Here is a 72,089-nt window from a genome sequence, read left to right on the forward strand (position 1 = left end):
CCAGGCTCCTCTGTCCATGGGATTTTCCAGGCAAGAGTACACTGGAGTGGGTTGCCATTTAAACTCCCCTTTAAAACCTCCTGCCCCCTGAGTAGCAACCAGGAGTTGATTCTCAGACAGAGGTCCACCTTCTCCCCCTGTTGCTGGCCTCCAGACTAAAGCAACATTTTCTGCCCTATCAACACTTGTCTCTGGAGTGTTGCCTTTAAAGAAACAAGAAGTAGGACCCGGGTTTGGTAACAGTATTCTAAAAAATTTTAAAGGCTTTTGAAAACTACTTTCTATCACCTTTTGAAATCACTTTCAAAGACTCTTTCATGACTATTTGCATCATGTTTCAGACCACAGAGGAAGTTGCTTTAGATGCCATGAATAAAGTTATGAATTTGCTAACATTCCAAGAAGAACAAAGAATCAAACTGATATTGAAGAATATTCTCTTAATGTGCTGGGCCATCGTGAAATACTAAGTGAGTCATATGACCCAAAATGAACTGGCTTTTTTTTTCAATCACATGAAAACTTCTTTAGTATATCTGGAAATCTAGATAACACGATAATACATGGCTTCAACAATATTAACCTCATTTTAAGTTGAGTATGTGGTAATATTAAAGTCCACTATAGTTTTGTGCACATTGATAGCTAACAAATCTATATGTCACTAAAAATAACACAAGTTTGAAACATTTTCAGAACATTGGCCTATAAATTTAAAATATATAAACTTTCCTGTATCTGAGGGAAATACTTAAATTAGAGAAACAGTAATAGTGAAACATTTATCCATTGGGAGAAAAAAAAAAAAAAACAACTATTGACTGGTCACAGGCATTAACCTAAATAGATGAACCTGACTTAATAGAATTTTATTTAATTTAAAATATTTTAAACAGAAATACAGATCACTGAAACAGAATAGAAAGCTCAGAGGTAAACCTAGACACTTATGGTCACCTAATATATGACTAAGGAGGCAAGAATATACAATGGAGAAAAGACAGATACTTCAATAAGTGGTGCTGGAAAAACTGGAAGGCTCTATGTAAACAAATGAATTAGAACATGCTCTGACACCAAACACAAAAATAAGCTCAAAATGGATTAAATACTGCACCATATAAAACTCAACAAGAGAATATAGGAAGAACATTCTTCAACATAAATTGCAGCAGGACTTTTTTTGACCCACCTCTTAGAATAATGAAAATAAAAATAAACAAATAGGACCTAATTAAACTTAAAAGTTTTTGCACAGACAAGGGAACCATAAGGAGGGAAAAGAGACAACCATTAATATGAGGGAAAACCTTTGCAAATGAAGCAGCTGACATGGGATTAATCTCTAAAGTATAGAAATGGCTTAATCAGCGTAATATCAGAAAAACAAACAACCTGATAAAAAATGGGTATTCTCCAAAGAAGACACTCAGAAGGCCAAGAATCACATGGAAATATGCTGAGCATCATCAACTGTTAGAAAAATACAAATCAAAACTACAGTGACATATTACCTCATACCAGTCGGAAGGGCCATCATCAAAAAAACTGCAAACAATAAATGCTGGAGAGGATGTAGACAAAAAAGGAACCTTCTGACACTGTTGGAAGGAATGTAAATTGATACAGCCATTATGGAGAACTTAATGGAGGTTTTTTAAAAAAAAAAACTAAAATTAAAATTATGACACAGTGATCCTACTACTGGGTGTATACTCTGAGAAAATTATCATTCAAAAAGACACATCCACCCCAATGTTCACTGCAGCACTATTTATGAAGGACAGGACTTGGGAGCAACCTAAAACTTCATCAATAGGTGACTGAATAAATAATATGTTACACATATATACAAGGCAATATTTGTTGCTGTTGTTCAGTCGCCAAGTAGCGTCTGACAGTTTGTGACCCCATGGACTGCAGCATGCCAGGCCTCCCTGCTCCTCATCATCTTCTTGAGTTTGCCCAAGTTCATGTTCATTGCATCAGTGATTCCATACAGCCTTCTCATCCTCTGATGTCCTCTTCTTCTTCTGCCCTCAATCTTTCCCAACATCAGGGACTTTTCCTATGAGTCATGTGTTATTATCAGATGACCAACATACTGGAGCTTCAGCTTCAGTGAATATTCAGGGTTGATCTCCCTTAAGATTGACTGATTTGATCTCCTTGCAGTCCAAAGGACCTTTAGGAGTCTTCTCCAGCAACACAGTTTGAAGGCATCAATTCTTAGGCATTCTGCCTTCTTTAAGGTCCAACTTTTACAATGGTACATGACCACTGGAAACACCATAGTCTTGACTATACAGAACTTTGTTAGCAGAGTAATGTCTCTGCTTTTCAACATGCTGTCTAGGTTTGCCATCATTTGCCTGCCAAGAAGCAATCGTCTTCTGATTTCATGGCTGCAGTCACCGTATGTAGTGATTTTGGAGATCAAGAAGAGGAAATCTTACTGCTTTCAGCTTTCCCCTTCTATTTGCCTTGCAGTAATAGGACAAGATGCCTAAATCCTAGTTTTTAAAATAGTCTTAGTCAGCTCTTTCATTCTCCTTCACCTTCATCAAGAGGCTTTTTAGTTCCTCTTTGCTTTCTGCCTTTAGAATGGTATCATCTGCATATGTGCGGTTGTTGATGTTTCTCCTGCTTATCATGATTCCAGCTTGTAATTTCCAGCCTGGCATTTCTCGTGATGTGCTTAGCATATAGGTTAAACAAATAGGGTGATAGCAGACAGCTCTGTCATATTCCTTTCTTGAGCTTGAACCAATCAGCTGTTCCATACATAGCTCTTACTGTTGCTTCTTGACCCGCAAACAGGTTTCTCAGGAGACAGGTAAGATACTCTGGTATTCCCATCTGTCTAAGAGCTTTCCACAGTTTGTCATGATCCACACATTTAAAGGCTTTAGCATAATCAATGAAACAGAGATAGATGTTTTTCTGAAATTCTTTTGCTTTCTCTATGATCCAGTGAATGTTGGCAATTTGATCTCTAGTTTTTCTAAACTGAGCTTGGACATCCGGACATTCTTGGTTTGCATAATTTTGAAGCTTAGCATAAAAGATTTTAAGCGTGACCTTACTAGCATGGGAGATGAGTGCAACTGTCAATGGTTAAAACATTCTTTAGTACTACCCTTCTTGGCGATTGGGATGACAATTGACCATTTCCAGTCCTGGGGCCACTGCTGGGTCTTTCAGACTTGCTGACATAATGAATGTAAAACGCTGATGGCATCCTCCTTTAGGAATGTGAATAGTTCTGCTGGAATTTCATTGCATCCACTGGCTATTAACAGCAGTGTTTCTTAAGGCCCACTTGACTTAGCACTCCAGAATGGCTGGCTCTGGGTGACTTACCACACCATTATAGTAATCTGGTTCATTAAGATCTTTTTTACACAGTTCTTCTATGTGTTTTTTCCCTCTCTTCTTGGTCTCTTCAGTGTCTACTAGGTCTCTACCATTTGTATCCTTTACTGTGCCCATCTTAGGTCCATTTAGTTAAAGCAATGGTTTTTCCTATAGTCATGTATGGATGTGAGAGTTGAACTATAAAGAAAGCTGAGCACTGAAAAATTGATGCCTTGTTTTCACAGCATAATTTCCTTTCTTATTGTCACATGAGATATCTGCTTAACCAATCCAAGAATTGTTTTTTAATTGAAGTGTATTTGATTCACAATATTGTGTTAGTTACAGATGTACAGGAAAGTAATTTAATTATATACATATTTTTTCAGATTTTTCCATTTTAGATTATTACAAGATATTGAATATAGTTTCCTGTGCTGTAGAGTAAATCCTTGTTGCTTATCTAATTTATGTTTTGTAGCTTTTATCTATTAGCCTTATCTTGAAATTGCACTCCTTCTCAAGTGGGACTTGAAACCAGCCAAAATTTATATTGGCACTTGAACTCATGATCCCTGAATTAGAAGAGGACTCATACTTATTGTCTTTTAATTGAAACTACTCACCTAGTATCAGAACTTGATGAAACTCAGGTTCTTTTGTTTCACCACGGTGGGGTGGGTCGGGGGGAACAGCAAGAAGCAAAGTGGCAGGCAAAGAGTGAATTTATCAGCATCCAGGACACTTGTGAGACAAACTAGCCAGCAGATGAGAAGGCTCTGCCCCTAGGTCTGAGAGTATGCTATTTTTATAAACAAGTGAGGAGAGGAGAAGACCATCTCCTCTCTTACTTTTGTACAGACACCCAGGCTTACATCATTAACTTCGCATTTGACCTATATTAAATGAGACTGTCATGGCACTATTTATAATGTATATTAGCAGAAGGGTGGTAATATATACTGAAATATGACCATTCATCTCAGCTTTCAGTGTAATGTCCCCTTTCACCTATATTCCTATCTTGTCTACAATCAGAAATGCTATTCTTCAAGGACTATTAATTTCCCTGACTTCATGTAACAAGATTCAGACTCCTGTCTATTTTTTTGTGTTTTAACTAACAGGATTTGTGGTTTGAGTGTTTCTGGTGCTTGCTTGCACCTGGTCTTCCTTCAAGGTAGACTAGATTGCTGCTAGCTTGAAAGTGAAAGTGTTAGTCACTCAGGCATGTCTGACTATTTGAGATTCCATGGATGATAGCCCTCCAGTCTCCTCTGTCCATGAGATTCTCCAGACTAGAATACTGGAGTGAGTTGCCATTTCCTTCTCCAGAGGATCTTCCTGACCCAGGAAGATCGAACCCACCTCTCCTGCTTTGGCAGGCAAATTTTTTACCATCTGAGCCATTAGGAAGCCTATTGCCAAGTTATGGATTCTTTTCTTGAGTGATCAACAGTCTTGCCAATGCCCTTAAAATGCCCTTTGTCTTTAATCCACCGGTGGGATTTCTAAACTGACTAATTATCCTACTCTATTCACCCACTCCAGTATTCTTGCCTGGAGAATCCCATGGATGGAGGAGCCTGGTAGGCTACAGTCCACGGGGTTGCAAAGAGTCGGACATGACTGAGAGACTTCTTTTTTTTTTTTTTTTTTCATTTTCATTCCTATTAATAGGCCTATCTTGTGGGTCAGATGGTAAAGAATTCCTATTAATACTCTTAATTTAACCTTCCTCCCTTTCCCTGTCTCCTTTGGTATAGATTACACTCCATTTAAAGTTATTACAAAACAATGGCTATATTTCCCAGAACTATGCTATGTGTAATGAGAACAAACTAGTGGTTATAGTCAGGATAGGGAGGAGGGGAAGGGCAGATAGAATTGTGGGTTTGAGATACAAAGTTCTAGTATGAAATAGATAAGCAAGAAGAATTATTTATAATGTGCTTCCCTTGTGACTCAGCTGGTAAAGAATCAGCCTGCAATGCAAGAGACCTGGATTCGATCCCTGGGTTGGGAAGATCCCCTGGAAAAGGGAAAGGCTACCCACTCCAGTATTCTGGCCTGGAGAATTCCATGGACTGTATAGTCCATGGTGTCAGAAAGAGTCGGACACGACTGAATGACTTTTACTTTCACTTTTTTTTTCAGATAAATATGATATTTTCACCATGGCCCAAGAGTCACAAATGATTCTGACATTTTGGGCCAAACAGTGAGAGACTCAGAGGCCTTAACGCAAGCGCTGTGTGATATTTTCAGCATTTTCTTATCAAGAAAATGAATGAGCACGTGTTAGGGATGGCAAGGGGTTATGAATAAAACTAGATAGTTCTTGAACTCTTGATAATTCAGTTATTCCTGTCAAATATCAAATAGACGCCAATAGTTCTGATTACAAATGACTACAAAAAGGTGAAAGTGAAGTCACTCAGTCATGTCCGACTCTTTGTGACCCCATGGATTATAGCCTACCAGGCTTCTCCATCCATGAGATTCTCAGGCAAGAATACCGGAGTGGGTTGCCATTTCCTTCTCCAGGAGATCTTCCCAACCCAGGGATTGAACCTGGGTCTCCCGCATCACAGGCAGATGCTTTACCATTTGAGCCAGAAAGGAAGTTCCCACAAGGGAAGCTCAACTACAAAAAGGTAGCTGATATTAATCTTGGTAAATATTAATTGACCTTCACTTTGTCAACAAAGGCCCGTCTACCCAAAGCTATGGCTTTTCCAGTAGTTATATATGGATGTGAGAGTTGGACTATAAAGAAAGCTGAGCACCGAGGAATTGATGCTTTTGAACTGTGGTGTTGGAGAAGACTCTTGAGAGTCCCTTGGACTGCAGGAGGTCCAATCAGTCCATCCTAAAGGAAATCGGCCCTGAATATTCATTGGAAGGACTGATGCTGAAGTTGAAACTCCAATACTTTGGCCACCTGATGTGAAGAGCTGACTCATTTGAAAAGACCCTGATGCTGGGAAAGATTGAAGGCAGGAGAAAAAGGGGATGACAGAGGATGAGATGGTTGGATGGCATCACTGACTCAATGGACATGAGTTTGAGTAAACTCTGGGAGTTGGTGATGGACAGGAGTCCTGGCGTGCTGCAGTGCCAGGGTCCAGCCCCAGTGGATCCAGGGAATTCAAAGTGGGGACAGAGTCAGTGTCTGGGAAAGGACTATTTAATTAGAAATATAAAGAGATTAGGAAAGAATAGTGTAGTAGGAAATTAGTGGAGAAAAGATGCTGAGTAACTTGGTTTACGTGGAAAACCAATAAAGTTCCAAGACAAGGAACTTGCACAATCTATGTTAGGCTGTCGGTGCCTGCTTGAATAGTGGAGGGTACCCCGCCTTGGGTTCCCTCTCGCATGGGTCTTAGAAGCCAGGGCAAGTAAGTAGACTCGGTGAGCCTCCGTATACCAAGGGATCAGCCTGAAAAGGAGAGGAAGGGAGAGGGAGAAAGAGAGACAGAGAGTTGACACGGTGGGGAGCCAGATTTCCAAGAAACCAGTTCAAGAAGCTGGTCTGAAAAACTGGTCCATCCTTTATTGTCCGGGAAAGCTTTTTACACTTTTGGTTGTACATAGAGATCAATGGATAATACAAAGTTATGCAGCGTCAGCAGCCCTGACTTTTATCGAGACCAGGCTTTCTCTCTTCATACCTAGCTGTATACACAAGTCTTAGGTGATTTACATCATCTTCTGGCCAGGAGGCCTATTAGCATTTTTAGGCCCTTTTCTTATAAGGGTCCTTCAACCAGAAAACTTATTTGCCTTAAAAGTGTTGTTCTTACTAAAGTCTGGTGCCACTCTCAGAAAGCACTAATTAAGGTTACATTCTTATATAGCAAGGACATAATAATTTATAACAAGGAAAGAGGAGTGCAGTGATTTATAACAAAGAGAAAGTTCACTAACTCAAAAGTCTAGTGTTGCTAACACCAAAACTACTATATTCCTTTTTCTATATCCCAATTACATTGATTAATATCCTCCAGGTGCCTAAAAGATAAAGAATATGGAGGCCTGGCAGCAGTCATTGACTCAACGATGAAAACCCATCACCGATATAACTCTTAGCTCTTTAGAAAAGGCTCTATATCTTTAAGATGTTTTAAGCTGTGTGCCTCTCGTGGTTGAGGGGCTGTAAACAATCACAAGTGGTAAAAGTCTCTAACTGTCAGGCAAGTTAGAGAGTCATCAGAGGGGTTTGAGCTGAGATACTCCTTTTATATGCAGGAGACTATTAACTGGAGCTCTAAGTTAACTCTTTCCAGAGAAAGGTGGTCAGGGATAGCCCCCTGTTATGTCAGAAGAGTGGAAAGCACAGTACAATAAAGCAGGCAGACTTTGGTTTTGGGGGTAGATGCTCAGGAAAATCCAGGGGTACCCCTGAGGCCTGATCTCAGCCTTTGCTTTTTGCCAGGCCCCCTTCCTCACGACCTTTGCCATGGGTGGGATTCCCCATGCTGGCTCCCAGCACTGCAGCCCATGGGGTGACAAAGAGTCGGACACAATAGAGTGAATGAACTGAACTGAACTGAACTGAACAGAACTTGCCTATGAAAGGAGTATATGCTTTCCTGCCCAGTAAGTCTGGATTTGTTCATGATATCTTTGGCCAATTAAATGTGAGTAGAAGTGATAACTTTATATTTTGGGGCTTGAAAATCACTGCAGATGGTGATTGCAGCCATGAAATTAAAAGACGCCTACTTCTTAGAAGGAAAGTTATGACCAACCTAGACAGCATATTCAAAAGCAGAGACATTACTTTGCCAACAAAGGTCCGTCTAGTCAAGGCTATGGTTTATCCAGTAGTCATGTATGGATGCGAGAGTTGGACTGTGAAGAAAGCTGGGCGCCGAAGAATTGATGCTTTTGAACTGTGGTGTTGGAGAAGACTCTTGAGAGTCCCTTGGACTGCAAGGAGATCCAACCAGTCCATTCTGAAGGAGATCAGCCCTGGGATTTCTTTGGAAGGAATGATGCTAAAGCTGAAACTCCAGTACTTTGGCCACCTCATGAGAAGAGTTGACTCATTGGAAAAGACTCTGATGCTGGGAGGGATGGGGGGCAGGAGGAGAAGGGGGCAATAGAGGATGAAATGGCTGGATGGCATCACCGACTCGATGGACGTGAGTTTGAGTGAACTCCGGGAGTTGGTGATGGACAGGGAGGCCTGGCGTGCTGCAATTCACAGGGTCGCAAAGAGTCGGACATGACTGAGCAACTGAACTGAACTGAACTGAGAAGTGATAACACACCAATGACACCGTAAGAGACACTGCATTTTACAGTGGCACTCTTATTCTTTATTGTGTCTAGCTTGAGAATGAACATGTACCCCAAAGGGACAGCTTTGTCAGCTTGGGTCTCAGAATTAAAAAAAAAAAAAAAGTCAGAGTCTCAGCCTGTTTAAAGCCTGGAGAAGTGTGGCAGTCCAAAAGTAACATGAACAGGGACTGGCCTTCTATTATTGTTAAGTAATGAAAGATTTCAAATTGCTTGGTTTGTTTAGTAAAGCTTGCTAACATAATTGCTTCTTATAGACCTTTTCCTAAAATCATTGCTAAGTTGAAGACCGGCTTAAAATTTTTCCTATGGATAGTTGTTCTAAAATATGTACAATAAATCTTTCCCTTTATGGATAACTTTGGTCTTACTATTTAGAGATTTGGACAAAAGTACTTGATAATTCCCTGGTGGTTCAGTCATTAAAGAATCCGCCTGCAATGCAGGATATCTGGCTTCAGTCCCTGGATTGGGAAGATACCCTGGAGAAGGAAATGGTAACTCACTCCATTATTCTTGCCTGGGAAATTCCATGGACAGAGGAGCCTGGCGGGCTACAGTCCAGGAGGTCACAAGAATCGGACATGACTGAGCGAGTAAACCACCAATTGATAATGCAGTTGAAATTAACATTCAATGGTTTCACAAATTAATAGAAATGAAAAAAATAACATTTTCATTGGTAAGAATAAGGAATTTATTTTTTTAACTCTTGCTAATAATAGATATATACATATGTACCTAGGTAGATATTTATTCATTCATTTATCTAATATTCATGATTATATACTGTACACAAGTTTCAGTTCTATGGACTTTCTATTATTCTATGAATAAAACAAAGTCCCTGCCTTCATGGAGTTTGATTGTATTTGGATTGTAATCGTATTTGTATTGTCCAACTCCTTGCACCCCTTTGAAGTATAGCCCACCAGGCTCCTCTTTCCATAGAATTTTTCAGGAAAGAATTCTGGAAAGGGTTCTCATTCCCTTCTCCAGAGAATCTCTTCCTGACCTAGAGATCAAACCCCATCTCCTGTGGGTTTCTGCATGGAAGGCAGATTCTTTACTCGCTGATCCTTTGGGGAAGCCCAGTGTCGAATTAAATAAGCACTCATGAGTTCATATTGACATGAATGAATAAATGAGGGGGAAATTACTTTATTGTAATGTATGCCATTCAACAAGCTAAAAATGATAGAAATAGAAACTATTGACAGAATTTGCAATTAATTTAGTGGTGAAGGATTAAGGCTAAATGATTAATGGATGCTAAATGCAAAAGAATGAATTATTAATACCATAAAGTGCTAATCAGTTGCAAAGACAGAAAAGGTGATGTTATGGTAGAGAAACAGGGCAGACACGTTTTAAACAATGATCAAGTTTGATAGCAACAGTGTGGAAGAGGCTGGGCATTACATGCCCTCTGGCGTGATGTGCTGAGAGATCCACAATTTTTCTGTATGTCCTGAGTGTTGAGATGGGCATGATTGGGAGATATTAAAAGTCTATACTCTAAAACACAGAAATATGCATAGCAACTGTTGAGACTGAAAGAAATCTCCAAATCTGACAATAAAATGGAGTATGTTATCCCAGATTGGATCTAGGACAAGAAGGTAAGAACTAAAAACCCTGTGATGAAAAATTTTGGATGTATGTTAATGTACCATATGAACTGAATAACAGCACTGTGTCAATATTGAATTTGAATAGTGTAGTTATACAAGAAAGTGCCCTTATTTTTAAGAAATAGACACAGGCATATTGAAGGATGATTATGTCTACAACTTGATCTCAGATGGTTCAGAAAAAAAATAATGATAATAAATCTGTATGTATGTGTGTGTATGTATTAATGTGTGTTTTTGTTCAGTTGCTAAGTCATGGAGCTCTTTGCAACCCATGGACTGCAGTATTCCAGGCTTCCCTGTCCTTTGACTACCTCCTGGAATTGGCTCAGACTCATGTCCTTTGAGTCAGTGATGCCATCCAACCATTTCAACTCTGTCCTCCCCTTCTCCTTCTGCCCTCAATCTTTCCCAGCATCAGGGGCTTTTCCAATGAGTCAGCTCTTCACATCAGGTATCCAAAGTATTGGAGCTTCAGCTTCAGCATCAATCCTTGCAATGAATATTCAGGGCTGATTCCTTTAATATTTGATCTCCTTGCTGTCCAAGGGACTCTCAAGAGTCTTCTCCAACACCACAGTTCAAAACCATCAATTCTTTGGCACCCAGTCTTCTTTGTGGTTCAACTCTAACATCTGTACATGACTACTGGAAAAAGCATAGCTTTGACTATCTGGGCTTTTGTTGGCAAAGCAATGTCTCTCGTTTTTAATATGCTGTCTAGGTTTATCATAGCTTTCCTTCCTAGGAGTAAGTTTCTTTTAATTTCATGGCTGCATTCACCATCTGCAGTGATTTTGGAGCCCAAGAAAAGAAAATGTCACTATTTCCACTTTTTTCCCTTCTATTTGCCATGATACATACATACCTGTGTGTATGTATGCATTAATGATTGTTCCCTCCGGAAACTGAGATTCTAATTGCCACTCCAACCCAACAAATTCTTTAAAAGTTTCAAGATTCTTCAATTTTTGTATAATTTATAGAAATGTTACACTAAATATAGCTTTGATTCTGAAAAATCAAAATTATTAAACAAGGGGCTAGGAAATCCCTAGTCTTTTCTCCAAAGAATAAGAAAACATATATCAATTGACCTAGAGTTTAGAAATTAACAATGTTATATTCTGCTGGAGACCCACAGTGATTTTTTCATAATCTTGTGTGTCTTCTGATTCAGAGAAAGGATGCATTGACAGTTAAAATAAAAACACCATAGGAAAAAGATGATCAATACAATATAGAAAAATAGGAGACGTAAGTCAAAACAACATTGTTTACATAAAAAACAATTTTCTTTTGCTTTTGCTTTTGTTTTATTTTATTGGTATATCTCACATTCATTAAAACTTTAGTTTACAGATCTTACTTTGATTACATTGTGTATAGGATAGAAGGAACCCTAAGGCATAACTATTTTAAATTAGCTAAAGATATTCAAACATATATCATACTCATTGGAATTATTTATAGACATCTGGAAATCAGTTCTGAAAATGCTGAAAATTTACACTAAACTAAGGTAAATTCCAAGTTAAGTCATTTTGCAGTGAATGAAAGATAATATCAGCCAAGAAATAATACATCTAGTTATACACTCATGTTTATTCTTTTCAGTTATATTTGTCAAGGTTTTCAAATTCCACATACAGTTATTAATATGTATTTATCCATATGTATTTAAAGGTACATATACATATATATGTATATGTATATATATATACATATACCCCTTCATTATATACCAAATATACTAATAAATGGGAAAAAGTAGACTCAAATAACTTGGAATGTCTGATTATTTTTACTGAGGCTCTAACAACTTGAACAATTTGTGTGTACCTACATCATTCTCATAGATTATAGCTTTGTGTAATATTTACGATAAAGAAAAAGGGAAAGAAAATATTAAAGAGATAATCACAGAAAAAAATCTTTCTTACTCTTTCATACTAAGATCTCAATAATCTTGTGAACCTGATCATGATCTTTTGTATAATTCATTCTCTACTAGTTTAAAATGAAGAAGGTGAGGAAGGATGAAACAACTGTTTAATCTCAGATGTTAAGAAAACCCTTCCTAGATCTCAGTTTGGAACTTCAGTGTAGAGCCCTTCATTTGCTCCTCATAGTGCTTATCAAATTTCTCATTCAGGGCTACTGTAAAGTAATTCTTCCAGTCTCCTACCATTCCTATAACAGAAAAGAAAAGAAAGCAGTAAACACTATGTCTCCCAGTCAGAATAGTGAAATTTCTAATATCTTTCACTTTCATTAACACCGAATCAAATTTTATTTTTGCAACCCTTAATTGTAAGTATATACCATAAATACTATATATTTAAGAGTGCAAACAAGGATTTGTCCTGATTGTTTAAAAATAATAAAACAAATAAACATACAAAAAAAAAACCCAGCACATTTATTTCTCTGACCTTCCTTTCTTATGCTACTTAATTTTCTTCTCCAATTTCCTTTGAAATATTTGTGATCCATGTTTTACCTCTCCTGTGGTATTAAATATCATCTTCATGTTGATAACATTAAAGTCCAGAAAAATGTCTTCATACCCAAGTGCCTACCTGATGTGGCCACCTGTATTTCATAGGAACATCTCAAATTCATCCAGCTAAAAAATAAATTCATTTTCTTCCCCATCAGACTGCATTTTCTTTGAACCATTTTCCATAACCTGGTTAACTGAATGCAGATATCCATTGCATAAGTGTGGCTGTTGTCTTTAGGCCAGAATATCTAATTTTTTGTTTATATTCAGACTTTCTTCATAGCCATTGCCTCCTCCCCATTTTTACTGCCACCAACAGTTAGAGAAGCTCCTCAATATTTACCACCTGTGCTGTTACAGAAGTCCAGCAGGCTCTTCTTTGCTTTTCATCACATACAACTCTCCTCTGAAAGGAAGAACTCACTAGTACTTTAAATTAATCAGTAGTTCACTTGTCCTCTTAATCCAAGGAGCTCTAAACCTTCCCAATGAAATAATCCAAAAATCATAAGATTGAAAATGTGTCTTGAAAATCAGATTCTGTCAGAGGACTCAATAGTATGAAACACTTTACAAGCATGAAAATTATTTTTAGTTTATTGTTTTATCTTTAAAATATATGAAGACATTCTGGGGAAAGAAACTGAGATAATCTGAGTATAAGTAACCTAAATTTAATCTCGATGTTATTCCTTTTTCAGGGGTGCCCTGTTTTAACCCAATTGCAAGTTTGTTAATACAATTGTTTAAAAAATCCTTAACCCTATCATTGACAATTTGGTTCCAAGAGGAAGATTATTCTTTTATTTTATTTTATTATTTTTTCTTCCGGAAGGAAGATTATCCAAGTAACAGTGGAAGTCCCAATACTTTGCATATCCTATCAGTTCAGTTCACTTCAGTCACTTAGTCATGTCTGACCCTGCAACCCCATGAACTGCAGCACGCCAGGCCTCCCTGTCCATCACCATCTCCCGGGGTTCACTCGAATTCACGTCCATTGAGTCGGTGATGCCATCCAGCCATCTCATCCTCAGTCGTTCCCTTCTCCTCCTGCCCACAATCCCTCCCAGCATCAGAGTCTTTTCCAATGAGTCAACTCTTCGCATGAGGTGGCCAAAGTACTGGAGTTTCAGCTTTAGCATCATTCCTTCCAAAGAACACCCAGGGCTGATCTCCTTCAGAATGGACTGGTTGGATCTCCTTGCAGTCCAAGGGACCCTCAAGAGTCTTCTCCAACACCACAGTTCAGAAACATCAATTCTTTGGCTCTCAGCTCTCTTCACAGTCCAACTCTTGCATTCATACATGACTACTGGAAAAACCATAGCCTTGACTAGACGGACCTTTGTTGGCAAAGTAATGTCTCTGCTTTTCAATATGCTGTCTAGGTTGGTCATAACTTTCCTTCCAAGGAGCAAGCGTCTTTTAATTTCATGGCTGCAATCACCATCTGCAGTGATTTTGGAGCCCAAAAAAGTCTGACACTGTTTCCACTGTTTCCCCATCTATTTCCCATGAAGTGATGGGACCGGATGCCATGATCTTAGTTTTCTGAATGTTGAGCTTTAAGCCAACTTTTTCACTCTCCTCTTTCATTTTCATCAAGAGGCTTTTTTGTTCCTCTTCACTTTCTGCCATAAGGGTGGTGTCATCTGCATATCTGAGGTTATTGATATTTCTCCCGGCAATCTTGATTCCAGCTTGTGTTTCTTCCAGTTCAGTGTTTCTCCTGATGTACTCTGCATATAAGTTAAATAAGCAGGGTGACAATATACAGCCTTGACGTACTCCTTTTCCTATTTGGAGCCAGTCTGTTGTTCCATGTCTAGTTCTAACTGTTCCTTCCTGACCTGCATACAGATTTCTCAAGAGGCAGGTCAGGTGGTCTGGTATTGACATCTCTTTCAGAATTTCCCACAGTTTATTGTGATCCACACAGTCAAAGACTTTGGCATAGTCAATAAAGCAGAAATAGATGTTTTCTTTTCAACTCTCTTGCTTTTCCCGTGATCCAGTGGATGGTGGCAATCTGATCTCCTGTTCCTCTGCCTTTTCTAAAACCAGCTTGAACGTCAGGAAGTTCATGGTTCACATATTGCTGAAGCCTGGCTTGGAGAATTTTGAGCATTACTTTACTAGTGTGTGAGATGATTGCAATTGTACAGTAGTTTGAGTATTCTTTGGCATTGCTTTTCTTTGGAATTGGAATGAAAACTGACCTTTTCCAGTCCTGTGGCCACTGCTGACTTTTCCAAATTTGCTGGCATATTGGCAGCACTTTCACAGCATCATCTTTCAGGATTTGAAATAGCTCAACTGGAATTCCATCACCTCCACTAGCTTTGTTCGTAGTGATGCTTTCTAAGGCCCACTTGACTTCACATTCCAAGACGTCTGGCTCTAGATGAGTGATCACACCATCATGATTATCCGGGTCGTGAAGATCTTTTTTGTATGGTCCTTCTGTGTATTCTTGCCACCTCTTCTTAATAACTTCTGCTTCTGTTAGGTCCATATCCTATATACCTACGTACTTATGAACTGACTGTGTCTCATCAAGTACATGCCTCCTCCCAGGAGATGTCACCTGATTGTATTTTGATATTTTTACCAAGTTGAACAGTATTTTCTGCTTAGTGCTTTGAAACTTAGTGCTGTTTTAGCAGCTTTATAGAAGTATAATTAACACACAGAAAACTGTACATATTCAATATGTACCATTTGATGTTTGGACATTTGACATTTAGTCTTGAAAAATGTCTGCCACTTAGCTAGGGAAGAGCTGACTAACTGTTCTAAGGTTGTTTCCTCATCTCAAAATGAGATAATAGAAGTTTTTTCCTAACTCTTGTATTAGAATTTTAAAAAAGATAGAATTTACAGTTTGTATAATGTATGTGTGTAGCACCAAGGCATAAAGACTTAACAAATAATAGCTAGTAGGGTGTGGTATCGGAGAAGGCGATGGCACCCCACTCCAGTACTCTTGCCTGGAAAATCCCATGGACGGAGGAGCCTGGTAGGCTGCAGTCCATAGGGTTGCGAAGAGTCGGTCACAACTGAGCGACTTCACTTTCAGTTTTCACTTTCATGCATTGGAGAAGGAAATGGCAACCCACTCCAGTATTCTTGCCTGGAGAATCCCAGGGATGGCGGAGTCTGGTGGGCTGCCGTCTAAGGAGTCGCACAGAGTCGGACACAACTGAAGTGACTTACTAGTAGTAGTAGTAGGCTGTGGTATTAGTGCTAGTACTGAGCTGGGGTGACTGCTGGTGGTTCTTAATATAATTTGTTGTATGCACCAAATAATCAACATGTAATAGTAATTTATTAGTAATAGTACTAGTATTTTATGCTTCTGCAAAACCAGTCAATTACTATTAGTAATGTTTCTAATAGTAATTTCTTAGTAGTAGTATTAATATTTTATACTTCTGCAGAACTGATCACTCAAATATGGAAACAGCTCTGAAGAAAACAAGTGGGGTCCACAGGCATGAATAGACTTTAATAGATGTTTGCCTGTAAATGTTTAAACTTAGGCCTTCCTGTAGCAATGGAGGCGAATACCATGAGCATCTCACCTTTTCTCATGAAGGGAGATACTTTTTGGTTCATGATTTCATCTGGCACTGTTGTATAATTGGTAGATGGATTGTTCTTCATCTCCTCGAATGAAGTATGCTTTACAATCTTGTCCACAAGCTCATCTGATGCCTCCCTTCCCAGAAATTCAAACAATTTCATCACCTCTTTTCTGATATTCTAGGAAGAAAAACATATTTTGTTTTTGAAAAAAAAAAAAAAGGACACAATAAGAAAATCATTCTTCCCCTCTCCTCCCCACAATGATATTGGAAAGTAGGCTTCTAATGAACAGTTTACCTGTCAAACTTCAGCTTAAGTATCACCTTCTTTGGGATTATTTCCTTGACTATTCCAATTTAAGATAACTCTATTTTTGCTCCATAAATTCCATATAAATCTATTGTATCATATATGCATTCTCATGCATTTTTTATGTACTTGTTTCCACAAAAAAGATAGTATATCTACATATATGGTTAATGTCTTTTACTCTTACTTGATGTATTGCAGAAACAAGAGAAAACATTTATTCCTTTGCTCTTCATTTTTGCAAATAGAGAAGAAACATAAGCCTGGCCATTATTGATCAAAATAGGGAGTAAATGGATAGAGACAATTTGGGAGGGTGAAAGGGATGGATTAACTAATAAATTTTGTTCGTGTGCCTTTTAAATTTACTGTCTTCAATATTCTAGCTATAGAACACAAATTTAAGCAATATAATAGCAAACTACAAATCATGGTTGCTTCTCATTCAAATCTTTCTGCATTAAATTCTATAAAGAAATAATTCTGCTTCTAAAATAATATCCATAATTTTATTTTAAATATGTCCTCATCAAAACAATTCTAGAATTACTGTGAAATGAATTTCAATAATTGCTCAAAGATGTGAACAAGACCTGGATATCAATTGCTTTCTTGGTGCTAATAAAGAATAAGAGAAGAGGGCTTCCCTGGTGGCTCAGTGGTAAAGAATCCACCTGTGAATGCAGGAGACATGGGTTCAATCTCTGATCCAGAAGATCCCACTTGCCGTGGAGCAAATAAACCCATGCGTCACAGCTATCAAGCACGTGCCCTAGAGCCCGGGTACTGCAACTACTGAGCCCACATGCCCTAGAGCCCATCCTCAACAAGAGAAGCCACTGCTATGAGAAGCCTGGCCACCTCAATGTAGTGTAGCCCGTGGTCACCAGAACTAGGGAAAAGCCTGAGCTGCAATGAAGACCCAGCACAGCCAATAAATAAATATATATATATAATAAATTAGAGAAGATATTCCTTAATAAAAAGATCTAGTATTTTGTCTTTCATTTATAAATTATTTGATATGTTACATATATACTTTAAAGAATTAATATGAATGCAGCACCCTTACCTACTACCCAGTGCGTGTAAGAAAACATTCATAACTGGCTAAGTTCTTCCATTTGCAAGTTCCTAACTTCATTTTTTTCACTCTCCATTCCAATTTTCACAAATAACAACAACAAACAAACTTGCTGTCTTGAAATTGACCTACTCAATCCTGTGCCTTTACTCTGTAGATTTGAAACTCATTTATGTATCCCTAGACAACATATAGCTTGATTTTACTCAACTGACAAGCACATTTGAAATATATTCCTTTTCACTGCAATATAGTATTTAATTGTAGAATAATAGTATATACAATGCATTTATTCCTGAGTATATGTGTATTGGGGTTGTTTTTACAGTCGTGTGGAATGCTGTTATGGAGATTGCTGTGCATATAAACTAATATACACATCAGTATTTCTCATAAACATATATCTACTAGTGGAATTTGTGAGCCTTAAGTTATACACGTTTGCCCTCCCTAGGTGACATGTTGTCCACAACGTTTGTATATTCTTATACTCTTACCAGAAGTGTGTTACTTCTCACTAAGCCACATCCTGACTAGTATTTATTGTCAGACTACAGTTCGACTGGGCTTCCCTTGTAGCCCAGCTGGTAAAGAATCTGCCTGCAATGTGAGAGACCTGGGTTCAATCCCTGGGTTGTGTTGGGAAGATCCCTCGAAAGTAAGTATGGCAACCCACTCCAATATTCTTGCCTGGAGAATCCCCATGGACAGAAGAGCCTGGCAGGCTACAGTGTGTAATGAGTCAGATATGACTGAGCAACTAAGCATAGTCCAGTCAGACTACATCTCATTGTTGTCACTCTGCTGTGTGTGAAATAGCACCTCATAGACATTTTTATTTTGAATTACCCTGATTATTAAGGAAGCTAGAAAAAAAACTAGATTTTTAAGAAATTGTGATGTCATCATACTTTGGCATTTTGCTATTCTGGCATTCTCTTTACTCTCTTCTGGAAGTTTGACTTGATACATGTAAGATGTTATTACTCTATCCTACATATCCATTACTCTTTCTAAAGTATTCTATTTATCTCACTGAGGTACATCCTGTGGACTTTCCTCAGCATCATCTACCACATGACTAATTCACTATGTAGCCATGCCTTATCTGTTATTGAAGCCATCTTTTTGCTTTTCAAATTTTAATTTTTAGAAGTTATTTTAGAAATTCTGGTGTGCTGCTCTTTTTTTCCACCCAAATCTGCTTTGTCAATTTTAGTAACCTCTTGTTTCTTTGTAAGATTTTAAATTTCTTCTTTTATTTTTTTAAACATGTGAAGTATATTTTATGGTCTTTTTCTAATAATTCCATTATCTATGAATTTAGAGACCATTTAACTCTCCTTGTCCATTGTGATCCCTTTTGTGCATCTGCATCTGTGTGTGTGTGTGTTGTGTGTGGCTATAGCTTTGATTTAAGAACTCAAACTCTTTCCACTTTTATCTTTGGTAACATTTTTGAGACTTGAGTTTAAATGTGTTCATTTACAGAAGGTTTTTATTCACTACCTTCAATCTGTAGTAGAGTATCTGGATTATTGTAACTTTTGGAGGTGGCTGCATTATTTATTCGAAGGCAAAATTTTGCATCTACATTATTGTCAAATGCTAACATTTTGATAATTATGAAGTTGCCATGTCTTTTGAGTTTCTCACCTCCTTCATGTCTTCATAGAAAAGAAATAGCACTTGTGGATTCTTCCTCTTTTCCCACCAAGATTTTGTGTGTTCATACCAGGAACCATAAGGAACTAAGATCAGAGATAAAAACAGTGTGAGCTTGGGGCTGGTGCACTAAGCCCAGCTTGGAGCTGGTACGGGGAGGGAGAAGGGAGGGGTGTTCAGGATGGGGAACACGTGTATACCTGCGGCAGATTCATGTTGATGTATGGCAAAACCAATACAATATTATAATTAACCTTCAATTAAAATAAATAAGTTTATATTTTAAAAAAATGTGAAGACATAGCATCAACTCTACACTCAGACTCAGCTTGAAAATGAGGTTTCAGAGAAAAAAAATATAAATAAATGGTCATGGAATGAAAACTAGAGATCAGCTGCCCATCTGAGGCAAATTTCTGCAGGAAATATGTTGAAAAATCTACATACAGAAATATAATCTCAACTTTCATTATTATGACATAGTTTATAACTCAGAGGAAAAGTGATGGAAGTCTTTCCATTTGATTTAGAACTTATGAGAGTATTTTTGAAAATGGTGTGTGTGTGTGTGTCTCTGTGTGTGTGTCTCTGTGTGTGTGTTGTAAATGAAAGGAGTTGAGTAGTAGAACTATCAACATTTTTATGATTAGAATGCAGTCCAGATCTCAAATTTACCATTTAAAAAGTAGCTTTGGTAACTGAATAATTTATAATTATGTAATTTTTTTACACTGTTGCACTTTAAAGGGTAAAGGGGTGCTTTCTTAGGGATCCTTAGTTTCATTCTCACTTTAAAAAGTTAGAAGATTTTGGAGGTGATGTGATATGACCAAATATGGATTCTTCTTTTCTCTCCCTCATCTTTCCTCACATGTATCCAAGTGTTTCACCCAGTAAAAAGCTGACATAGTAATAATGATGATGTGTGAGCCAAAGTATTCTGCTTTGCATTAAGTCATTGGATATTTCTTTTGTTCTTTGACCTACTGACAATTATTTATTTATTTATAGTTAACCTAAAATAACATCAAAGGTGTAAACATAGTGATTCAATATTTGAATACATTACACACCAAAAGTTAGTATAAAATAATGACTATATTCCCTGTCTTGTCCATTACTTCCCTGTGATGTATTTATTTTATAGCTAGCAGTTTGGACTCTTAATCCCCTTCATCATTCTGCCCCTCCCCCATCCTTCTCCCTTATCAGTCAGTTCAGTTCAGTTCAGTAGCTCAGTCGTGTCCGACTCTTTGCGACCCCATGAATCGCAGCACGCCAGGCCTCCCTGTCCATCACCAACTCCCGGAGTTCACTCAGACTCACGTCCATCGAGTCAGTGATGCCATCCAGCTTTATGGTAACTGTTAATTTTTTCTCTGTACCTGTAGGTAGGTCTGCTTCTGTTTTGTCCCGTTTGTTTCTTTGCAGAAAAGTCATAAATGACTTTTACAGTGATCTTATTCATCTATTTTGCTGAGGTACAGCATTATCTTTATCCGTTTTCCAATGCATGTTTTGATGATCTTGAGGCATGTAATTTATTCGTGCTTTAGCATAAAATTTTCCAAAGGTAGCCACAAACATAAAGCACATATACCACACTTTTATTGAGTCAATATTAAGAGTCCCTTGGACTGCAAGGAGATCCAACCAGTCCATTCTGAAGGAGATCAACCCTGGGATTTCTTTGGAAAGAATGATGCTAAAGCTGAAACTCCAGTACTTTGGCCACCTCATGCGAAGAGTTGACTCATTGGAAAAGGCTCTGATGCTGGGAGGGATTGGGGGCAGGAGGAGAAGGGGACAACCGAGGATGAGATGGCTGGATGGCATCATGAACTCGATGGACGCGAGTCTGAGTGCACTCCGGGAGATGGTGACGGACAGGGAGACCTGGCGTGCTGCGATTCATGGGGTCGCAAAGAGTCCGACACTACTGAGCGACTGAACTGAACTGAACTGATTAATTTTGGGGGATATAAATGACATTATTATCCTTTTCCTTACACTTATTATTAAGGAGTCAGAATAGCCTTCTTTAGTTAATACTAGATTATTCTGAACGCTTTCTTTCTCAAACCTGAGTACTCTATTGCTTTAGTCTGGAGTTAAATAAAAAGACAAAATTTCCTAGAATTTCTGCTCAAGTAACTCTTGTACTATTCTAAGAAATCTGGTTGAGTTATTCAGACTGTACAGTGGGTAGAATGAGTAAGAATTTTGTAGATATTCAGACTTCTTTGTGAATGCTGGCCTCATTTATTATCTGAAATTTTTGTTAAATACAAATGAACAAGTTCTCTCCTCTATCTTTTTCCTTCTTGTTCGGTGAAGTTATAATCACACACTGTGAAGTACCTCTGTAATAACAAGACATGAAAGAGAATTGGACACCCACGTATACATATATATACCTACTTGTAGGCACTGTACTCGAGTGTCCAGATTTTTGCCATTCCTATCTGGAAAAACTATGCTTGTTCTAGGTTCAAGGGCTTCTAGAACTTCTGTGTTTTAATTAAGGACCAGGGAGGATAACAGACCAGAACAGAAAGCAAAAATTATCCCCAAAGATGTCATTTGCCTTGTATCATTTACCTTGAAAGAATTCAGAAAAAGAAACTCTTCATACCTTCCCCATTCATGAATTTCTCCACAAAATCTTGAAAAGAACCAGGATCTGGATTAGCAGTCACCATTAAAAAGAAAAAATAATAAGAAATAACCACATCCTTGGCATTCCGGGAAAGATAGATGATCTAAGGAAGATGAAATTAAACTTAGTTATTAAATCACCTACTATTTTTCAAATATAGTCACATCAAGATTTAAAAAGAAAAAGTTTATGTTTTTAACTGTAAACATAACATATATTTGCTTTAGAAAATTTACAAAATATTAAAATTACAAAAAAGGAAATTCCTTCAATAAACTGAAATGACAACATCTTTTGTATTGCTGTTCAATGTTAGTTTTCACTTTTCATTTTTATGCCATTTTCACATGTTTCATTTGAGAGCCTCAAATTCCATTGATATAAATTGGGTGAGGCAGATTATTATCTCCAAATTATAAGTGAAGAAACTAAACTAAATATGAGTCAGAATACATGGTTGAGAATTAATCAATGAGAGTAAGTGATTTGATAAATCATTCAGTCAAAAATAAAGTCCTCTGGCTTTTATACTACACAATAATCCTGCATAACAATTTTAAAAAGGTCCTATTATTTTCTTACTCACAGTCTTGAAGAAAAGCTAATTTTTATGGGATGCTTAGACCCCTGATACTCCATGCTTCCCTCGTGGCTCAGTGGTAAAGAATCTGCCTGCCAATGCAGGAGTCAGGGGTTGGATCCTTGGGTCAGGAAAATCCCCTGGAGTAAGGAAATGACAACCCACTACAGGATGCTTGCCTGAGAAACCTCACGGACAGAGGAGCCTGGCAGGCTACAGTCCATGGGGTCGCAGAAGAGTCAGACATGACCTAACAACTAAACAACAACTCTGCATTGCAGGAAAAGACCTGCACAAGTAGACTCTGCCTCTCTATGGTCTTCCACTTCTTCCTTCAGGCACCTGAGCCATGCCGTGGTCTATGGCAGCTCTTGATTTTCCACTCTTTAGTGGATCTGATAAGGCTCACTAATCTGTCTTACTCAAGTTTCTATATTTTCAAACAATTTTAAAGAAATTTGTTTGAATATTCTAAGAAGTAGCTCCAAATACTACAGAAAAAGTCAACTTTCTTTCTCAACAAAGCTATCATTGGCCATATGAAACTTTTCCACATTTATTTAAAATTTTCCCTAGCCCTTTTTGCTTATAAACTGAATGGAACTCTTTGCCACTATATATATATATATATGTCCACAAATTTGCTTTATCATTTTTATTTCTTTTTTTGTTCATACTGTTCCCTCTGTCTTGAATATTCTCTGCATCTCAAAATACAATCTGTATTAAAGTTTTGCTCCAGGTCGTACATGAAGCTTTCTTTTTTTTCCTAATGTACTGTTTTTTTTATTGAGTTATAGTTGATGTACAATATTATATGTTTTAGGTGTATAACATTGTGATTAATTTTTAAAGATTACCTCCATTTGTAGCTTTATTTTATTCCCTGTGTTGTGCAATATATCATTGTAGCTTATTTTATACATAGTAGTTTGTACCTCTTAGTTCCCTATTCTTCAAGGTGAAGAGGGAATGTAAAAGCAACCCCTCTTTCCTTAAACTTCCATTAGTTTATCTTCTCTCCATTTTGGAAAATTTGATTCTATACACTAACTTTTTACTGTGCATGCTCTTCCTGCCTTTGAGGAAAATCTAGGTCTTTCCCCTCATCTCTCTCAAGTCAAAGTTTCTAGTTTGTCCATAATTCACTTGGGATATAATATGTCTTAAAAATCCTACACTTGAAAAAACCCTGTAATAATTCATTCTTCTCCTAACTGAAGCCATTTTTAAACTTATGGTCACTCCCTTGCTTTAACTTAAGATTTGAACATCAGACTCATAATATTACTCTCCATTCCAAAGCTTTTCATCATGCTGTGTAATTTTAGTATTTGTATACATGATCCATCAGATTCTCTAGGTTCTTGGGGTCTTTGGTCATTACCTCTATTTTAGTTCAGTTAGCAACATTTGTAGCCAAATCTTGAAACTAGTCTGGTACCTTAAAGGTTCTGAAGACTTGCCCTTGAGCACCATGATTTCTTCCAAGACAGTTTTGTTTCTTTATCCTTTCTTTCTTATCAAGGATATATCTCTTCTGCAACAACTCCAAAGCCTCAAGTTTACTGACTTCAATTGCTTCTTTTAGCTTTTAGCTTGTTCCTTTTTTCACTCTCTCTTTTTTTTTAACCACTTAAAGTTTTTAGTTCAAAACTCCAAACACACTTTTACCAATAGTTTCAATCCACCTGTCTTCTTGTCCACCAGTGAATCACCCCAGAAGTACTCAAGTTGTGGTTCATCCAATGGTCTCCTACTCTTTGATGATCCCTGAGATAATAAGCAGGCTTTTGAAGACTATAGCTATTGTAAAGGTACAGAATCTTTTCATGTACAAGTAAAGGGATAACACCAAGACTTCATTCCATTTTTCAAAGAAAAAAAGTAACTTGGCCAAATATCTTGAAAAAATAGTAATCACATATTTCCCAGAAGATACATATAAATAGTATTTATTAAAGAGAGAACTCTTATGTATGACTTCAAAAGGATGTAATGTGATCTTTCTAGGATTGCTTATGATAAAAGCAAACAAACAAAAAACATTGGAATCTTCAAAAGTTTGCACTATGTAGCTCTAGAAAATGTCATATATACCATGTTATATCACAGTACAAAATAGAAATACTTCATGACTCTGATAGATCCCTTTTTTGTCAATAATGACTACATATAATACTTTAATATCTCATATGTTTAGTATGGATCATAGTGTGTCCTAGTAAAACTAGTAAGGTCTTGAGGAACAACATCAGTGGTCTAAGACAATGTTTGGCCTGTACTTTAGGATTCCATGTTATTATTCTTTCTAAAAAGCAAAACTGATCATCTCAATCAGCAGCTTAATATGGCTGTAACTCCTCATTATCATCAAAGTAGAGCCCAAACTTCATAAGTTGGCTTCCATATCTGTTACAAACAAACCCAGCTCATCTCCCATCACCTATCCAACCAGTACAGGCACTCAGCCTTCTAGCTAAATTGAACTGGTTTCACATCCCACTTTGGGTTGCCTCAAAGATTATATAGACTAATTCTTATGCATCCTTCACAAAGCAGATGAGATGTTACTTGCTTTAAGGTTCCTTCTCTGCCCTCAATACCTAGGCCAGAATTCTTCCTTTACTTGATTTATATCACCTTCTGTAGTGTCTGTTATTTATCCCTTTCCCCTGTGAACCATGTGTCCATGAAGACAAAGATTACATGTGTATTTGTTATATTGCTGGCTCATGATAGGCACTCAATAAATAATCATTCTATCATTTTTGTCTGGTTTATCCTTGCCTAGCTCATTTGCATGCCTCACAAGGCCAAGCACAATAGTTTGCAAAAAGAGTACATTGACTACAATTACTAATAATAACAAATAAAAGTAGCCATTGTAAATTATTTATAACATGCTAGGTACTATGTTAAGCACTTCACAAGCATTATTCTAGCTAATCCTTATAACAACTCTATGTGAAATGCAATTATTATCCCTCTTTTACACATGAGGAAACTTCAGCTTCCTGAAAGCTTAGAGAGTTTATCTGTTTTTCTGAGAATCAGCTCTGGAGATAGAATTGAAGTCTAGACTTTCTAACTATACTATGATCCACATTTTTAAAATGTTTATAGATTCAGTGAAGAAATAAATAAACAAGTGTATATAAGATGTAGGATATTACCTAACTTTATCATTGTAACATTCTTTGAGTTGGGTGAAGTTCTAAGAACACTTGACTGTGTTACCTTACAGTTCTTTTCCCAAAATGAGACTGGAAGAAGCTCAGCAGGCAAGTGAGTCTTCACTATTCTAGGAGATGCTATCATCTCTTTTAATTGTTTTACTCCTAATTAAAAAAAAAGTTGGACAACTTCAAAAATTATAAATATTTGTATGGATTTTTACAGATTTTTAAAATAGAAACATCTATGCATTCTATATTATGTTCATAATAATGTTATACATTTACTATGACAGAAGTTTATATAAATAAAATCATACAGAAAAAAATAGATTAAATAAATTTTCCCCACTTTGAAAAAAATCATTATTAACATTTTGGTAAGCATCCTTCCATACAACTATATCTATATGCCCAGACTCATAGCCATATAAATACCAGACACACAGATGAAATTTTTTAATATCGTATAACTGCATTTTTCTTAATATTTTATACCAACACTTCAGTGAAAACAGACATATGATATCATAATATGTTTAATGACTTCATGTCATTTTTACCTTCCATTGATTAATATTTATATTGTCTCTAATTTTTTACAATAATAAAAGAATCTGTGATGAACATCTTTTTGCATATCCTTGAAAATTTATGGATATGTCCCTAGTGGTTAAAGTATCACTGCATCTATCCCAAGGAGAGATATAATTCTCATATATTACTAGGCTCTGATGAAAGCATGTCAGAGCTATCCTCACTCACTCTATTCCAGGAATATGCTATACTATAAACTCTGTCAAGATTTAAATTACATACCTCCCTATGTAGACGACATAATACTAACTGCCATTTAATACTATTGCCAAAAAATACTATTTTGCATACAGTCTTTCTTGCACCATTTACACCCACACATTAAAATATATGTGTAAAGCTTTTAAAATTAACTTATGTATTACCATTCATAAAGTGATCAGTGCTACATTCCAGGTAAGGAACTCTATTAAAAATGACTTCTTTGCACTTTTCCACATCACCGTTAGCATAAATCATGCATATAATTTCACTAATCCACGTTGTACCTGAAAAAATTAAACACACCTGAGTCTCTCATTGACAATGCATATTGATAATGCAGGGATCAATGTATTTGTAGTTGGATAAAGTAAGAAGCTACCAATGAAATAGTATTTGAAAGCTGTCAGAATCATGGCAGGACACAAAAACTATTTCCCCTAATATTTACTCTTATAGGATCCAAACATAGCATCAAAAATAAGGATGAACATAGTTGTAATAAATTACACCTATGATAGAAATTTGACTTTGTCAAAAATGAATTGTGATATTGTACAAGCTGATAACTTATTTGGATCTAAATTTTCACATCTAAAAATAAGCAAGCTTTCAACCACAGGGTTTCTCAATAGCTTTTATGCCTCAGGTTGAGTCCTAGTGCAGAGAATATAGAAAAGAATAAGTCTGGTCTTGTCCTGTGATATTCAAGGGCCCTCAGAAGAGTCAGAAACAGTGCTCAATAATTACACTTCATTTTTCTTAAGATGCTGTAATACAGATGGGCACAGGGATTTAAAGAACTGTTCTTGCCTGGAGAATCCCAGGGACAGGGCAGCCTGGCAGGCTGTCGTCTCTGGGGTCACAAAGAGTCGGACACGATTGAAGCGACTTAGCTGCAGCAGCAGCAGCAGCAAAGGAGGACTTTATGTGCTTCTGCTGTTGCCATAATGTTTCCACAAGAAAGAAATGACTTTAAGAGAACATGGTAATTGAGTTTGGCCTTAACACATTATTGGCAGAAATTCACTAGTTGTGTAAGATAGGAGAGAGCTCTATCAGACAGAAGAACTCTCTCTCCTTTTTTTAAAATCATCACCAGACATTTACAAATAGTAAAGTGGTGAAGAAATGAATTGGATGTAGATTGCTTCTGTTGAGACTCTTCTGCAACCCCATGAACTGTATGTAGCCTGCTAGGCTCCTCTGTCCAAGGGATTCTCCAGGCAAGAATACTGGAGTGTGTTGCCATTTCCATCTCCATGGATGTAGATTATAAAACCTAAATCAGAGGCTACTTGAAGGGATGAATGGAGATGAGGATGCAGTGTCAAGCAGACACCAAGCCTACAAAGCCTTGTAATTCATACTAGAGTTCAAGTCATTTCTAAAAGATTTTAAAGGTCATTGCCATACATCAAGCAAGAAAACAAGGTTATAAGGATCATGTTTTGGAAGAATTCCTCTAGTGGCAGAGTAAATACAATAATGGAATGAAGGGTCATAAGATGGTGACAAGAAAACTAGAAACTGAGTCTGAGGCATATCTATGAGACTAAAAGGGCAAAACTGATTGATTGATTGAATATGGAAGATGAAGAAGTTAAGAGAAACTGATTCTGAAATACCACTCATATGTCCTCAGTTTTGTGCTGACATTGGTCCAGACAGGAAAGAGAATGGAAGAACACTTTAGAGTCAGAATAGCCTAAGGTATATTAAACGTTTGACATATTTAAGTACTAATTGGAACAACCAGATAGAGAAGAAGTCTGGATTGGACTTTCTAATTTCTAAAGTTCTAAGATTGTAAGACTATGGCTAACAAGTTAATTTCAGGAAAATATAGAATAGAGCTTCAGAGATGGACTTTAGAAAGAGGAACTGATTAGTAAAAAGTGCTAATTTTTTAAAAAATCCACAAAAAATACTTATACTTTGTCTATACAGCAATGACAACAAGGACATAAAGACAGAAGGGTAATTTTAAATTTTACTGATGGTTCTATAGTCATCCATCTATATTATCTGACTTTCTTATATGGCCAACAATACCCATTTATCACTGTGCTGCTCAAATTATATGTACAGATTGTGGTTTTAGAACAGAGCTATCAGTTCAGCTCAGTTCAGTCACTCAGTCGTGTCAGACTCTTTGCAACCCCATGAATTGCAGCACGCCAGGCCTCCCTGTCCATCACCAACTCCTGGAGTTCACTCAGATTCACGTCCATCGAGTCAGTGATGCCATCCAGGCATCTCATCCTCTGTCGTCACCTTCTCCTGCCCCCAATGTGTCTCAACATCAGGGTCTTTTCCAATGAATCAACTCTTTGCATGAGGTGGCCAAACTATTGGAGTTCCAGCTTTAGCATCAGTCTTTCAAAGAACACCCAGGTCTGATCTCCTTTAGGATGGACTGGTTGGACCTCCTTGCAGTCTAAGGGACTTTCAAGAGTCTTCTCCAACACCACAGTTCAAAAACATCAATTCTTCGGCACTAAGCTTTCTTCACAGTCCAACACTCACATCCATACTTGACTACTGGAAAAACCATAGCCTTGACTAGACAGATCTTTGTTGGCCAAGTAATATCTCTGCTTTTTAATATGCTATCTAGGTTGGTCATAACATACCTTCCAAGAGTAAGCATCTTTTAATTTCATGGCTGCATTCACTATCTGCAGTGATTTTGGTGCCCCCAAAAATAAAGTCTGACACTGTCTCCACTGTTTCCTCATCTATTTCCCATGAAGTGATGGAACCAGATGCCATGATCTTAGTTTTCTGAATGTTGAGCTTTAAGCCAATTTTTTCACTCTCCTCTTTCACTTTCATCAAGAGGCTTTTTAGTTCCTCTTCACTTTCTGCCATAACGGTGGTGTCATGTGTATATCTGAAATTATTGATATTTCTCCCAGCACTCTTGATTCCAGCATGTGCTTCTTCCAGCCCAGCGTTTCTCATGAGGTTCGTGACATTGTACAGGGTACAGGGATCAAGACCATCCTCATGGAAAAGAAATGCAAAAAAGCAAAATGGCTGTCTGAGGAGGACTTACAAATAGCTGTGAAAAGAAGAGAAGGAGAAGTGAAAAGCAAAAGAGAAAAGGAAAGATATACTCATCTGAATGCAGAGTTCCAAAGAATAGCAAAGAGAGATAAGAAAGCCTTCCTCAACGATCAATGCAAAGAAATAGAGGAAAACAACAGAATGGGAAAGACTAGAGATCTCTTCAAGAAAATGAGACATACCAAGGGAACATTTCACACAAAGATGGGCTCGATAAAGGACAGAATGGTCTGGACCTAACAGAAGCAGACGATATCAAGAAGAGGTGGCAAGAATACACAGAAGAACTGTACAAAAAAGAGATTTATGACCCAGATAATCACGATGGTGTGATCACTCACCTAGAGCCAGACATCCTGGAATGTGAAGTCAAGTGGGCCTTAGAAAGCATCACTATGAACAAAGCTAGTGGAAGTGATGGAATTCCAGTGGAGTTATTTCAAATCCTGAAAGATGATGCTGTGAAAGTGCTGCACTCAATATGCCAGCAAATTTGGAAAAGTCAGCAGTGGCCACAGGACTGGAAAAGGTCAGTTTTCATTCCAATCCCAAAGAAAGGCAATGCCAAAGAATGCTCAAACTACTGTACAATTGCACTCATCTCACACACTAGTAAAGTAATGCTCAAAGTTCTCCAAGCCAGGCTTTAGCAATACATCAACCGTGAACTTCCAGATGTTCAAGATGTTTTTAGAAAAGGCAGAGGAACCAGAGATCAAATTGCCAACATCCATTGGATCATCAAAAGAGCAAGAGAGTTCCAGAAAAACATCTATTTCTGGTTTATTGACCGTGCCAAAGCCTTTGACTGTGTGGATCACAATAAACTGTGGAAAATTCTGAAAGAGATGGGAATACCAGACCACCTGACCTGCCTCTTGAGAAACCTGTATGCAAGTCAGAAAGGAACAGTTAGAACTGGACATGGAACAACAGACTGGTTCCAAGTAGAAAAGGAGTAAATCAAGGCTGTATATTGTCACCCTGCTTATTTAACTTATATGCAGAAAATAGAGCTATAATATGCCACCATTTTCTGTGTATATACCAGAACTTTTATAATCTGTCCTTATTTAATACAGAGAATGAATGTGGAAGAAATGGCTTAATATTTAACAGAAAAGGTGGATTTTTCTTTTCTAGGTGAAAAGGGAACAACTCTGACATAACAAAGAGACTTACCAGATTTGGGATAGGTGACAATGACAACGTCATCTGGTTTTGCCTCAAATTTCTCCACATCTTGCCAATACTTGATAAATTTCTTATACAATGGTATTCCACTGATTCTGCCAAAGTAATCTTTATAAGCAGGTTTGGAAGAACTCATCATGGAGTGGTACACTGAAAGAAAAAAAGGTATGTTTTCCACTTCACATGCACTTTAAGTTGTTTTAATATTAATAGTAGTCCTGTACATCAAATTTCTCTTGGGTGTCTAGCATTTCATATATGTTGAACATATAGGGTAATAATATTAAAGAAATGTATAACATAGCCTTGGTGCTTTAAGAGTTTCTAATCCTATTACTAGAGAAGGCAATGGCACCCCACTCCAGTACTCTTGCCTGGAAAATCCCATGGATGGAGGAGCCTGGTAGGCTGCAGTCCATGGGGTCGCTAAAAGTCGGACATGACTGAGCGATTTCACTTTCACTTTTCACTTTCATGCACTGGAGAAGAAAATGGCAACCCACTCCAGTGTTCTTGCCTGGAGAATCCCAGGGATGGGGGAGCCTGATGGGCTGCTGTCTATGGGGTCGCACAGAGCCATCTATGGGGTCGCACAGAGTCGGACACGACTGAAGCGACTTAAGTCTAACATATAAAAGAATAAGTAGTACAAAGGACAAAAATGTTACATGTTTTAAAACTATGTACAAAATGTGTGCTACATTGACAAAAGCCTTGATTTCTCTGTCAAAACTGATAAAACATATAAAAAGACTAAGAGATTGAGAAAATGCAGCAATATTTTGTCAAAGAATCCCTTTAATTAATTCTGTATACATTAAATAACAATAAATTTTGATGGCCACATTTGATAGCTATTGCCAGATGTCGAAGTCAAAGCTTTCTTTGATCCTGAATATGTTCCATTCAATGAAAAAAATAAAATAAAATCCTTGGTGAGTATATTAAAAAGATGAAAATAATGACACTGTAATGGATATGTCTAAGACACGGATTCTGGAAGGTACAGAAGATTTTTGAATGACCCCCTAGCATTACTTATACTTTGCTCTCTCACTTCATCAGTAAAGTTGACACTCTCATTGAGTGACTTGTGTGAAAATTATAAGGTTAAACAACATGGTTATCATTGACAGTGCCTGATCCCATGATACCTCATTTCATGTTCAGAGTAAGCCTTAGACTTTTTAATTAGACAAACTTTCCTTAATTGGCTTTCAACTTCTCTCATTACCTTTTTCCTCTGCAAATTTACTCCATTCTGAGTTTGTGATATAGCATCTCAACAAATGTTATCCTTCTTTGATATTACCCTCACAGGATCTCCTTTATTTTTCTTTTAAGACTTGAGGTATTACTGAGTAAAGTGAGGCTCATCATGCCAGAGAACTGGGCAATATTCAGTTACAAGACTGCCTCAGGATTGTTGTTATTGTTTAGTAGCTAAACCATGTCCAACTCTTTGCAACTCCATGGTCTGTAGCCCTCCAGGCCCCTCTATCCATGAGATTTCCCAGGAAAGAATACTGGAGTAGGTTGCCATTTCCTTCTCTAGGGGATCTTTGGGATCTTCCCAATCTTCCTGACCCAGGGATCAAACCCACATCTCTTGCACTGGCAGGCAGATTCCTTCCCACTGAGCCACCAGGAAAGCCCATAGTTTCTGCAGTACAACAAAGTGAACCAGCTATATGTACACATACATTCCTTTCTTTTCAAACCTCCCTCCTGACCCCCATCTCACCCCTCTAAGTTATCACAGAGCACCGAGCTAAGCTCCCTCTGCTATACAGCAGCTTCCCACTAGCGAACTGTTTTACACGATAGGACCTCCCTTTTATCCACTGTCACAAAAAAAAAACCAACCCTGTAGGATAACTTGTTATATGCTCATACACATGATCGAACCCAGGTCTCCTGTGTCTCCTGCATTGCAGGATGATTCTTTACCTGCTGAGCATCAGGGATGCCTGCAGCCTGCCAAACTCCTCTCTCTATGGGATTTCCCAGGCAAGAATACTAAAGTGGTAACCATTCCCTTCTCCAGGGCAATCTTCCAGGGATCGAACCCGGGTCTCCTGCATTGCAGGCAGATTCTTTACCATCTGAGCCACCAGGGAAACCCCTAAAAATCTGTACATCAAAGATATTTTATAACTTCATGTTTTGATGTTTCATAAGTTTATTGGTTATTTTAATCATTTTGGTCAATTTTGTCCATCAGAAGTGGTTTTTTTTCCTAAATGATATATAGCAGGTAATTTATGATTGATTTATAAATTGAAGATATCTGAAGTGTTCCCATCTTATACTGCCCGTTGTTTTTAATTTTTAATGGTTTATATAGAAATTTATTGCTTATATAATCACTAGGGGAAAAAAAATGTGTACAAAAGGCATACATTGTCCTGCCTATTGATTTGTTTATTCATATGAACAACTTGCTTGGTGTTCTGCCAGGTTTGTAAGAATTGGCTTATAGTCAAGTGGGAGTAGCTGATTTATTATCAAAAACAGTTGGCTGACTTCTGACTGACCCTTCATGGTCAATTTTAATCTCAGGGTTAAACTAGGTGGCATGTAATAAAATCCCTTGCTTTGTTTAGCTTCTTTTGGTGAGTTATCTCATCTTGTAATGTACAGATTCACCTCTAGCTGCTTTCTTCTTTCTCAAAAGACATAGTTCAGTTCGAAATTGTCAACTTCATTCCCTAACTGAGTGTGTAGGGTGCTATTGTCTAGAAACACTGACTAAAAATTATTAGAATTGTGATTCATGAATTCAGTTGAGGAAAGAAATATGTTTCTTCTTTTCTTTGTATTTCCTCTTCCCTTCCTCTTTCTTTCTCTCTTTCTCCACCTTCCCCTCCTCTACTCCCCAGTCTGCCTTTCATTCAGCGAGTATACTCTCTGTGAGTTCCTCTGCTGTTACCAGGCACAGTGATAAGTCTGAATATCAGGATGAGTACAGATGCAAAGGCCTTGCTTCAGCCTCACCTTCTACAACCTAATTTGGATTTGAGCAAAGTGGCTGAAAGGAGAGAATATCTTTTTGGACATTTTTCTATCCTGAACCATAGTACTGAGTCACAAAATAGATGCTAAAAAATCTTTATTAAACTCAATTGTTTCATTGTTAGATCAAATCTCTTCAGGTTTTCTAATATCCACTAACAATTCCTAGATGAAAGAGCCACTGTCCTGCCAATGGTGTACCTTGTCAACTACTTACTAAGGACTTGGATTTCTGCTCTTGAAGGTCAAATATCTCTCACTTAAAAGTAACAGTAATATTTGCAAGTTCCCTGTTAGTAATAGATTGCTTCTGACATATTTCACAGAAGTAAACATCTGACTAGAAATAAGTCTCCACTTTAACTTTTCTACTCTGCTTGCTTTGTTCTCACTTCAGTAAAATAGAGAACATGTTTAACATGCAGGATTTACAAGGCAACTATGATACTAAATTTTATGTTAAAACTCTTTAATTTAAACAGCAAAACACTATATAAGTATATTATTTTTAATGATAAGTGATCTTTTATCACAAAGTGATTATTTGCTTTACACTAAGTAAAATATTGATAAAAAACTTTATTTTCTATATTTCCTTTCTAACATAGTTTTATAATAAGTAATTCTGTATTTTCTATATCTAAAATCTAAATATTAATATCAGCAATAATAATAGAGATAAAACCTGTCCAGATGATCCTGTGAAAGAAACTGGGTGATCCAATTCAGTTTTCTTCAATCCCCACTCAGGTTTCAAGCTGCAAAAAAAGATGAGAACTATTGTGCATTTGGAATGTTTCTGGTGAGTTTTTATTCTGAATACCAGAGAAGGAGGCGGAGATTAACTTGTGAGTCTAGGCTTTCTGGATTTCATGATGCAATGGGGTAAAACAAATATGGAATCATACCTGCAGGTGCAGTGAGCCACACAGTCATGTTTATTCACACAGATATTAGAGGTTCTCCAGTTATTTATCATTCTTGGTTCTTAGGCAAATTTCTAAATTTGCCAGTAGCCATCACTGGGTTAAGGAGAAGGAGGAAAAGGAAGTAAAGGTAAAGATGAGGAAGAAAAATGTAAGCAAGATGGAGCAAAATATAAGAGAATTTGTAAGAGAATGTCACTTACTCAGTCAAAGGATGAGGTTGACTTTTGAAAGATTAAACTCTCTAGAGGAGTAAGAAGAGAGAAGAAAATGACCCTGCATCAGGAGACCTAGATTAGCTTAGGGAGACTTTTCAAAAAGGGATTTATAGTACTTGCTTGTGTCTTAACAGGTCACTTGGAAAACACATTTTGTTTAAAAATCTTTGCCTTTAACTTTTGAGCAACCCTGAAAATCAAAAACAGATGACAGCTAAAGGAATAATGTAATAGAACTCACCTTTGGATTACTGTTTTTAAAATCTCACTTATCTCTGCTCCCAATCACATGCTCAATGATATAGTGTGGAATTTCCAGGTAAAGTTAGTCATTGACAGCATTGAAGTTTAGATAAGAGAATGAGAAAAATGGACTTGGAGGACACTATGCTAAATAAAATAAGTCAGACAGAAAGGCAAATCCTGTATGACATCACTTGTATGTGGAATCTATAAAATACAACAAACCAGTGAATATAACAACAACAACAAAAGCAGTCACGCAGGTGGAGAGAACAAACTAGCTGTTACCGGTGGGGAGAGGGAAAGAGGGAGAGGAAAGATAGGCATAGAGGATTAAGTGGTACAAACTATCAGCTATAAAATTAGCTTCAAGGATATACTGCACAACACCAGGAATATTGCTAATATGTTATAATAATCATATAGAGTATATATATATATATATATATATATATATATACAGACATAATATTTTGACTACTCCAAAGCCTTTGTGGATCACAGCAAACTGTGGCCAGTTCTTCAAGAGATGGTAATACCAGACCACCTTACCTGCTTCCTGAGAATTTGTATGCAGGTCAAGAAGCAACAGTTAGAACTGGACATGGAACAATGGACTAGTTCCGAATTGGGAAAGGAGTAAGTCGAGGCTGTATATTATCACCCTACCTATTTAATTTATAGGCAGAGTACATTATGTGAAATGCTGGGCTGGATGAAGCCCAAATCAAGATTGTAGGGAGAAATATCAATAACCTCAGATATGCAGATAACACCACTCTTTGGGCAGAAAGTGAAGAAAAACTGAAGAGCCTCTTGATGAAGATGAAAGACAAGAGTGAAAATGTTGGCTTAAAATTCAACATTCTGAAAACTAAGATCATGGCATCTGGACCCATCACTTCACGTCAAATGAATGGGGAAACAATGGAAAGAGTGAGAGACTATTTTTCTGGGCTCCAAAATCACTGCAGATGGTGACTGCAGCCATGAAATTAAAAGATGCTTTCTCCTTGGAAGAAAAGCTAGGACAGCATATTAAAAAGCGGAGACATTACTTTGCCAACATAGGTTCATTTAGTCAAAGCTATGGTTTTTCCAGTAGTCACGTTTGGATGTGAGAGTTGGTCTATAAAGAAATCTGAGTGCCAAAGAATTGATGCTTTTGAACTGCAGTAAGAATTGATTGTTTTTGAATTGCAGTGTTGGAGAAGACTCTTAAGAATCCCTTGGACTGCAAGATCAAACCAGTCCATTCTAAAGGAAATCAGTCCTAAATATTCATTGGAAGGACTGATGCCGAAGCTAAAACTCCAATACTTTGGTCACCTGATGAGAAGAACTGACTCACTGGAAAAGACCCTGATACTGGGAAAGATTGAAGGTGGGAGGAGAAGGGGACAACAGAGGATGAGATGTTTGGATGGCATCACCAACTCAATGGACATGAGTTTGATCAAGCTCCAGGAGTTGGTGATAGACAGGGAGGCCTGGTGTGCTGCAGTCCATGGGGTCACAAAGAGTACGGCATAACTGAGAGACTGTACTGACTGAACTATAATAATTGCAAATGGAGCATAACCCTTAAAGATTGTAACTCACTATATTGTACACTTGTAGCATAGAATATTGTACATCAACTATACTTCAAATCAAGAAAAGGCCAAGGTTTCTTTGTGTGTGTGTGTGTGTGTTTTCATATCTCTGCACTTACTCTTTTCAGTGGAGGATATTCTCCTTTGTTCCACCTTATACCCTCATCAATACCTCCAACTCAGTTAGTTCAAAACCTGACTAGTTCTCATTTGTCTCTTGTCTTTAATTTGATTGCACTTACTTTGAAAGACCTTCCTAACTTTTGCAAGACTGAATATCCCTTCAAATGGCCTTTGAAACTTTGCTCTGCAACCTATTTAGCACTTATTTCATTGTGCCAGAATTAAAATGTACTTGTCCGATTTCCTTATTAGTCTGTGTATGCATTTAAAACAGGGTGATATTTGGTAATTAGCTCACAGGCTGGACATTGGATACATATTAACAGAGTGAAAATGGCTGATGTGTTAAAAAAAAGAAAAAGAAAAAAAACTAAAGAGAACTGCCGTTGTTAATTACAAAAGACATTAATATCCAGCCCTACCCAAAATAAAATAAATGAATGGTTTTTGAGAAATGGCAATTTTTTATGATAGAAAATCAAAATAGAGCAGGGTTAATCAGAGGCTTATTTTTAACTTGCATGTCATTTGACTTTATGTACTTTGTCATTTTACTTTTTTAATTTTTATTTGTGTTAAGTGTTAAAAGATGTAATTGTTAAATATACAAGTTTAATATAGATTGTAATATTTAATACTATTACATAGCTTAATTTTAAAATTATCATTTAATGATAAGGATCTATAAGATTTCTATCATTGTTTACCAAGATATTCTTTGATCCAAAAAGTCAGGATATAAGCATAGGCTAATTGGAACAGATTTAGCTTTCAGGCCATCTCTCTTATCTTTCAGTTGTAAGCAATTGGCTGTAAAGATATTACAAATGTGTCTAAACCATGTGACGCTGGCAGCCACTGAAGTCTAAAACACATTTATCCTTAAAATATATCTTTCAAATGATGAGGATTCATTTACTAATAAAAAAAATAAGTGTGAAAATATGTTGTTGTTTAGTCACCAAGTTGTGTCCAATTCTTTGCAACCTCACAGACTGTAGCCTGCTAGGCTCCTCTGTCCACAGAATTCTCCAGGCAAGAACACTGGAGTGGGTTGCCATTTCCTTCCCCAAGATATCTTCCTAACCTAAGAATCAAACCCGTATCTATTAAGTCTCCTGCATTGGCAGGCAGATTCCTTACCACTAGCTCCATATGGAGCATTGAGTTCACCTAATGTGTGTTAGATAGCTACTATAACCTGAAGGGTGCAAAAGAAAAGTTTTGCCCTAAAGAACTTTCTGTATAATCTTATAAAGTATGAATCACATAGTTTAAAATAAGAATGGGCCTGTAATGCAAGAGATACGGATTTGATCCCTGAGTCAGGAAGATCCCCTCGAGCAGAAGAATGGCTACCCACTCCAGTATTCTTGCCTGGAGAATTCCATGGACAGAGGAGCTTGGTGGGCTACAGCCCATGGGATCACAAAGAGTCAGACACAACTGAACGACAACACACACACACAGTTTAATTAAGGTTCATTTTTTGTGTGTTGCACATTTCTGTGAATGTTGACAAATGCTTAATGCCAAGCATCTGCCATTATGGTATCATACAAAATAGTTTTGCCCTAGCCCCTCACAACAATATCTTATGCTCCATCTCTTCCTCCTGCCTCCCATCCTGTGAACTTCTGACAATCGCTGAAAATTTATCCTATCTGTAGTTCTGACTTCAGAGTGCCATATAGTTGAAGTCAAAGAGCATGAATAGCCTTTTTAGACTGGCTTCTTGACTTAAAGCGATGTACATTCAAAGTTCCTCCATGTCTTTTGATCATTTAATACCTCATTTATCTTAATTGCTGAATGATATCCTGTTATCTGAAGGTACCAGAATTTATTTATTTACTCATCTATTAAGGGACATCTTGGCTGCTTTAGTTTTCAGAGTTATCAGTAATGCTTCTATTAACATTCATGTGCAGGCTTTTGTGTGGAAATAAGTTTGCTCCTCATTTGTGCAAATATGTAGGAGTGTGAGTGCTAAACCAAATGATTATGACTATATTTAGCTTTGTAAGAAACTGTCACTGTTGCTGCACCATTTTTGCACTCCCACCAGAAATGAATTAGAGTTCCTTTTGCTCCACATCTTCACCAGTATTTAGAATTGTAAGAATGTTGGATATTATCTGATTAAAAGATAGGCTGTGTTTAATGTTTGCTGTTGTGTTATAGACTTTAGTTTCCTCTAGTGTCCTTGCTTTGATCTCCATTATCTTTTACCTCTCCTTTATGAGTCAGGAATGCCAAAAGGGCTGTAGTTGAGTATTTCCCTTCCCCTATATCAGATAAATTGCTGGTAAGATGTTTCTCCTTAGCCAGAAGGCCCTTATTATGGAGAACACTCTAGGTTTATTTTTAAATGGTTATTTTTCCCCTCCCTCTGCCTGAACCCAGGCGGTCTTCCTCCGTTGGTTCTTCACCATGATAATCTGATTGAGACTTGAAAGTAAAATTCAAAGAAGTGAAAGGTTGTTGTTGAATCACAACGCCGGGATTCTTGGCCCCCGGAGAAGAATTCAATCCGGGGCCAGAGACGAGGCCTGATTGCTCAGAGCTTTTGTGTAACAAAGTTTTATTAAAGTATAAAGGAAATAGAGAAAGCTTCTGACATAGGCATCAGAAGGGGTCAGAAAGAGTATCCCCCTGCTAGTCTTTAGCTGGATGTTATATAATCACCAGCAGTCTGTTAATGAAAGAAAGGAATGTCTCAAAACTTAGAATGGCACCAGGCCCCTCACCCATAAGATGTATTTTTGGATAATCTTGGCTCCAAATGGTTTATCTTGGGCCATAAAAGGATTAACTTGAATTAACTTGAAGAAGGGCAGAGCACCATATAAATAGTGTCATTTACATAGATTAGAGGAACAATATCGGAGTATAACATACTGGTTTATCAAGTAGGTTCTGAGCCCAAAAGGCGGAACCGACTTGAAGACAGAGTTTGGGTAAATGCATAGTACATTAGCATAGCTTAAGATAAACATTTCCATAAGAAAAAGGCATTGGTTAACTTCAGGTGAAACGAGGTGTCATGGCAACACAGAATTTTAAGAGAAACTTCCTTTTAAATTTGTATAGAGAAGGAAAAAAATATCGCTAGTTTGTTTTTTCTTGCCGCTTAAGGGAGATAAAAATGTCTGACACTTGCAGGCTATTTCTTCCACTTGGAGACCCCTGGCCTTCTTGCCTGTTACCCTCTCAGAAGCCTGGAGAGTTTCTCTAACTGAGCCCTCCAGCATTTTTAACTCTTAAATTACAGCAAACTGTTGTTGCTGTTCAGTCGCTAAGTTATGTCCAACGCTTTATGACCCAATGAACTGCAGCACACCAGGCTTCGCTGCTCTTTACTATCTCCCAGAGTTTGCTCAAATCCATGTCCATTGAGTTGGTGATGCTATCTAACCACCTTATCAGCCTCTGCCACCCTCTTTTCCTCTTGCCCTCAATCAGTCCGAGCATCAGGGTCTTTTCCAATAAGTCAGCTCTTATATGCCCAGCCTCCTCCAGCATTTCATCAGTTCCTACCAGTTACTGGCTCCAAATCTTTCATCGGATCTTATTCTATGGATTCTGTCTTTCTAGGTTTGGGAACCGCAGTTTTCCCTATGACCTCATTTCTTTGATAGATCTAAGAAGTCTTATTGATTTCCAGTTCAGTTGTTGTTGTTTTTTTTCCCTTGTGAGGATGTGATTCGTTATTTGTGCGCATGCTAAGTCAATCAGTCATGTCCGACTCATTGCGACCCGCCAGGCTCCTCTGTCCATAGGATTCTCCAGGCAAAAATACTGGAGTGAGTTGCCATGACCTCCTCCAGGGGATCTTCCCAACCCATGGACTGAACTTAATCTGCCGCTCCTGCGTGGCAGGTGAATTCTTTACCGCTGAATCACAGTTGGGGGCAGAGGGGGAAGCCTGTTTGACTATTTACATGCTCTTTATATATTACACCTGAATCCAGGGGTCTGACAGCTCTTTAACACATCCATGTGGCTTCACTTTTCGATATTCCATGAGCCTGAAAAAGTAAAGTGACTACAGTCTTCTCCCACTCCTGAGAAGTTCTGGAGAGTCTTATCAGGAAAGAGAGACATAATTATTAACTTTTTAGTAGTGCTCATCTGAGCACATAGGTTCTTTGAAATGCCTGATAATTTGAATGCCAGAGACATAAAACTCAACATCTTTGTTTATCTTAATGAAAGAAAGTTTTTTGTAATTCAGGGTTTTTCAATGTCAAATTTAGTACTTTACTTTTCATTTCTATCAGATACATACTTACTACCCAATTGATAGAGTTAGCATTAAAGTACAGTGGTTGTTGGCCTATAAATTGTACTGTTAATTTCAACTTAGCCTTATCCAATAAACAATGTTGCACATTTGAAAGTAATACAATAATATAAAATAGACTATAATTCATAACATTTTTGCCACATGGGTCATGACATAGTGTAATATTATTATACTTTAAAAATGGCACTGATAATTTCGTGAATACTTTAAAAGTCTTTCACATTATGGTCTGTTTTTTCACGGCTTTCTTTATTTTGGGAGGTGGTTACCCTTGAGTTCAAGGAAGCATCAGCTTCCAGAAAGATTGTGAAATCCTATGTCCCTCTTGTTGTTTTGATTCCTTTCCTCCTTGATGGTCTCATTCTCAGAGATGATACCAATTCACAAGTTTAAGTTTCTCCAGTTTACCACTTTCTGAACATTCTATTCCCAATTTGTGGCAAATGAAAAATTATTTTGTAAAAGTATTAATACTATACTTTTATAGTAAGTGAGTCTTGTTACTGGTCCAATGTTAGTCTGTGGCTAGTAATTGGCTTTTTCTTTACTCATGGGTCTACAACAGCAACAATGCAATAAAAAAAAAAAAAACTTAGTGACATATAGAGTATACCTTCTATATGCCACCCCGTTTGTGTCCAGTTATGTGATCTTCACATATATCCTATACAAGTGCATCCTACAACCCTGTCCTGAAATATGCAGGTGTAAGTACAACTGTGATTTGGAAACCAACTATGTCAAGAAGCTTCATGGTAAAGAGAGAGTGAAGTCAGTCTTCATCTTTAAAATGATGCAGATTTGAATTACATTTCATGATAAGAAAGAAAAAATATACATAATCACAGGACAGATAGGCAGAAAGTGCTAGGACAATGAAATTCAGGGAACATGGGGTAGAAGGTAATAGAAAGGTGGGTGTTAGGAGTCAGAAACTGGAGCATATGGTAATTTATGAGTCAGATATCTGGCAGTCACACAAGAGCAGAAAGACCGAGCAGATGATAGAGATGTTGTTACAAAGTTAGAGCTAAGAAGCAGAACTAATTCTCAGACAAACAGAAAAACAGTCTGATTTGTATAAGAGAGGGATTTAACATATCCAGATAATGATTCAAGTGTGGGGAAGAAAAGTGAGAAACCTGGGATATACTGCGGGTTTTGTCGTAGGACAGTGCCTGATCTGATTTGTAAAACTACTAAAATTACCTAATGTTTCATGAGGGTTTATCATGTCTCAGGAACTACACTCAGTACTTTTCGTAGATTATCTCTCTTCATCCTCACTTCAACCCTTTGAGTTAGTATTTCATAATCATTTTAAGACAAGAGAATTGAAGCTTAGTTAAGGTGCTGTTGTTAGTCACTCAGTCATATCCAACTCTCTGTGACTGCATGGACTGTGGCCCACCAGGCTCCTCATCCATGGGATTTCCCAGGCAAGAATACTGGAGTGGGTTGCCATTTCCTTCTCCAAGGGATCTTCCTGACCCAGGAATCAAACATGCATCTCCTAAATTGCAGGAGGATTCTTTTACCACTGAGCCAGCAGGGAAGCCCTCAGTTAGGTTAGGTAAGTGGCAAAAATTTATAGCCACTAAGTGGCTGACTTGGGATGTGAACACTAGCCAACTGATCCAAGAGCCCATTCAAAGACCTAGCCCAATAGCAGCTAAGTCTCTTCACTTCCCATTTCCAGCTTCTTCTCAATTCCTCCTCTTTCCTACCAGGATTGGCCTCAGGGCATGAGGAGATGCCACAGCTGTGGAAACCAGGAATATTTTTGGAAAGTGAGAAGAGACTCTTTTAGATATTGCCCAATTGCTTAATCAAGTCCAATAATTCTCTAATCTCTAATCAGTTTACTGAATTCTTGCTGGCTCCCAATAGTTCTGTTCTTTGATGAGATCACCTAGTTACACCAAATCTGAAAGGGGCAGGACATCATCACAATCATTCTAACCTACCTAAGGCCTTCTGCCTCTGTACATAGAGTGTGTGTTTGCTCAGTCACTCAGTCATGTCTGACTCTGCGACCCTTGGACTCCTCTGTCCATGGGATTTCCCAAGCAAGAATATTGGAGTGCATTGCCATTTCCTTCTCCAGGTGATCTTCCCAATACAGGGATCAAACTCGTGTCTCTAGCATCTCCTGTGTCTCCTGCAATGCAGTCTGATTCCTTATCACTGAAACTTTGGGGACGCCCTGGGCACAGAGACTCAAGTGTAATTTGCATGTTCCCATTGCTCGTAGGAATCTCATAATCAACTACACCAGGGGACTGGTGAACTGGAGCAATACCTGAATATCTGAAGCCATGGAAATAGTTTTCATCTATGATGGTCCATTGCAACTGTGGGTTTCTTCTCTGATCTCTAGAATCAGTTCACTTTCTATTTTTTTGACCATCTCCTAAGAAAGAATTCTACCGTGAATCTTGATCCATTCCTCTACTCTCTCAATTTCTGAGATAACTCTTATAGTCTATATTCTTGAAAGGTTACAGACAGAGAGGAAGGAAGAAAATGGTGGTAGGTTTATAATTTGCTTATAAGAATGTGTTCCTTATCTGTTAAAATAATGTGTTCCTTATCTGTCAAAATATATGTTAAAGTCTTGACCCTGGTACCTCAGAACATGACCTGCTTTGGAAATAGAACCACTGTGGATATAACTAGTTAAGATCTTACTGTAGTAGAGAGGACCCTTAATTCAATATAATGATGTCCTTGTGTATTTGTTAATCATATAGACATCACTAAGTCATGTGTGACTCTTTGTGACCCCATGGACTGTAGCCTGCCGGGTTCCTCTGTCTATGGAATTCTCCAGGCAAGAATACCACAGACCCAGGGATTGAACCCAGGTCTCTGCAATGCAGGCTGATTCTTTACCATCTGAGCTACTAGGGAAGTTTAAAGATGTCCTTATAAGTTGACAATGTAAAGATATAAGGAAAAAACTCCATATGAAGATGGAGGTAGAGACTGGAATTATGTGTCTATAATCCAAGGAACACCAAGAACTGACAGAAGCCATCAAAGCTGGAAAAAAAAAAAAAGAGCAAAGAATGATTCTATCTACAGTCTCAAGGGAAACATGGCTTTGCTGACGTCTTGATTTTGGACTTCAAGCCTCCAGAACTCTGAGAGAATAAATTTCTGTTGCTTTAAGCCTCCTAGTTCGTGGTGTTATGGCAGCCCTGGGAAACAGTGCACTACCCTTGCTACCTGAAAGTGAAGGGTAGTTCTCTACTGTAATAATCTTACAATTAACTATGTAATCTGCGTTTTGCAATAGAATATGAGAAGATACGACAGGCCATATCTGAGCAAAAGTTTGGAAAGCTTTTGTGTGTTTTGGCTGTCACTCATGTTGTTATCCTCCACCAAGAGAACATAATGCACCAAATAACACCTCCTCTTTCATCTTCGGTGTTAGAACAAGAAGACAGATGAGAGTCACAGAGCCCAGTTACATCATAACTGAGTTGTAGCCTTCAAGTGGAATGAGCAAGAAATTAATTTTTCTCATTTTAGGTCACTGATGTTTTGCAGTTGTCTGTTCTAAATGCTAACTAATGAAGAAATCCTGGAAAATAAAACTGTATCTTTCCAAATGAGCCATGCTGTGATATATATGATACAGTTAATATAAGGGAGGTACACCCAGGTGGCTCTAGTGGTAAAGAACACATCTGCCAACGCAGGAGACATAAGAGATGCAGATTGCACCCCTGGGTCAGGAAGATCCTCTGGAAGAGGGCATGGCAACCAGTATTCTTGCTTGAACAATCCCACAGACAGAGGAGCCTGGCAGACTGCAGTTCATAGGGTCGCACAGAGTCGGACATGACTGAAGAAACTTAGCACATGTACTGCACTTCAGAAAAATATTGCAGAGGATTCCAAAGTAATCTAGGAGTTGTGGGCCTCTGCACAGATTTAGGAAAAAAGCAACAGTTTTATAATACAACAAAAGTGTCTCGTTTTAACTAGGATAAAGTGAAAGTGAAAGTCGCTCAGTGGTGTCTGACTCTTTGAGACTTCATGGACTATACAGTCCATGGAATTCTCCAGGCCAGAATACTGGAGTGGGTAGCCTTTCCCTTCTCCAGGGGATCTTCCCAATCCAGGGACTGAACCCAGATCTCCTCCATTGCTAGTGGATTCTTAACCAGTTGAGCCACAAGGGAAGCCCAAGAATACTGTAGTGGGTAGCCAATCCCTTCTCCAGCAGACCTTCCCAACCCAGGGATCAAACCGGGGTCTCCTGCATTGCAGGTAGATTCTTTACCAACTGAGCTATCAGGGAAGCCCTCAACTAGGACATAAAGCATATGTAATTAGAAATGAAGAATTATAAAAGACTTCAAAATTAAGGTTGGTATTATGAAGGAGATTGGATAAAATCTAGAGCCAAGATTGTGGGAATATCTGGCCTTGAATAAGGTTAGATTACTGTTTCAAAAGAACATTTACCCTGACAGTGATATGGAGAATGTCCCTTCTAGACTGTGATATTATATTATCAAAGAACAAAAAAGATTGACTTAGTAGAAAGAAATTTTGTTTAAAAGGCTTATTGAAAAATGTCAGGGGGCTGAGACGAGGTAGAACCATTGTGATACGTAGAACGTTCTGATAGATCGGCAAGCATCTTAAGAGTTAGGCAAGATATATATTATATGATTTTACTTACAAGTGAACTCCCAAAATTCAGACTCATAGAAGCATGGTTGAAGCATGGTTACCAGGAAGTGACTGGGTGGGAGCATGGGGAGATGTTGGTTAAGAGGTACAAACTTCCAGCTATAAAATAAATAAGTTCTGGGAATCTAATGTACAGCATGGTAACTATAGTTAGTAATACTGTATTGTATACTCAAAATTTTCTGAGAGTAGATTTTTGGTGTCCTCCTCACAGAGACAAAGCTAACTATAAAAGATGATTGACATGTTATTTAGTTTGATCAGGGTAATCACTTCACAATATATACTTATATAAAATCATCACACTGTACAGTTTATACAATTTTTATTTATCAGTTTTATGCCACGATGGGCTTTCCCAGTGGTAAAGAATCCACCTACGATACAGGAGACGCAGGTGACACGGGTTTGATCCCTGGGTTGGAAAGATCCCCTAAAGGAGGGCATGGGAACCCACTCTAGTATTCTTGCCTGGAGAACCCTATGAAGAGAGGAGCCTGGTGGGCTATAGATCATAGAATTGCAGCACTGGACATAACTGAAATGACTGAGTGTGTGTGTGTGTGCACATGCGTGTGCACACACACACAAGGAAAGCTGGGGATGGGAAAGCTAGGCAAAAGGGGTTTTCTTTCATACAGAGAAGTCAGCAGACTAGAAAGCACCCTGAGTGGAGAAATGGGATGAAGAGCTGTGTGATGGAAAGGAAGGTCAGAAAATGTCTCACCCTGAGGCCAGCCTGTTTTCAGGATGGACTATTAAAAAATGATTGTTACTACTCAGTTGTTAAAAAAAAAGATGAAGTAGTGTCACTTGCAGCAATATATTAATAGACGAACCTCAGTCAGACAGAGAAAAACAAGTATTGCATGATTTCATTCATATGCGGAAACTAAAAAGCAAACCAACAAAAGGACAAAGTAAATAACAAATCAAATGAAAGTGAACACAGATAGAAAACAGAGTAATGGTCACTAAAGGAGAATGGAAAATTGGTAAAAAGAGTCACTGTATGGAGATAGATGGAAACTAAATTTTTGGTAGTGAGCACAGTATATTCTCTACAGAAGTAGAAATACAATCTTGTACGCATGAAACTTATATAATGTTATAAACCAATGTTATCTCAATGAAAAAATGAATTTAAAATTGAATTGTTTATCAATTCAGGCAGATAGCAAGACAAAGTTCAGGACCCTGGGGGAAGGAAAGAATCAGAAGTTTAGTCAACAAGAATTTTATTCAGTTAATCATTAACAAGGCAAAATATGGATATGTGGAGGGTGTCGGTGTCACCAAAAAACAGGCATCCGTGATTCTTAGCAAAGTCATATGAGAAACAGTGTTTCTTTGGAGAACAACAGAGAAAGTTCAACATTGTCAGCATATAACTGTAAATACATTGAGATGAGAAATCAAATGTAGTTGTTTCCCTTGAAGTCCAGACTTCAAACAACACAAAGTAGTGAATGAAAATAGATTTGACAGTGAGGCTACCTGGTCTGCTTGTGATAAATTGTACAATGCAGGGCAATTATTTTAACTACTATTTCTTTATATAAAAGAGAATAACACATCTCTGCTTGCTATAAGAAATGGGGCAAATATGAACATCTTTGGAAACTCCCTTCGTAAACTGCAAAACATCAGACATGAGTTTACTATCTATGAAGTAAACACTGGCTGAACAAGTGAGCAAGTACAGAGGTGTCAGGGTACAGGAAGAGCCTCATGTTCCCTCTGCTACCTTGTTAGAATATACCACTTCCTCTGCCCCATGCTTGCCTTCACATCTTGCTTAAGAAGGAAAGAATAAATTAGGTTTAACCTTCCAGAGATAGAAACTTTGAATTCTGGGCTGTCTGGTACTTATCAAAAGCCAGGTTATGAAAAGCAATATTTATAGAGAGTTGTCTGAGGATGTGAATTCTATCAATTTCTCTGGGTATTTTAAAATGCTACTTTTCTATTAAAGAGAACTGAAAGGGAAAGTTGCTCAGTCTTTGTGACCCCATGGACTGACTATACAGGCCAGAGTACTAGACCGCCTTTCCCTTCTCCAGAGGATCTTCCTGACCCAGGAGTCACACCAGAGTCTCCTGAATTGCAGGCAAATTCTTTACCAACTGAGCTATCAAGGAAGCAATTAAAACAGGCCATCAAAGAGCTAGCACTTACACTAACTTATTTTGTCTTCTCATAGAATAAGCTCATTGAGCCAAGACTCCATAAGTTTGATGAAGTGACTGACAAGCTCCAACTCTAAACCTGGGGAAGACCTGAATTTAAGTACCAGTTCTGTCACTTAATCATTGTGACCTTGAGCAATTGATTGAAGTTTCTTGTGGTTTATCTATACATGATGTTCATATAGTAACTTCCTTATAGAATTTCTGGGCCATCACATGAAATTATATATTTGAAAAGATTATCACAATTTCTGGAAATCATAAGCTTTTTTAGGTTATGTTTGTAGCTAAAAAGGATGTTCTGAATTCTACAAGCTTAGAACCTTGAAAGTCAATTTTGTTAAAGGTGATCCATTTGGTTACAGATGATCAAGAAAGAATTAGATATTCCTAGTGGGCTAGTCCGAAGAAGGTGATGGCACCCCACTCCAGTACTCTTGCCTGGAAAATCCCATGGATGGAGGAGCCTGGTAAGCTGCAGTCCATGGGGTCACGAAGAGTCGGGCATGACTGAGTGACTTCACTTTCACTTTTCACTTTCATGCATTGGAGAAGGAAATGGCACCCCACTCCAGTGTTCTTGCCTGGAGAATCCCAGGGATGTGGGAGCCTGGTGGGCTGCTGTCTCTGGGGTCACACAGAGTCTGACACGACTGAAATGACTTAGCAGCAGCAGCAGCAGCAGCAGTGGGCTAGTCAGATTATGACTAGGTATCTAAACCTAGAGTCTCTGCATTACTTGGTGTTAATCTCAAACAATTCAGTGATGGCACCAAGGCAGTAAAATTTTATTTGCACGGCTAACTGAAGAGTAGATGAGGCAACACAGTGAGTGAAGAAAAGAGCAGATGTGAGAAAAAGATAAATCCTTGGCATCTTTTCTCTTTGGTCTCAAATGTCTTTCTAAAGACTACAGCCCTGTTCTTAGAATTAAGATTACCCTTATGGAAAAACCGTATGTCTAGTTTTAGAAACTGGATATTTCTGGAACATAAATTTCTTTAATTATGTAGTCTCCTTTTACTTTTAGAAGGGAAAATTAAAAATTAGAACAAAATAAGATTCAATGATGGAGAATGAAATGGCAACCCACTCCAGTATTCTTGCCTGGGAAATCCCACGGACAGAAGAACCTGGCAGGCTATAGTCCATGGGGTCACATAAAAGGTGGACTCAACTTTGTGACTAAACAATAAAGATTAAAAAAAGAGAGAGAGATTATATGTATGATCAATGCAGCCATATAACAAGGATATTTTATTGATGAAAACAGCATGTTTCAACCTATATACTGCTTTAGTACTTAACTTAAATGGAAATCAAGACATACTCAATTATTACTAAATTTAACTGTTCTCTCAATAGTTTGATTGTTCTCATCCAGCATAAACTCATCAACACAATTCAACTCTCATTTGATAAAATCTCTAATTGTAAAACTCAATATATAGATATTGGGGAAGGAAAAAAATTCCCTCTGTACTTCTAGATTCTTCTGACTCGGCTAAGACTTAAATTGACAAGATCAGAAGAAAAACTAAATTTAATTACATATGTTTGGAGATTCCATAGGACCGAGGCCCAAGGACAAGTTTAAATTAACTTGAGAACCTTCTTCTGAGAGAAGAGGTAGGGATTTGGGGCTTTGAAGGGGAGAAAGGCAATCCATATGGAGATGGAAAAACAAATATTTGATAAAGGAATGTTTGTTTATGCCATAGAGATATTGGGACACAGAATAGACTTTGGTCTCCAGGCCCTGATAAGCTTCCTACCACAGTAGCTAGCACATGTTCTCTGTAGATCTCTCCGGTGAGAGGGTTTGTCCTTGACCAGGCCCTTTAACTAAAATCTTTTAGGCAGCTAACAGGGAGATAATAAGAAAGACTTCCTGAGGCTTTGGTTCTTAAAAACAATCAGCCAAATCTAACTGTCAAGCTGAAGAGATACATTTTGGGGTGATAAATTTTGTTTTGTCACTTAATTTTGTTTTATCAAAAAATCTGGATGGTAGCCAAGGAAAAATATAATTCACTCAAGAGGATTTCCCTAAAGTGATTTTCATGAGATTATTTCCAAAGATGCAGCCAAGATTAAGGAACCTGAATTGGTAAGGCATAATGAGGCACCCAGAGACTGACTTCAGTAGAAAGTGATCACCATTCTTAGCCTGAAGGAGTGGGGGAAAGGATATTACTAGATTCCAGTGAGAACTGGGGACTTCCCTGGTGGCTCAGCTGGTACAGAATCCACCTGCAATGAGGGTTCCATCCCTTGGTAGGGTTCCATCCCTTGGTTGGGAAGATGCCCTGGTTAAGGGCATGGCAACCCTCTCCAGTATTTTTGCCTAGAGAATCCTTATGGACAGAGGAGCCTGGCAGGCTGCAGTCCATGGAGTCACAAAGTGTTGGACATGACCAAGCTCTATACAGTCAACAAAAACAAGACCAGGAGCTGACTGTGGCTCAGATCATGAACTCCTTATTACCAAATTCAGACTCAAATTGAAGAAAGTAGGGAAAACCGCTAGACCTTTCAGGTATGACCTAAATCAAATCCCTTATAATTATACAGCAGAAGTGAGAAATAGATTTAAGGGCCTGGATCTGATAGATAGAGTGCCTGATGAACTATGGAATGAGGTTTGTGACATTGTACAGGAGACAGGGATCAAGACCATCCCCATGGAAAAGAAATGCAAAAAAGCAAAATGGCTGTCTGGGGAGGGCTTACAAATAGCTGTGAAAAGAAGAGAGGCAAAAAGCAAAGGAGAAAAGGAAAGATATAATCATCTGAATGCAGAGTTCCAAAGAATAGCAAGAAGAGATAAGAAAGCCTTCTTCAGCGATCAATGCAAAGAAATAAAGGAAAACAACAGAATGGGAAAGACTAGAGATCTCTTCAAGAAAATTAGGGATACCAAAGGAATATTTCATGCAAAGATGGGCTCGATAAAGGACAGAAATGGTATGGACCTAACAGAAGCAGACGATATCAAGAAGAGGTGGCAAGAATACACAGAAGAACTGTACAAAAAAGAGATTTATGACCCAGATAATCACGATGGTGTGATCACTCATCTAGAGCCAGACATCCTGGAATGTGAAGTCAAGTGGGCCTTAGAGAGCATCACTATGAACAAAGCTAGTGGAAGTGATGGATTTCCAGTGGAGCTATTTCAAATCCTGAAAGATGATGCTGTGAAAGTGCTGCACTCAATATGCCAGCAAATTTGGAAAAGTCAGCAGTGGCCACAGGACTGGAAAAGGTCAGTTTTCATTCCAATCTCAAAGAAAGGCAATGCCAAAGAATGCTCAAACTACCACACAATTGCAATCATCTCACATGCTAGTAAAGTAATGCTCAAAATTCTCCAAGCCATGCTGCAGCAATACGGGAACCGTGAACTTCCTGATGTTCAAGCTGGTTTTAGAAAAGGCAGAGGAACCAGAGATCAAATTGCCAACATCCGCTGGATCATGGGAAAAGCAAGAGAGTTCCAGAAAAACATCTATTTCTGCTTTGTTGACTATGCCAAAGCCTTTGACTGTGTGGATCACAATAAACTGCGGAAAATTCTGAAAGAAATAGGAATACCAGACCACCTGACCTGAAGCTGAAACTCTAATACTTTGGCCACCTGATGTGAAGAGCTGACTTATTGGAAAAGACTCTGATGCTGGGCAAGATTGAAGGCAGGAGGAGAAGGGGACAACAGAGGATGAGATGGTTGGATGGCATCGCCGACATGATGGACATGAGTTTGAGTAGGCTCCCGGAGTTGATGATGGACAGGGAAGCCTGGCATGCTGCAGTCCATGGGGTTGCAAAGAGTCAGACATGACTGAGCGACTGAACTGAACTGAGCTGAAGATATCAATCATGGGGCATTCTAGTTAAACTGACTTAGCAAAATTCTTGCCCAAACTATACTTTACACGTATTAAGATAAGCCCAAGATCAGGCCTATTCAAGTAGTGGGCTCAAAAAGCCTGACTAAGATTTGGTCAAAGAAAGAATTCTTGATCTACCAGCAGTACAGGGCCATGCTGCTCTCTACTGGCATACATCAGTATCTGCAGATATTTCATTTTTGGATTTCTAGCTTGGAGCACATGGTGCATTAGTGAAGAATCTTTCTGCCAATGTAGGAGATGTAAGGGATGTGGGTTTGATCCCTGGGTCAGGAAGTTCTCCTGGAGGAGGAAATGGCAACTCACTCCAGTATTCTTGCCTGGGAAATCCCATGGACAGAGGAGCCTGTAGGTTCTCAAAGAGTCAGATATGAGTGAGTACACACTCACACATACAGCTTGGAGCACAATGAAAATCAAAGATAATCAGCAAGTTTGAAGATAATAAATTCTACTAATTTGCTACTGTTTTCTGAAGTTCTGCAAGAGTAGCTAATTTTTTTGTTTCATATTCTTTTGAAAAGCAATTCAAACAGTTAATTATTTAAAAATCAATTCAAGAAACAATTTCTTAGCATCAGCTAAGTGCCAGACATTATGTTAGTCACTGAACACACATAATTCAATCACAGGTAAAATTTACCTTCAAGGAACTCATGCTATAATAACTACCCAAAAGTACTATTTATGATAATAATGGCAAAGGAAGTACCAAGAGGAAGAGGATGTGCTTTTACTTTCCCCATCCCTAGTTAATTTCATAAAAAGTATTTTTTTTTTTTTTTCCTACAGTGTCATTCTCTCAAGTTCTTGAACCAAACCTGACAGAGCCTGGTAGGAAAGAAGGTTTAAAATTATTTTTTCTTATTTTAAGATCATTCCTCAAAAAAGTTCTTTATTTACAATGTTGTTACAACCTTCCCCATTACCTTTGAAAGTGTTCTCATCTACATGAGACCATGTCTTCCATAGTTCCATGAAAGTGAAAGTAAAAGTCTCTCAGTCACGTCCAACTCTTGTGACCCCATGGACTATGCAGTCGTTGGAATTCTCCAGGCCAGAATACTGGAGTGGGCAGCCTTTCCCTTCTCCAGGGAATCTTACCAAGCCAGGAATCAAACCCAGGTCTCCTGCATTGCAGGCGGATTCTTTACCAGCTGAGTCACAAGAGAAGCCCTCTATAGTCCCATAGTTGGATATGAATTCTATACTGAACTTCAGACAAATGGAAAAAGATATGACATGTGCCTCAATTCTATCTTCTTTAGAATCAGATTCTTTCTTTGTTCACTCTAGTTAGTAGAGAAAATCCTATTTCAAAAAAGGAAAAGATCTAGGATCCAAGCACAAAAACTTCCCCCTAATGCCCACTTATTTATAAATATTACCACTAAAACCCCTTTCCCCCACAGACATGAATACTGCTCAGTGCTCAAAATTACACTACAGTTCATCCCACTCCATTGGACCTTGTGCTTCAATTTATGAACACCCCTCAGGGGGATTAACCTTACACATGGATCAGGTCCCGTTTCATCCTCTTATCCACCCAGTCTTTCAGCCCATTTTAACATAGCCTGAAAGATGAGGGAAAGTTTCATGCAAGAGATAATATTTGAGCCAGGTTTATAAGGACAACTCAGATTTCTATAAAGAATGAAATGAAACAGAAGAAATAAGATTCTAATTAGAAGAATAGGTGTAAGACATCTAAACACTACTTAAAAATAATGATCTGTATATACTGATAAAAAATTATCTCTAAGACATTCATAAATAAGAAAAACTGGGAGAAAAGTAATTCATAAGGTGTTGTCTCCTTAATTTAAAACAAACAAGCAAAAATACATATATTTTAATAAATGTATACATGTAAGCAAAATGCTTTTGCAAATTAATTTGGAAGACCTCTGAAAAAGGAGTTCATGATCTGAGCCACAGTTAGCTCCAAGGTTTGTTTTTACTAACTGTCTAGATCTTCTCCATCTTTGGCTTCAAAGAATACAATCAATCTGATTTCAGTATTGACCATCTGGTGATGACCATGTGTAAAGTCTTCTCTTCTGTTGTTGGAAGAGGGTGTTTCCTATGACTAGTGCATTCTCTTGGCAAAATTCTGTTAGCCTTTGCCCTGCTTCATTCTGTACTCCAAGGCCAAAATTTCCCATTATTCCGGGTATTTCTTGACTCTCTACTTTTGCATTCCAGTCCCCTATAATGAAAAGGACATCTATTTTGATGTTAGTTCTAGAAGGTCTTGTAGGTCTTCATAGAACCGTTCAACTTCAGCTTCTTCAGCATTACTGGTCGGGGCATAGACTTGGATTACCGTGATATAGAACGGTTTGCCTCGGATTTGAGCAGAGATCATTCTGTCGTTTTTGAGATTACATCCAAGTACTGCATTTCAGACTCTTGTTGACTATGATGGCTACTCCATTTCTTCTAAGAGATTCTTTCCCACAGTAGTAGATATAACGGTCATCTGAGTTAAATTCACCCAGTCCAGTCCATTTTAGTTCACTGATTCCTAAAATGTCAATGTTCACTCTTGCCATCTCCTGTTTGACCATTTCTAATTTGCCTTGATTCATGGACCTAACATTCCAGGTTCTTATGCAATATTGCTCTTTACAGCATCGGACTTTACTTCCATCACTAGTCACATCCACAACTGGGTGTTGTTTTTGCTTTGGCTCTGTCTCTTCATTCTTTCTGGAGTTATTTCTCCGCTGATCTCCAGTAGCATATTGGGCACCCACTGACCTGGAGAGTTCATCTTTCAGTGTCCTATCTTTTTGCCTTTTCATACTGTTCCTGGGGTTCTCAAGGCAAGAATACTAAAGTGGTTTGCCATTCCCTTTTCCTATGGACCACGTTTTGTCAGAACTCTCCACCATGACCCATCCATCTTGGGGGGCCCTAAATGGCATGGCTCATAATTTCACTGAGTTAGACAAGGCTGTGGTCCATGTGATCAGCTTGGTTAGTTTCCTGTGATTGTGGTTTTCAGTCTGTCTGCTCTCTGACAGAGAAGGGCAAGAGGTTTATGGAAGCTTCCTAATGGGAAGGACTACTGAGGGGGAAATTGGGTCCTGTTCTGATGAGTGGGTCATGTTCAGCAAGTCTTTAATCCAATTTTCTGTTGATAGTTGGGGCTGTGTTCCTTCCCTGTTATTTACCTAGAGCCAAGCTATGGCGGAGGTAATGAAGATAATGGTGGCCTCCTTCATAAGGTCCCCTGCATGCACTGCTACACCCAGTGCCCCCAGCCCTGCAGCAGGCCACGGCTGACCCACGCCTCCACCAGAGGCTCCTGGACACTCACGGGCAAGGCTGGGTCAGTCTCTCGTGGGGTCACTGCTCCTTTCTCCTGGGTCCTGGTGCACACAAGGTTCTGTCTGTGCCTGCCAAGAGTTTCTTTCCCAGTCCTGTGTAAGTTCTGTCAGCTCTATTGTGGAATTAATGACAACTTCCTCCCAAAGGGGTTATGCCATACCCACATTTACTACAGCAGAGCCCGAGCCCCTGCCCCTGTGCCAGTCCACTGCAGACGTGTACCTCCTCAGGAGACACAAACACAGTTCTATCTCAGTCTTGTGGGATCTCTGGATCCTGGTGTGCACAGGTTTGTTTGAGCCCTCTGAATGGTTTTGGCAGGTATGGGGTTTGATTCTAAATGTGATTTTGCCCCTCTTACCATCTTGCTCCAGAGGTTGGTGATGGACAGGGAAGCCTGGCTTGCTTGCAGTCCATGGGGTCACAAAGAGTCAGACACGACTGAGCGACTGAACTGACTGGCTGACTGACCATCTTGCTGGGGCTTCTCCTTTATTCTTGGACCTGGAGTATCTCCTCACAGTCACTCCTGCCACGCAGCCACCACTCCTTATTGACAAATTCAGACTTAAATGGAAGAAAGTAGGGAAAACCTATAAACCATTCAGATATGACCTAAATCAAATCCCTTATGATTATACGGAGGAAGTGACAAATAGATTCAAGGGATTAGATCTGATAGAGTGCCTGAAGAACTATGGACAGAGGTTCATGACATTGTACAGGAGGCAGGTATCAAGACCATCCCCAAGAAATGCAAAAAGGCAAAACAGTTGTCTGAGGAGGCCTTACAAACAACTGTGAATAGAAGAGAAGCAAAAGGCAAAGGAGAAAAGGAAAGATAAACCCATTTAAATGCAGAGTTCCAAAGAATAGCAAGGACAGATAAGAAAGCCTTCCTCAGTGATCAATGTAAAGAAATAGAAAACAATAGAATGGTAAAGTCTAGAGATCTCTTCAAGAAAATTAGAGATACCAAGGGAATATTTCATGCAAAGATGAGCACAATAAAGGAGAGAAATGGTAGGGACCTAACAGAAGCAGAAGACATTAAGAAGAAGTGGCAAGAATACACAGAAGAACTATACAAAAAGATCTTCACGACCCAGATAACCACAGTGGTGTGATCACCAACCTAGAGCCAGACATTCTGGAATGCAAAGTCAAGTGGGCCTTGGGAAGCATCACTATGAACAAAGCTAGTGGGAGTGATGGAATTCCAGTTGAGCTATTTCAAATCCTAAAAGATGATGCTGTGAAAATGCTATACTCAATATGCCAGCAAATCTGGAAACCTTTACTCTCAATATGCCAGCAAATCTGGAAAACTCCAAACCAATCTGGAAAAGATCTGTTTTCATTCCAATCCCAAAGAAAGGCAATGTAAAAGAATGTTCAAACTACCACACAATCTCATCTCACACGCTTGAAAAGTAACGTTCAAAATTCTCCAAGCCAGGCTTCAGCAGTACAAGAACCATGAAATTCCAGCTGTTCAAACTGGATTTACAAAAGGCAGAGGAACCAGAGATCAAATTGCCAACATCCTTTCAATCCTTGAAAAAGCAATAGAGTTCCAGAAATATATCTACTTCTGTTTTATTGATTATGCCAAAGCCTTTGATTGAATGGATCACAACAAACTGTGAAAAATTCTGAAAGAGATGGGAATACCAGACCACCTGACCTGCCTCTTGAGAAACATGTATGCAGGTCAGGAAGCAACAGTTAGAACTTGACATGGAACAACAGACTGGTGCCAAATTAGGAAAGGAGTGTGTCAAGGCTGTATATTGTCACTCTGCTTATTTAACTTATATGCAGAGTATATCATGAGAAACACTGACCTGGATGAAGCACAAGCTGGACTCAAGATTGCCAGGAGAAATATCAATAAACTCAGATATGCAGATGACATCACCCTTATGGCATAAAGCATCTTGATGAAAGTGAAAGAAGAGAGTGAAAAAGTTGGCTTAGAACTCAACCTTCCAAAAACTAAGATCATGGCATCCGGTCCCGACACTTCATGGCAAATAGATGGGGAAACAATGGAAACAGTGAGAGAGTTTATTTTGAGGGGGCTCCAAAATCACTGCAGGTGGTGACTGCAGCCATGAAATCAAAAGATGCTTGCTCCTTGAAAGGAAACCATGACATAACTAGACAGTGTATTAAGAAGCAGAGACATCACTTTCCCAATAAAGGTCATCTAGTCAAAGCTATGGTTTTTCCAATAGTCATGTATGGATGTAAGAGTTGGACCATAAAGAAGGCTGAGCACTGAAGAACTTATGCTTTTGAATTGTGGTGCTGGAGAAGATTCTCTGGAGTCTCTTGGCCCTCAAGGAGATCAAATCAGTAAATCCTAAGGGAAACCAACCTTGAATATTCTTTGGAGGGACTGTTGCTGAAGCTGAACCTCCAATACTTAGGTCTCCTGCTGCAAAGAGCCAACTCATTGGAAAAAGACCCTGATGCTGGGAAAGACTGAAGGCAAAAGGAGAAGGTGCAGCAGGCAATGAAATGGGTTAGATATCATCTCTGACTCATGATCATGAATTTGGTTAAACTCCAGGGGATAGTGAAGGTCAGAGGAGCTTGTTCCCAAGATAGTCCATGGGGTCCCAAAGAATCAGACACAATGTAGAGACTGAACAACAATTGGCTGGATTTATAAAACGTGATGATGTAGGATTGTGTGTGTGTATGTATATTAGTATGTTAGTTGGGAAATTAGAAACAGCTTGTTGAGAGGAAAGAATAAAAATGCTCAGTAGGAAAAAAATTAAAACATGACTGGATGGCAGGACTATAGAGAAAATACTTTTACATTTTTATACAGACAAGACTTTATGAAATGTGGGGTCCAAGTTAACAAACAAGACTTGGTAGTTAAAAGATCCTGAGATCTACTCTCTGACAGGTATGTCTTTATATCATTTGGAATCCAGGAAACGTCACCTGGACTTTCAAAATTAGAAGTACTTGACAAATTTCCATCTCTGGAGATATTTATTTATATTCCAAAGGATAAGAACCTTGAAACCTTTTCATTTGCCAATTATAATTTGTTTAAATTAGGGAAATGAAGTTTCCCTTTCTCTTTCTGGACCAGAGGAAGTCAACATGTTTATAGAACTCCTATTTATATTTTTGGGTTCCATTCCTGTAATGTAAAAGCAGCCTTTGTACTTGTAGATGTGTCTATATGGCTATCACTTTACTTCAGAATAAGAAAGAACTAAGGCAAAAGGGAATTAGCAAAGTAATTATTGTGAGGACTAATACCCCTGATCACTTCTCCAGAAATTCTATGTTTACTTTCAGATAATATGAGAAAATATAAATATTAAAATCTTATCATAGCACTGATATTCAATTTCACTGAGAATCATACTTTTGTGGCAGAGTTGAAGGTGGCTATATTCCTAGTGTTTTGCTTTTTTTACTTTTTTTGATCCCATCATTTTCTGAATATAAATTGAAAGATATTATTTTGTCTTTTTTGTTTCACAGGTTTCTATTAATGGCCTAATAGGTGTCAACTACAAATTACATTTGCCATCCACCTCTACAAGGATTAAATCATGTGTTACTGCAGATGCTGATTTTCAACAGCCCCTGAAAGGAATTCAGAGTGGAGAGTAGAAGTAAGGCACTCTGTACTCCGGGGAAAACTGCAGGATAGGTCTTCAGATAGATAGATATTTTTAGGAAGTGATTTTATGAGCTCAATTCTTGTATCTCCTCATATCTAGAAAAGCCCTAAAATCCTTCATGGTGATATCTGCTCCTCATGACTAGCAGTATACTTCATGAGACTAGCAGCAACTTTCTGCCAAAAAATATCTGCTTTGTTGCGTGTTCTCCCCCTTCAACAAAATCACATAAATACTGACCACCCTGTTCACCTTTTTGGAGCAGTTCTTCAGCACTATCTGGGGTGCTGTCTTCTGGGATATAGTCCTCATTTTGCCCTTAAATAAAACTTGATTTGTAACTCTGACATTGTGTGTGTGTGTGTGTGTGTGTGTGTGTGTGTGTGTGTGTGTTTTAAGTCACCAGGAGGCAACAGAGAATGAGATAGTTGGATGGCATCACCGACTCAATGAACATGAGTTTGAACAAACTCTGGAAGATAGTGAAGGATAGAGAAGCCTGGCATGCTGCAGTTCATGGGGTTGCAAAGAGTCAAACACAACTTAGCTACTGAACTACAAGGTGCCAAAGTACAACACTGGATAAAAGCAGACTTAAATTCCCACAATCTGCTGAGATAAAGCAGGCAATAGACAAAACAAGTGAGACATTTAGAATGCCAAGTATTGATTGATACTAATTTCCAAAGAGTAAAGCAGGATGATAAGGTAAGAAGTAGTTTATCTGAAATATAGTGACCAAGAAATTTCATTCTGAGTAGGTATTTGATTCCCTGATAGCTCAGTTGGCAAAGAATCTGCCTGTAATGCAGGAAACCCAGGTTTAATCCCTGTATCATCAGGAAGATCTCCTGGAGAAGGGGTTGACTACCCACTCCAGTATTCTTGAACTTCCCTTATGGCTCAGCTGGTAAAGAACATACCTGCAATACAGAGGACCTGGGTTTGATCCCTGGTTTGGGAAGAACCTCTGGAGAAGGGAAAGGCTACCCACTCCAGTAGGTCACAAAGAGTTGGACATGACTGAGTGACTCACTTTCACTATCAGGTGGTATTTGAATAGGGATCTGAATAAGAAAAATGAGTGAGCTATAAAAATATTTTGGGGAAGAGCATTCCAGAAAAATGGCACAGCAGGTGCAAATGTGCCAAATCAAGGCATGCTCAGTATATTGGGGGAATAGTAAAGGGGGGTTTATGCTTTATTGACTATGCCAAAGCCTTTGACTATGTGGATCACAATAACTGTGGAAAATTCTGAAAGAGATGGGAATACTAGACCACCTGACCTGCCTTTTGAGAAACCTGTATGCAGGTCAGGAAGCAACAGTTAGAACTGGACATGGAACAACAGACTGGTTCTAAATAGAAAAAGGAGTACATCAAAGCTGTATATTTTCACCCTGCTTATTTAACTTCTATGCAGAGTACATCATGAGAAACGCTGGGCTGGAGGAAGTACAAGCTGGAATCAACACTGCCGGGAGAAACATCAATAACCTCAGATATGCAGATGACACCATCCTTATGGCAGAAAGTGAAGAAGAACTAAAGAGCCTCTTGATGAAAGTGAAAAAGGAAAGTGAAAAAGTTTGGCTTAAAGCTCAATATTCCAAAAACTAAGATCATGGCATCCAGTCCCATCACTTCATGGGAAATAGATGGGAAACAGTGGAAACAGTGGCAGGCTTTATTTTTCTGGGCTCCAAAGTCACTGCAGATGGTGATTGTAGCCATGAAATTAAAAGATGCTTATTCCTTGGAAGGAAAGTTATGACCAACCTAGACAGCTTATTAAAAGCAGAGACATTACTTTGTCAACAAAGGTCCATCTAGTCAAGGCTATGGTTTCTCCAGGGGTCATGTATGGATGAGAGAGTTGGACTGAAGAAAGCTGAGTGCTGAAGAATTGATGCTTTTGAACTGTGGTGTTTGAGAAGACTCTTGAGAGTCCCTTGGACTGCAAGGAGATCCAACCAGTCCATTCTAAAGGAGATCAGTCCTGGGTGTTCTTTGGAAGGAATGATGCTAAAGCTGAAACTCCAGTACTTTGGCCACCTCTTGCAAAAAGTTGACTCGTTGGAAAAGTCTCTGATGCTGGGAGGGACTGGGGGCAGAAGAAGGGGACAACAGAGGGTGAGATGGCTGGATGGCATCACTGACTCAATGGACATGGGTTTGGGTGGACTCTGAGAGTTGGTGATGGACAGGGAGGCCTGGAGTGCTGTGGTGTCGCAAAGAATCGGACATGACTGAACAACTGAACTGAACTGAACTGAACTGAAAGGGGGTTAGTATGGATAGAGGAGAAAAAGGAACAAGGAGAAAGAGGACAGGAAAAAGGTTGGGGAGCCAGATTGCAAAGGGGTTTGGTGTCCACTCTAACATCTTTGGTTGTTTTTGAAAAATTCAACATGGAGATCTGAGCAGAGGACTGAGAGATCTGATCCTTATTTTAAAAGATTTACGTTAGTGACTACACTGAAAATAAATGTGAGATTGGAGGTGTGGGCAAGAGTAGAATCTGAAAGAATAGTCAGGATATTAACTAAAAAAACATGCATACACAACAATGTAAGAGTTATAAATTCAGCTTTTGGGGGGATTACTGAGGACTATAGCCTGGGAGACACCCTCTCAGCTAGTTCTGAAGAACTGCTCTGAAAAGGTACGGGGAAGTCTGTATCTCTCTCTATATATATATGATTTTGGTGAAGAGGATACATGCAACCAAGCACACAGATCTGTAGAAGATTTCTGCTAGTCACAAGGAACAGATGTCTCTGTTAATGATTTTAGGGCCCCTTTAGGTATGAGAAGATGCAAGTACTTGAGTTCAAAAGTTTCTCACGAAAATACCTAACTATGTAAAATTCTACTTCCCTGGTGGCTCAGACGGTAAAGCGTCTGTCTACAGTGCGGGAGACCTGGGTTCGATCCCTGGGTGGGGAAGATCTGCTGGAGAAGGAAATGGCAATCCACTCCAGTACTATTGCCTGGAAAATTCCATGGACAGAGGAGCCTGGTAGGCTACAGTCCATGGGGTTTCAAAGAGTCGGACATGACTGAGCGACTTCACTTCACTTCAGTTTTCCCAAAGCACAGTGTGCCTCTTTCCTAATCTCCATCCTTTACTCCTTTCAGGGTTTGTTAAAGGTCAGCAATCACAGTGGCTAATGACCTAATTCTTATAGAGCTGTATGGTGGTTGGCAAGAGTGTTTTTTCAGTTGGCAAGAATTTTTTCAGCTATTCAGGCAATGGACCATGCTGACTTGGACAAAAATGAAAGTGATGGATTTATAAGAAATAGCCATAGAGCTGACAGGATTTGGGAATGGTAAGTGAGAGAGTGGAGTAAAGGATGATTCCACAGTTTGGGGGCTGAGCAAGTCAAAGAATGCTTTCTTGGGAATTTACTCACTTGGGATACAAGTTACAAGAAAGGGAGGATAAGAGTTCAATTTTGGGAAGTTGTATAGACATCTACATGGAGATAAGTAGCAAATGTTGAATTTTAGGGGAGCATTCCAATATAGAGATAACACCTGTACCCTATAAATGGTTTATTCTGTTCTTCATGACGTATAACTTTCACTCAGTTTTTTGCTTAAGCATCACTTTCATAGGCATTTCTAGATTGATTTATACCATATATCAATGTTCCCCCAAATTTTAGTCCTCCATTCTTCATTATGATAATTCACAGGAATTATCTCCACATGGCATATTACACATAAGTTTTTGTTTTTGTTTTCTCTCTCCCTCCATTAGAATAAAATATAAGCTTCATTAAAGAAAAAGATTTATTAGTCATAGCATTGTCCTTGGTAATTGCCTACCACATAAAATAGTTAATCTGTAAGTACTTTTGAAGCAAAGCATAAATAATGCTCACTGAGATACTTATATGCTTCACATATTATTTTTTGAGTAAAGTAATTGTAATTATTCACATATTTTTCCCAAAACACCTACCCAAGCATCTAGCATTGTTATTTTTTTTAATTTTACTTTACAATACAAATACAATTTGTTTTTCCATACATCAACATGAATCCACCACAGGTGTACATGAGTTCCCAATCCTGAACTCCCCTCCCACCTCCCTTCCTATACCATCTCTCTGGGTCATCCCAGTGCACCAGCCCCAATCATCCTGTATCCTGCATCAAACTTAGACTGGCAATTCGTTTCTTACATGATATTATACATGTTTCAATGACATTCTTCCAAATCATCCCACCCTCTCCCTCTCCCACAGAGTCCAAAATTCTGTTCTATACATCTGTGTCTCTTTTGCTGTCTCGCATACAGGGTTATCATTACCATCTTTCTAAATTCCATATATATCTGTTAGTATACTATATTAGTGTTTTATTTTTTTTTCTAGCTTACTTCACTTTGTATAATTGGCTCCAGTTTCGTCTACCTCATTAGAACTGATTCAAATGTATTCTTTTTAATGGCTGAGTAATACTCCATTGTGTATACATACCACAACTTTCTTATCCATTCATCTGCTGATGGACATCTAGGTTGCTTCCATGTCCTGGTTATTATAAACAGTGCTGCGATGAACATTGGGGTACATGTGTCTCTTTCAATTCTGGTTTCCTTGGTGTGTATGCCCGGCAGTGGGATTGCTGGGTCATAAGGCAGTTTTATTTCCAGTTTTTTAAGGAATCTCCACACTGTTCTCCATAGTGGCTGTACTAGTTTGCATTCCCACCAACAGTGTAAAAGGGTTCCCTTTTCTCCACACCCTCTCCAGCATTTATTAAACACATTTAATTAGCAAATAAAGAACTGAAATGGTTTGTCATTGACTTTTATTTAATGCAAATTTATTTTAGCAATTTATTTTGCACATTTGTAGGTAAGGATAATAAAAGCCCTGGCAGGCTGTTAATTAGAAGGAGCCTTCTGAGCATTCCAAATGAGAGATTATGTAGTCTACACAGGTACTTCCTTATATCTGGTGCTTCTTTCCTTTCTGGACATTTAGAAGACTGTATTTCTTTGAAGGAGGAAACAGAACAGGCTCCATCTCGAGAGCAGGACTCCATCTTGTGCCACACTATGGACTTTGAGCTATATGCCCGGTATCTATGGAAACGACATACCAACTAGAAAACCAGACACCCCCTCCCCCAGATGGAGGGCTCGTACCTAGACTCTCCATCACCTAAAAGCATACCTTAATTATCTGTGTAACCAAATAGAATCATAAATTCTATTATGCTTATTGGGGTATGACCACAGGCCTATTGATAATTTATTTATTAGTCATAGCATTGTCCCTGGTAATAATTGTGAATAATTACAATTACTTTACTCAAAAAATAATATGTGAAGCATATAAGTATCTCAGTGAGCATTATTTATGCTTTGATTCAAAAGTACTTACAGATTAACTATTTTATGTGCTAGGCAATTACCAGGCAAGAATACTGGAGTGGGCTGCCATTTCCTTCTCCAGGAGATCCTCCCAACCCAGGAATCGAACCCGGGTCTCCTGCATTGCAGACAGATGCTTTACCGTCTAATCCATTAGGGAAGCCCTATTGATAATTGTCCACTACCTAGGCTTAAGGCACACTAATCACGGGTTTAAGGCATACAAATCACAGGTTAAATTTGATTGCATCTTTCTTTTCCTTTGTTCAGACTAGTTTCAGAGAATCTGGGGAGGTGGGTTTGAGCACGTACACTTAGGGTATATAAGGTTTTCAAAAAACTGGTCAGGGTCCTTGGCTAAGAGGAGACTCTGCCTTGGGCCCGACAGTGTAATAAACTGCACTCCACTATTTGCATTGTTCTTTTGAGTGAGTTTTCTCCCGGAACGCATGGCTACAACATCTTAACCACTTTGTCTGCGTCCTTGTCAGACAAAGGATAGAGAACAGTCCTCTTGTTGATTGCCCATTCAGACAAAACATGTGTTCCTGGAAAAGGAACCCAGAGCATGGTCTCTGACCCAACGCTGCAATCTAACCTACACAGTGAAAACTAGAGCAGCCAGAACAATGGAAACTGAGTGGAGTAAAATATCTATGGTGATAGAAGGCTCTTGTAGCCTTTTATTTAAAAAGGAACGTTCTTTCAGTATTACCTAGAGGTCTCATTTTGATTTTGTACAGTAAAACATTGTTGTTGCAAGTAACTAGAGATGAGGCAGAGAGGAAAATGTGTATGAATTCATCAGTTGAGATGGCAGACTACACATCTTTAAGTTATTTAGGTAAATCTCTAGGACCATGACTGCTGGATCATACAATACATCTATGTTTAGTTTTGAATGAAGTTGCCAGACTGTTTACCAAAATCCCCATATCGTTTTGCATTCTCACTAGCAATGAATGAAAGTTCTTGTAACTTTGGATCTTACAGGAAAAGAGACAAAAGCCTGATTTTTCAGGGAGTCAATAAATAAAAACTACATTGTGTCTTTCAGTAAATCACTTTTACAAGAATAATTACTGAATTATTCAGTAGGTAAGACTGTGGATCAATAGCTATTTTTCACATTTACTGCCTCACTCTTCATCATCTACCAAAGAAACATTTCCGGTATAAATTCTGCCTGTACCAGACTCCATCCAGCCACAAAAATTATGGAAATCTTTGCTCTGCCTAAGGACTCTTAAAAGAAGACAATTTTGGAGTCAGTTTCCTGGGAAGAGGCTAATTGGTTATAGATTCTTTTGAATACAAGATGAAGAAGCATAATGAAGCTGGTTCCAGTTTCCATTGGAAGACTTGGTCTGTAGAATTTGAGTCCCTTAAGTATCTCATTAAACCTTAATGCATAACTTATGTTTCATTTTTAAAATAGTTTTCTTCTTGCTGTGCATTTGATTACTTTTAACTACTGACTTTGGCCACTTGATGCAAAGAGTCGAATTGTTGGAAAAGACCCTGATGCTGGGAAAGATTGAGGGCAAGAGGAGAAGGAGGTGACAAAGGATGAGATGGTTGGATGGCATCACCAACTCAAAGGACATGAGTCTGAGCAATTCAGGAGATAGTGAAGGACAGGGAAATCTGTCATGCTGCAGATCATGGGGTCGCAAAGAGTCGGATATGATTTAGCAACTGAACAACACTGACTTTATAAGTCGAAGAGCTGCCACTTCCTTGATAATTCCCTATTAACTCCAGCTTCTGATCCCACTACCAGAAAGTAGTATAAATTAAATTCAGCTCCTATCATTACTTTTGGAAAATCTTCCTCCCATTTTCCTATCATTTTAATCTCACTTTAAGGATTATCATCACCTCTTTGATATCTTCACAGAGCAGGAAAAATATGCCATGATCATTTTCCCTGCAACCTTTTTCATGGTCATGTCAGGTACCCTAAAACACTAAAAGAAAAGCAAAACAACTATGATAATGGTTTCTAGCCTGATTGCCTATAGTGTCTGTGTTGGAGTTTTGGAAAAAAAAAAAAAAACAGTTTATAAATCATTTCATATTCAACAAAGTATCCATAATACATTCAACTTCACTTCCCCAGCAGTATAATTTATTCTATACTTGAAAAATGAATGAATAGATCCATGAATTATAGAAAGAGCTTGCTGTATGAAAGAATACAAAACAAGAAGAGAAATATAGAACAGACCTCTGGACTGTGGTGTTGGAGAAGACTCTTGAGAGTCCCTTGGACTGCAAGGAGATCCAACCAGTCCATTCTGAAGGAGATCAGCCCTAGGATTTCTTTAGAAGGAATGATGCTAAAGCTGAAACTCCAGTACATTGGCCACCTCATGTGAAGAGTTGACTCATTGGAAAAGACTCTGATGCTGGGAGGGATTGGGGGCAGGAGAAGGGGACGACAGAGGATGAGATGGCTGGATGGCATCACTGACTCGATGGACATGAGTCTGAGTGAACTCCGGGAGTTGGTGATGGACAGGGAGGCCTGGCGTGCTGCGATTCATGGGCTCGTAAAGAGTCGGACACAACTGAGCAACTGAACTGAACTGGGCATTACATGTATAAGACATGTAAAAGTAATTTTGAAAAAATAAACTTGAAATGGTCTTGAAAGTCGAGTAGAACTTTGGCAGGACATGAAGAAGGGAGAAATAATTATATCCAAAGACAACAGTATGAATATTCCAGTATTCTGGCCTGGAGAAGATTCTAATAGAATCTGGCCTGGGAAGACTACAATAGAACATTCCCACATAGTTTGAATTGTTTTGTCATTCTCAAAATGTGATATGCCTCAACTGTTAACATCTATATATTCTACAAATTTCAAAAATGCACATTCTCAGACCCCATCTCAAATCTCCTGAAACATAATCTCTGAAAGGAGGTCCATATTCTGTGTTTTGATTAGCCCTGTATACAATTCCAAAGTACATTAAGTTTGAGATTCATTGATATAACCCATTCAAAAGATCACATCAAAAGATAAATTAAGTAGAACTAATTGAGACTTAATATCTATCCAGTCAAAGCATTATAATAATATCTATTTCAGAAATGTCACAATTAGAGGTATTAATTAATGTCTATATCATATATAAAGTTTAATTTTATAACATTATACAACTTTATAGGGCTTCCCTTGTGGTTCAGCAGTAAAGAATCCACTTGCAATGCAGCAGATGTGAGTTTGATCCCTGGGTCAGGAAGATTTGCTGGAAAAGGAAATGGCGTCCACTCCCATATTTGCCTGGGAAATCCCATGGACACATGAGCCTGGCAGGCTACAGTCCATGGGGTCACAAAGAGTAGAACACGACTTAGTGACTAAACAACAAAAACACACAGTTCTATAAAGAACAAGCTTGAGTAAAACCATTTGCAATTTCAGGTGTAATCATGTATAATTCCATAAATACAACTCAGTTATAAATAGAAACTCATTTATATTTTTCCACATCACATTCTGTTAACCATAGAATCACTGTTAATAACCTGGCATATCAATTCACTAACCCCAGTTGTCCTTGGAAAAAAAATCCAATTTACTCTCTTTTGGATGCCTACCAAGAAATCATACTCACCTAATAGTTTTTCCTTTTAATAAAAGAATACCACAGAGTTATTATATTCATGTTTAGCATGAATCAAATGCTACCATTTGTCAAATTGTAATTTTCAGAAAACTATGAAACAACAGCATTATCACCTACATTTTGCATATAAGGACACAGAGACACAGAAGTGGTAAGGAATGTACCCAACATTCTTCACTTAAGAGGTGGGAGAACCAGAATGAGTGTCCCAGAACCCATGCTAATTCTTTTTTTTTTTTTTTGTAATATGTTAAAATCTTCTTTGTTTTGTGTAAGTCAGACTTATTAAGGCATACTGTACTTAGAGTAAAATTCACCATCTCCCATAGGCCAGTCACTATTCACAGGTTACATTTTCTTCTTTTACAACAGTGTTTGTCAAACTGTGGTTCGCAGATCAGTACCATCAGCATTGCATGGAAGTCTGTTAGTCCACCCCAGTCTTCCTATCAGAAACTCAGGAGGGGGTGAGAACCACAGCACATGTCATATTGATCAGAATTAACATCAACATCGTCTTAATATGTTGAAGTGAAACTGGCACCTCATCTTTGTATTCTTCCTCCCCCACACTCATGACTCCAGTATAATACTGAGAAAAGCTATCAGGCAGGTCCTAATTCAGAGACATTCTACAGAATATCTGACAATTGTTCCTCGAAATTATCAAGATCATCAAAAATAAGAAAAACTGTCACAGTTGAGAGGAGCCTAGGAGACATAAGAACTAACTGGAACAGAAAAAGGTATTAAGTCAAAAACTAAGAGAATAGAGCTTCCCTGGTGGCTCAGTGGTAAGGAATCCACCCGCAATACAGGAGACATTAATTTGATCCCTGAGTCAGAAAGAAAAGGAAATGACAACTCATTCCAGTATTCTCGCCTGGAAAAATCAATGGACAGAGGAGCCTGGTGGGCTAGAGTCCATTGGATCACAAAAGAGTCAGACATGACTTAGCAACTAAACCACTACCATCAAGGGAGTAAAAATCAGTATATTAATATTAACTAAAGTGCATATATCAGCAACTGAATGGACATGAGTTTAAGCAAACTCTAGGAGACAGTGAAGGACTGGGAAGCCTGTGTTACTGTGGTTTATGAGGCCACAAAGAGTCCGATACGACTTAGTGACCTAATGACAACAATGTATTAATACTGGTTCAGTCGCTGTAACAAATGCACTCTGGTAATATAAGATTGTTTTGCCAAAAGTTTTACTTTTGTTTTAGGTTCAAAAGATTCGTTAACCAACAAAACTGCCTGTTAAACACTATAAAAAATTTCAATATGTCATAGAGGATTATTTAACTTAATTTCAATATACAATCATTAGAAGAAAGGAAAAATAGAAATAGAGAAAGGTAGAAGTACATACATCACCAAATTGGGCTGACCAATATTGAGAGCAGTCTGGAGTTCCAATCAGGAAAGAGTCCCAAACAGTGCTTCCCCTCCACAGGTGAGACTTCAAATTGCAGTGTCAGGGGCTCGTGCTTTTTAAATCCAGGCCACAAACTGATAACATCATCAGTTTGAGTGCAAAAATGCAGTTCTGGTTTTACTTTAACATTTTTACGATTCATCTTGTGAGATAAGAGAACTTCCAGAGCTAACCCTCAGGGGCCGAAGAAAATTCCAAGAGTCATTCTCTGTCTTATCTAAAATACCACTCAGCTCCCTGGTAAAAACCTATGCACTCACAAGCCGGCAGGAAGCTAGCAAGTCAACAGGGACGTGTTCAGATAGATCAGAATCAGATCAGAGGCCTATTTTGCTTTCTTGCCTCTGAAGACTGAACAAGACTGCCTCTATTTTAGTTTCCCTAACAAAGATATCAGAAAAAATTAGATTTGGGGTATATGGGAACTCTCTTCACAATCTTTCTGTAAATATAAAACTCTTCTAGGGCTTCCCTGCTGGCCCAAAAGCAAAGAAACCACCTGTTAATGCAGGTTCAATTCCTGGTCCAGGAAGATCCCACATGCCTCAAAGCAGATAAGCCCGTAAACCACAATTATTGAGCCTGTCATCTGGAGCAAGGAAGCCGCAACTCTTGAGCCCATGTGCTGTTTAACTAAGAAACCCATGTGCCCTGGAGCCTGTGCTCCACAGCAAAAGCCATCGCAATGAGAAGCCTGCACACCTCAACTAGAGAGTAGCCCCCATTCTCCTCAACTAGAGACAAGCCTGTGCAGCAACAAGGACCCAGCACAGCCAAAAACAAACAAATAAATAAATACATTTTAAAAGGTTCTAAAATTAAAAGACTAGCGAAGTGAGCAATAAAATAAGAATTTAACTTAAAAGTTAGGGGAAAAAAAGACTAATATGTCAGAATAAGCTCAAAATGTATAAAACTCATTATTACAAACAAAAGAAAATGGAAGAACTCTTAGGGAAAAGAAAAAGTTTTTTAATTTTGTCTTTGAGATACAGATTAAAATTGAGGAAGACAAGCAAAATAAACTAAGAAAAATATCACACATACAAACAGTACTGAAAATGAGAACAAGTGATTTATGAAGAGTTAAGATATCTATGAATATCTTCTTTGCCAATAGATTTTAAAATAGACTAAATTGAGACAGTTTTGAAAATATAATTTTCAAATATAATTTTAATCAATAAGTACCAAGAAAAATATCAAAGCATTAAGTTTTAATTAATTTCTTTAATGATTATTAAATACTATATTATTACAATGTAAAGAAATTTAAAAAGCATTTACATAATGCTATAGCCATTAAATAAGTTTAATAAACAATTTAAGACTTTACAAAAAACAAATATCAGATTTAATTATTTTACAGGGGATATCTATTAAACATTCAAAGAAAAAATATTCGCTGATATTGTTTTAAATTTATAATGATGTTAAAAGTTATGTTCTCATTGATTCCAGTAAGCAGAGCTAAAATCTATAAGGATTTTTAAAGCAAGCAGCAGAGAAGTAACATTGAGAACTAAAAGGAAAACTAGACTTCAAGATTTATTATAAATCTGAACACCTTTGTGAAACATAGTCCAAGTGTTAAGGACATTCAGTGAAGAGGAGTTAAAAAGCCTCTTGATGAAAGTGAAAGAGGAGAGCGAAAAAGTTGGCTTAAAAGCTCAACATTCAGAAAACGAAGATCATGGCATCCAGTCCCATCATTTCATGGGAAATAGATGGGGAAACAGTGGAAACAGTGTCAGACTTTATTTTGGGGGGCTCCAAAATCACTGCAGATGGTGATTGCAGCCATGAAATTAAAAGACGTTTACTCCTTGGAAGGAAAGTTATGACCAACCTAGATAGTATATTCAAAAGCAGAGACATTACTTTGCTGACTAAGGTCCCTCTAGTCAAGGCTATGGTTTTTCCTGTGGTCATGTATGGATGTGAGAGTTGGACTGTGAAGAAGGCTGAGCACCGAAGAATTGATGCTTTTGAACTGCGGTGTTGGAGAAGACTCTTGAGAGTCCCTTGGACTGCAAGGAGATCCAACCAGTCCATTCTGAAGGAGATCAACCCTGGGATTTCTTTGGAAGGAATGATGCTAAAGCTGAAACTCCAGTACTTTGGCCACCTCATGCGAAGAGTTGACTCATTGGAAAAGACTCTGATGGTGGGAGGGATTGAGGGCAGGAGGAGAAGGGGACGACCGAGGATGAGATGGCTGGATGGCATCCCTGTCTAGATGGACGTGAGTCTGAGTGAACTCCGGGAGATGGTGATGGACAGGGAGGCCTGGCGTGCTGCGATTCATGGGGTCGCGAAGAGTTGGACACGACTGAGCGACTAAACTGAACTGAACTGAACTGAAGGAAATTCAAAGATTTCTTTCTAGGTTAAGTATTCTCTGAGCATTCCAAAAGGAAATATTTGA

The 72,089-nt window shown here is 38.3% G+C and overlaps 1 protein-coding gene and 1 non-coding gene across 2 annotated transcripts; both read right to left on the bottom strand.

Moving 5' to 3' along the window:
- Positions 1-5,910: 5,910 nt before the first annotated feature.
- TRNAH-GUG lies at positions 5,911-5,982 on the bottom strand. The gene has a single exon. It is a non-coding gene; the product is annotated as a tRNA-His (tRNA).
- Positions 5,983-11,595: 5,613 nt separating this feature from the next.
- LOC120862209 (sulfotransferase 1E1) lies at positions 11,596-34,741 on the bottom strand. Its single transcript, XM_040238333.1, has 8 exons — positions 34,633-34,741; positions 30,921-31,082; positions 26,831-26,953; positions 25,933-26,033; positions 22,089-22,215; positions 19,445-19,539; positions 16,392-16,572; positions 11,596-12,491 (listed from the first exon to the last, which is right to left on the bottom strand). Exons 2-8 carry the CDS (start codon positions 31,069-31,071, stop codon positions 12,379-12,381), a joined length of 891 nt encoding a protein of 296 aa, XP_040094267.1. The 5' UTR covers positions 31,072-31,082; positions 34,633-34,741; the 3' UTR covers positions 11,596-12,378.
- Positions 34,742-72,089: the final 37,348 nt, after the last annotated feature.

The sequence above is a fragment of the Oryx dammah genome, unplaced genomic scaffold (assembly GCF_014754425.2).
Source record: "Oryx dammah isolate SB20612 unplaced genomic scaffold, SCBI_Odam_1.1 HiC_scaffold_3, whole genome shotgun sequence".
NCBI classification, from domain to species: Eukaryota; Metazoa; Chordata; class Mammalia; order Artiodactyla; family Bovidae; genus Oryx; species Oryx dammah.

Coding starts and splice junctions, on each gene's coding strand:
- LOC120862209 (XM_040238333.1), bottom strand. CDS start 31,071: ATGATGAGTTCTTCCAAACCTGCTTATAAAGATTACTTTGGCAGAATC. Junction 26,954..30,920: donor TGTCACCTATCCCAAATCTG/GTAAGTCTCTTT, acceptor TAATTTTTTCAG/GTACAACGTGGATTAGTGAA. Junction 16,573..19,444: donor TCTATGAAGACATGAAGGAG/GTGAGAAACTCA, acceptor TTTTCTTCCTAG/AATATCAGAAAAGAGGTGAT.